Below are 72,089 nucleotides of genomic sequence, written 5' to 3' on the forward strand. Positions count from 1 at the left end.
TCCAAAACTCCAAAACTCCAATACTCCAAAACTCCAAAACTCCGAAACTCCAAAACTCCAAAACTCCAAAGCTCCAAAACTCCAAAACTCCAAAACTCCAATACTCCAAAACTCCAAAACTCCAAAACTCCGAAACTCCAAAACTCCAATACTCCAAAACTCCGAAACTCCAAAACTCCGAAACTCCAAAACTCCAAAACTCCAATACTCCAAAACTCCAAAACTCCAAAACACCGAAACTCCGAAACTCCAAAACTCCAAAACTCCAAAACTCCAACAAAACTCCGAAACTCAAAAACTCCGAAACTCCAAAACTCCAAAACTCCAAAACTCCGAAACTCCAAAACTCCAATACTCCAATACTCCGAAACTCCAAAACTCCAAAACTCCGAAACTCCAATACTCCAAAACTTCAAAACTCCGAATCTCCAAAACTCCAAAACTCCGAAACTCCGAAACTCCAAAACTCCAAAACTACAAAACTCCAAAACTCCAAAACTCCAAAACTCCGAAACTCCGAAACTCCAAAACTCCGAATCTCCAAAACTCCAAAACTCGAAAACTCCGAAACTCCAAAACTCCAAAACTCCAATACTCCAAAACTCCAAAACTCCGAAACTCCAAAACTCCAAAACTCCAAAGCTCCAAAACTCCAAAACTCCAAAACTCCAAAACTCCAAAACTCCAAAACTCCGAAACACCAAAACTCCGAAACTCCGAAACTCGGAAACTCCAAAACTCCAAAACTCCAAAACTCCAAAACTCCAAAACTCCGAAACTCCAAAACTCCAAAACTCCGAAACTCCAAAACTCCAAAACTCCGAAACTCCAAAACTCCAAAACTCCAAAACTCCGAAACTCCGAAACTCCAAAACTCGAAAACTCCAAAACTCCAAAACTCCAATACTCCAAAACTGCGAAACTCCGAAACTCCAAAACTCCAATACTCCAAAACTCCGAAACTCCAAAACTCCAAAACTCCGAAACTCCAAAACTCCAAAACTCCAAAACTCCAATACTCCAAAACTCCGAAACTCCAAAACTCCAAAACTCCAATACTCCAAAACTCCGAAACTCCGAAACTCCAAAACTCCAAAACTCCAAAACTGCAAAACTCCAAAACTCCGAAACTCCAAAACTCCGAAACTCCAAAAATCGGAAACTCCAAAACTCCAAAACTCCAAAACTCCAAAACTCCAAAACTCCGAAACTCCAAAACTCCGAAACTGCAAAACTCCGAATCTCCAAAACTCCAATACTCCAAAACTCCGAAGCTCCAAAACTCCGAAACTCCAAAACTCCAAAACTCCGAAACTCCAAAACTCCAAAACTCCAAAACTCCGAAACTCCGAAACTCCAAAACTCCAAAACTCCAAAACTCCAAAACTCCGAAACTCCAAAACTCCAAAACTCCAAAACTCCGAAACTCCAAAACTCCAAAACTCCAAAACTCCAAAACTCCAAAACTCCGAAACTCCAAAACTCCAAAACTCCAAAACTCCGAAACTCCAAAACTCCAAAACTCCAAAACTCCGAAACTCCAAAACTCCGAAACTCCAAAACTCCGAAACTCCGAAACTCCAAAACTCGAAAACTCCAAAACTCCAATACTCCAAAACTCCAAAACTCCAAAACACCGGAACTCCGAAACTCCGAAACTCCAAAACTCCAAAACTCCGAAACTCCGAAACTCCAAAACTCGAAAACTCCAAAACTCCAATACTCCAAAACTCCAAAACTCCAAAACACCGGAACTCCGAAACTCCGAAACTCCAAAACTCCAAAACTCCAAAACTCCAAAACTCCAAAACTCCGAAACTCCAAAACTCCAATACTCCAAAACTCCGAAACTCCAAAACTCCGAAACTCCAAAACTCCAAAACTCCAAAACTCCGAAACTCCAAAACTCCAAAACTCCAAAACTCCAAAACTCCGAAACTCCAAAACTCCAAAACTCCAAAACTCCGAAACTCCAAAACTCCAAAACTCCAAAACTCCGAAACTCCAAAACTCCGAAACTCCAAAACTCCGAAACTCCGAAACTCCAAAACTCGAAAACTCCAAAACTCCAATACTCCAAAACTCCAAAACTCCAAAACACCGGAACTCCGAAACTCCGAAACTCCAAAACTCCAAAACTCCGAAACTCCGAAACTCCAAAACTCGAAAACTCCAAAACTCCAATACTCCAAAACTCCAAAACTCCAAAACACCGGAACTCCGAAACTCCGAAACTCCAAAACTCCAAAACTCCAAAACTCCAAAACTCCAAAACTCCAAAACTCCGAAACTCCAAAACTCCAATACTCCAAAACTCCGAAACTCCAAAACTCCAAAACTCAAACTCCAAAACTCCAAAACTCCAAAACTCCGAAACTCCAAAACTCCAAAACTCCAAAACTCCGAAACTCCAAAACTCCGAAACTCCAAAACTCCGAATCTCCAAAACTCCAAAACTCCAAAACTCCAAAACTGCAAAACTCCAAAACTCCGAAACTCCAAAACTCCAAAAGTCCAAAACTCCGAAACTCCAAAACTCCGAAACTCCAAAACTCCAAAACTCCAAAACTCCAAAACTCCGAAACTCCAAAACTCCAATACTCCAAAACTAAGAAACTCCAAAACTCCAAAACTCCAAAACTCCAAAACTCCAATACTCCAAAACTCCGAAACTCCGAAACTCCAAAACTCCAAAACTCCAAAACTGCAAAACTCCAAAACTCCGAAACTCCGAAACTCCAAAACTCCGAAACTCCAAAACTCGGAAACTTCAAAACTCCAAAGCTCCAAAACTCCAAAACTCCAAAACTCCGAAACTCCAAAACTCCGAAACTCCAAAACTCCGAATCTCCAAAACTCCAAAACTCCAAAACTCCAAAACTCCGAAACTCCAAAACTCCAAAACTCCGAAACTCCAAAACTCCGAAACTCCAAAACTCCAAAACTCCGAAACTCCAAAACTCCAAAACTCCGAAACTCCAAAACGCCGAAGCTCCGAAACTCCGAAACTCCAAAACTCCAAAACTCCGAAACTCCAAAACTCCAAAACTCCGAAACTCCGAAACTCCGAAACTCCAAATCTCCGAAACTCCAAAACTCCAAAACTCCGAAACTCCGCAACTCCGAAACTCCAAAACTCCAAAACTCCGAAACTCCGAAACTCCAAAACTCCAAAACTCCAAAACTCCGAATCTCCGAAACTCCAAAACTCCAAAACTCCGAAACTCCAAAACTCCGAAACTCCGAAACTCCGAAACTCCGAAACTCCGAAACTCCAAAACTCCAAAACTCCGAAACTCCAAAACTCCAAAACTCCAATACTCCAAAACTCCAAAACTCCGAAACTCCAAAACTCCGAAACTCCAAAACTCCAATACTCCAAAACTCCAATACTCCAAAACTCCGAAACTCCAAAACACCGAAACTCCGAAACTCCGAAACTCCAAAACTCCAAAACTCCAAAACTCCAAAACTCCGAAACTCCAAAACTCCAAAACTCGGAAACTCCAAAACTCCAAAACTCCGAAACTCCGAAACTCCAAAACTCCAAAACTCCAAAACTCCAAAACTCCGAAACTCCAAAACACCAAAACTCCAAAACTCCAAAACTCCGAAACTCCAAAACTCCAAAACTCCAAAACTCCAAAACTCCGAAACTCCAAAACTCCAAAACTCCGAAACTCCAAAACTCCAAAACTCCAAAACTCCAAAACTCCAAAACTGCGAAACTCCAAAACTCCGAAACTCCAAAACTCCGAATCTTCAAAACTCCAAAACTCGAAAACTCCGAAACTCCAAAACTCCAAAACTCCAATACTCCAAAACTCCAAAACTCCGAAACTCCGAAACTCCAAAACTCCAAAACTCCAAAGCTCCAAAACTCCAAAACTCCAAAACTCCGAAACTCCAAAACTCCAAAACTCCAAAACTCCGAAACACCAAAACTCCGAAACTCCGAAACTCGGAAACTCCAAAACTCCAAAACTCCAAAACTCCAAAACTCCGAAACTCCAAAACTCCAAAACTCCAAAACTCCAAAACTCCAAAACTCCAAAACTCCAAAACTCCGAAACTCCAAAACTCCAAAACTCCAAAGCTCCAAAACTCCAAAACTCCAAAACTCCGAAACTCCAAAACTCCGAAACTCCAAAACTCCGAAACTCCAAAACTCCGAAACTTCAAAACTCCGAAACTCCAAAACTCCAAAACTCCGAAACTCCAAAACTCCGAATCTCCAAAACTCCAAAACTCCAAAACTCCGAAACTCCAAAACTCCGAAACTCCAAAACTCCAAAACTCCAATACTCCAAAACTCCAAAACTCCAAAACACCGAAACTCCGAAACTCCGAAACTCCAAAACTCCAAAACTCCAAAACTCCAAAACTCCGAAACTCCGAAACTCCAAAACTCCAATACTCCAAAACTCCGAAACTCCAAAACTCCAAAACTAAAACTCCAAAACTCCAAAACTCCAAAACACCGGAACTCCGAAACTCCGAAACTCCAAAACTCCAAAACTCCGAAACTCCGAAACTCCAAAACTCGAAAACTCCAAAACTCCAATACTCCAAAACTCCAAAACTCCAAAACACCGGAACTCCGAAACTCCGAAACTCCAAAACTCCAAAACTCCAAAACTCCAAAACTCCAAAACTCCGAAACTCCAAAACTCCAATACTCCAAAACTCCGAAACTCCAAAACTCCGAAACTCCAAAACTCCGAAACTCCAAAACTCCGAATCTCCAAAACTCCAAAACTCCGAAACTCCAAAACTCCAAAACTCCAAAACTCCGAAACTCCGAAACTCCAAAACTCGAAAACTCCAAAACTCCAAAACTCCAATACTCCAAAACTGCGAAACTCCGAAACTCCAAAACTCCAATACTCCAAAACTCCGAAACTCCAAAACTCCAAAACTCCGAAACTCCAAAACTCCAAAACTCCAAAACTCCAATACTCCAAAACTCCGAAACTCCAAAACTCCAAAACTCCAATACTCCAAAACTCCGAAACTCCGAAACTCCAAAACTCCAAAACTCCAAAACTGCAAAACTCCAAAACTCCGAAACTCCAAAACTCCGAAACTCCAAAAATCGGAAACTCCAAAACTCCAAAACTCCAAAACTCCAAAACTCCAAAACTCCGAAACTCCAAAACTCCGAAACTGCAAAACTCCGAATCTCCAAAACTCCAATACTCCAAAACTCCGAAGCTCCAAAACTCCGAAACTCCAAAACTCCAAAACTCCGAAACTCCAAAACTCCAAAACTCCAAAACTCCGAAACTCCGAAACTCCAAAACTCCAAAACTCCAAAACTCCAAAACTCCGAAACTCCAAAACTCCAAAACTCCAAAACTCCGAAACTCCAAAACTCCAAAACTCCAAAACTCCAAAACTCCAAAACTCCGAAACTCCAAAACTCCAAAACTCCAAAACTCCGAAACTCCAAAACTCCAAAACTCCAAAACTCCGAAACTCCAAAACTCCGAAACTCCAAAACTCCGAAACTCCGAAACTCCAAAACTCGAAAACTCCAAAACTCCAATACTCCAAAACTCCAAAACTCCAAAACACCGGAACTCCGAAACTCCGAAACTCCAAAACTCCAAAACTCCGAAACTCCGAAACTCCAAAACTCGAAAACTCCAAAACTCCAATACTCCAAAACTCCAAAACTCCAAAACACCGGAACTCCGAAACTCCGAAACTCCAAAACTCCAAAACTCCAAAACTCCAAAACTCCAAAACTCCGAAACTCCAAAACTCCAATACTCCAAAACTCCGAAACTCCAAAACTCCGAAACTCCAAAACTCCAAAACTCCAAAACTCCGAAACTCCAAAACTCCAAAACTCCAAAACTCCAAAACTCCGAAACTCCAAAACTCCAAAACTCCAAAACTCCGAAACTCCAAAACTCCAAAACTCCAAAACTCCGAAACTCCAAAACTCCGAAACTCCAAAACTCCGAAACTCCGAAACTCCAAAACTCGAAAACTCCAAAACTCCAATACTCCAAAACTCCAAAACTCCAAAACACCGGAACTCCGAAACTCCGAAACTCCAAAACTCCAAAACTCCGAAACTCCGAAACTCCAAAACTCGAAAACTCCAAAACTCCAATACTCCAAAACTCCAAAACTCCAAAACACCGGAACTCCGAAACTCCGAAACTCCAAAACTCCAAAACTCCAAAACTCCAAAACTCCAAAACTCCAAAACTCCGAAACTCCAAAACTCCAATACTCCAAAACTCCGAAACTCCAAAACTCCAAAACTCAAACTCCAAAACTCCAAAACTCCAAAACTCCGAAACTCCAAAACTCCAAAACTCCAAAACTCCGAAACTCCAAAACTCCGAAACTCCAAAACTCCGAATCTCCAAAACTCCAAAACTCCAAAACTCCAAAACTGCAAAACTCCAAAACTCCGAAACTCCAAAACTCCAAAAGTCCAAAACTCCGAAACTCCAAAACTCCGAAACTCCAAAACTCCAAAACTCCAAAACTCCAAAACTCCGAAACTCCAAAACTCCAATACTCCAAAACTAAGAAACTCCAAAACTCCAAAACTCCAAAACTCCAAAACTCCAATACTCCAAAACTCCGAAACTCCGAAACTCCAAAACTCCAAAACTCCAAAACTGCAAAACTCCAAAACTCCGAAACTCCGAAACTCCAAAACTCCGAAACTCCAAAACTCGGAAACTTCAAAACTCCAAAGCTCCAAAACTCCAAAACTCCAAAACTCCGAAACTCCAAAACTCCGAAACTCCAAAACTCCGAATCTCCAAAACTCCAAAACTCCAAAACTCCAAAACTCCGAAACTCCAAAACTCCAAAACTCCGAAACTCCAAAACTCCGAAACTCCAAAACTCCAAAACTCCGAAACTCCAAAACTCCAAAACTCCGAAACTCCAAAACGCCGAAGCTCCGAAACTCCGAAACTCCAAAACTCCAAAACTCCGAAACTCCAAAACTCCAAAACTCCGAAACTCCGAAACTCCGAAACTCCAAATCTCCGAAACTCCAAAACTCCAAAACTCCGAAACTCCGCAACTCCGAAACTCCAAAACTCCAAAACTCCGAAACTCCGAAACTCCAAAACTCCAAAACTCCAAAACTCCGAATCTCCGAAACTCCAAAACTCCAAAACTCCGAAACTCCAAAACTCCGAAACTCCGAAACTCCGAAACTCCGAAACTCCGAAACTCCAAAACTCCAAAACTCCGAAACTCCAAAACTCCAAAACTCCAATACTCCAAAACTCCAAAACTCCGAAACTCCAAAACTCCGAAACTCCAAAACTCCAATACTCCAAAACTCCAATACTCCAAAACTCCGAAACTCCAAAACACCGAAACTCCGAAACTCCGAAACTCCAAAACTCCAAAACTCCAAAACTCCAAAACTCCGAAACTCCAAAACTCCAAAACTCGGAAACTCCAAAACTCCAAAACTCCGAAACTCCGAAACTCCAAAACTCCAAAACTCCAAAACTCCAAAACTCCGAAACTCCAAAACACCAAAACTCCAAAACTCCAAAACTCCGAAACTCCAAAACTCCAAAACTCCAAAACTCCAAAACTCCGAAACTCCAAAACTCCAAAACTCCGAAACTCCAAAACTCCAAAACTCCAAAACTCCAAAACTCCAAAACTGCGAAACTCCAAAACTCCGAAACTCCAAAACTCCGAATCTTCAAAACTCCAAAACTCGAAAACTCCGAAACTCCAAAACTCCAAAACTCCAATACTCCAAAACTCCAAAACTCCGAAACTCCGAAACTCCAAAACTCCAAAACTCCAAAGCTCCAAAACTCCAAAACTCCAAAACTCCGAAACTCCAAAACTCCAAAACTCCAAAACTCCGAAACACCAAAACTCCGAAACTCCGAAACTCGGAAACTCCAAAACTCCAAAACTCCAAAACTCCAAAACTCCGAAACTCCAAAACTCCAAAACTCCAAAACTCCAAAACTCCAAAACTCCAAAACTCCAAAACTCCGAAACTCCAAAACTCCAAAACTCCAAAGCTCCAAAACTCCAAAACTCCAAAACTCCGAAACTCCAAAACTCCGAAACTCCAAAACTCCGAAACTCCAAAACTCCGAAACTTCAAAACTCCGAAACTCCAAAACTCCAAAACTCCGAAACTCCAAAACTCCGAATCTCCAAAACTCCAAAACTCCAAAACTCCGAAACTCCAAAACTCCGAAACTCCAAAACTCCAAAACTCCAATACTCCAAAACTCCAAAACTCCAAAACACCGAAACTCCGAAACTCCGAAACTCCAAAACTCCAAAACTCCAACTCCAAAACTCCGAAACTCCGAAACTCCAAAACTCCAATACTCCAAAACTCCGAAACTCCAAAACTCCAAAACTAAAACTCCAAAACTCCAAAACTCCAAAACTCCGAAACTCCAAAACTCCGAAACTCCAAAACTCCGAAACTCCAAAACTCCGAAACTCCAAAACTCCGAATCTCCAAAACTCCAAAACTCCAAAACTGCAAAACTCCAAAACTCCGAAACTCCAAAACTCCAAAACTCCAAAACTCCGAAACTCCAAAACTCCGAAACTCCAAAACTCCAAAACTCCAAAACTCCAAAACTCCAAAACTCCGAAACTCCAAAACTCCGAAACTCCAAAACTCCGAAACTCCAAAACTCCGAAACTCCAAAACTCCGAAACTCCAAAACTCCAAAACTCCAATACTCCAAAACTCCAAAACTCCAAAACTCCAAAACTCCAAAACTCCGAAACTCCAAAACTCCGAAACTCCAAAACTCCAATACTCCAAAACTCCGAAACTCCAAAACTCCGAAACTCCAAAACTCCAAAACTCCAAAACTCCGAAACTCCAAAACTCCAAAACTCCAAAACTCCAAAACTCCGAAACTCCAAAACTCCAAAACTCCAAAACTCCGAAACTCCAAAACTCCAAAACTCCAAAACTCCGAAACTCCAAAACTCCGAAACTCCAAAACTCCGAAACTCCGAAACTCCAAAACTCGAAAACTCCAAAACTCCAATACTCCAAAACTCCAAAACTCCAAAACACCGGAACTCCGAAACTCCGAAACTCCAAAACTCCAAAACTCCGAAACTCCGAAACTCCAAAACTCGAAAACTCCAAAACTCCAATACTCCAAAACTCCAAAACTCCAAAACACCGGAACTCCGAAACTCCGAAACTCCAAAACTCCAAAACTCCAAAACTCCAAAACTCCAAAACTCCAAAACTCCGAAACTCCAAAACTCCAATACTCCAAAACTCCGAAACTCCAAAACTCCAAAACTCAAACTCCAAAACTCCAAAACTCCAAAACTCCGAAACTCCAAAACTCCAAAACTCCAAAACTCCGAAACTCCAAAACTCCGAAACTCCAAAACTCCGAATCTCCAAAACTCCAAAACTCCAAAACTCCAAAACTGCAAAACTCCAAAACTCCGAAACTCCAAAACTCCAAAACTCCAAAACTCCGAAACTCCAAAACTCCGAAACTCCAAAACTCCAAAACTCCAAAACTCCAAAACTCCGAAACTCCAAAACTCCAATACTCCAAAACTAAGAAACTCCAAAACTCCAAAACTCCAAAACTCCAAAACTCCAATACTCCAAAACTCCGAAACTCCGAAACTCCAAAACTCCAAAACTCCAAAACTGCAAAACTCCAAAACTCCGAAACTCCGAAACTCCAAAACTCCGAAACTCCAAAACTCGGAAACTTCAAAACTCCAAAGCTCCAAAACTCCAAAACTCCAAAACTCCGAAACTCCAAAACTCCGAAACTCCAAAACTCCGAATCTCCAAAACTCCAAAACTCCAAAACTCCAAAACTCCGAAACTCCAAAACTCCAAAACTCCGAAACTCCAAAACTCCGAAACTCCAAAACTCCAAAACTCCGAAACTCCAAAACTCCAAAACTCCGAAACTCCAAAACGCCGAAGCTCCGAAACTCCGAAACTCCAAAACTCCAAAACTCCGAAACTCCAAAACTCCAAAACTCCGAAACTCCGAAACTCCGAAACTCCAAATCTCCGAAACTCCAAAACTCCAAAACTCCGAAACTCCGCAACTCCGAAACTCCAAAACTCCAAAACTCCGAAACTCCGAAACTCCAAAACTCCAAAACTCCAAAACTCCGAATCTCCGAAACTCCAAAACTCCAAAACTCCGAAACTCCAAAACTCCGAAACTCCGAAACTCCGAAACTCCGAAACTCCGAAACTCCAAAACTCCAAAACTCCGAAACTCCAAAACTCCAAAACTCCAATACTCCAAAACTCCAAAACTCCGAAACTCCAAAACTCCGAAACTCCAAAACTCCAATACTCCAAAACTCCAATACTCCAAAACTCCGAAACTCCAAAACACCGAAACTCCGAAACTCCGAAACTCCAAAACTCCAAAACTCCAAAACTCCAAAACTCCGAAACTCCAAAACTCCAAAACTCGGAAACTCCAAAACTCCAAAACTCCGAAACTCCGAAACTCCAAAACTCCAAAACTCCAAAACTCCGAAACTCCAAAACACCAAAACTCCAAAACTCCAAAACTCCGAAACTCCAAAACTCCAAAACTCCAAAACTCCAAAACTCCGAAACTCCAAAACTCCAAAACTCCGAAACTCCAAAACTCCAAAACTCCAAAACTCCAAAACTCCAAAACTGCGAAACTCCAAAACTCCGAAACTCCAAAACTCCGAATCTCCAAAACTCCAAAACTCGAAAACTCCGAAACTCCAAAACTCCAAAACTCCAATACTCCAAAACTCCAAAACTCCGAAACTCCGAAACTCCAAAACTCCAAAACTCCAAAGCTCCAAAACTCCAAAACTCCAAAACTCCGAAACTCCAAAACTCCAAAACTCCAAAACTCCGAAACACCAAAACTCCGAAACTCCGAAACTCGGAAACTCCAAAACTCCAAAACTCCAAAACTCCAAAACTCCGAAACTCCAAAACTCCAAAACTCCAAAACTCCAAAACTCCAAAACTCCAAAACTCCAAAACTCCGAAACTCCAAAACTCCAAAACTCCAAAGCTCCAAAACTCCAAAACTCCAAAACTCCGAAACTCCAAAACTCCGAAACTCCAAAACTCCGAAACTCCAAAACTCCGAAACTTCAAAACTCCGAAACTCCAAAACTCCAAAACTCCGAAACTCCAAAACTCCGAATCTCCAAAACTCCAAAACTCCAAAACTCCGAAACTCCAAAACTCCGAAACTCCAAAACTCCAAAACTCCAATACTCCAAAACTCCAAAACTCCAAAACACCGAAACTCCGAAACTCCGAAACTCCAAAACTCCAAAACTCCAAAACTCCAAAACTCCGAAACTCCGAAACTCCAAAACTCCAATACTCCAAAACTCCGAAACTCCAAAACTCCAAAACTAAAACTCCAAAACTCCAAAACTCCAAAACTCCGAAACTCCAAAACTCCGAAACTCCAAAACTCCGAAACTCCAAAACTCCGAAACTCCAAAACTCCGAATCTCCAAAACTCCAAAACTCCAAAACTGCAAAACTCCAAAACTCCGAAACTCCAAAACTCCAAAACTCCAAAACTCCGAAACTCCAAAACTCCGAAACTCCAAAACTCCAAAACTCCAAAACTCCAAAACTCCAAAACTCCGAAACTCCAAAACTCCGAAACTCCAAAACTCCGAAACTCCAAAACTCCGAAACTCCAAAACTCCGAAGCTCCAAAACTCCAAAACTCCAATACTCCAAAACTCCAAAACTCCAAAACTCCAAAACTCCAAAACTCCGAAACTCCGAAACTCCAAAACTCCAAAACTCCAAAACTCCGAAACTCCAAAACTCCAAAACTCCAAAACTCCGAAACTCCAAAACTCCAAAACTCCAAAACTCCAAAACTCCGAAACTCCAAAACTCCAAAACTCCAAAACTCCGAAACTCCAAAACTCCAAAACTCCAAAACTCCGAAACTCCAAAACTCCGAAACTCCAAAACTCCGAAACTCCGAAACTCCAAAACTCGAAAACTCCAAAACTCCAATACTCCAAAACTCCAAAACTCCAAAACTCCAAAACACCGGAACTCCGAAACTCCGAAACTCCAAAACTCCAAAACTCCGAAACTCCGAAACTCCAAAACTCGAAAACTCCAAAACTCCAATACTCCAAAACTCCAAAACTCCAAAACACCGGAACTCCGAAACTCCGAAACTCCAAAACTCCAAAACTCCAAAACTCCAAAACTGCAAAACTCCAAAACTCCGAAACTCCGAAACTCCAAAACTCCGAAACTCCAAAACTCGGAAACTCCAAAACTCCAAAGCTCCAAAACTCCAAAACTCCAAAACTCCGAAACTCCAAAACTCCAAAACTCCGAAACTCCAAAACTCCGAAACTCCAAAACTCCGAAACTCCAAAACTCCGAAACTCCAAAACTCCAAAACTCCAATACTCCAAAACTCCAAAACTCCAAAACTCCAAAACTCCGAAACTCCGAAACTCCAAAACTCCAAAACTCCAAAACTCCAAAACTCCGAAACTCCAAAACTCCAAAACTCCAAAACTCCGAAACTCCAAAACTCCAAAACTCCAAAACTCCAAAACTCCGAAACTCCAAAACTCCAAAACTCCAAAACTCCGAAACTCCAAAACTCCAAAACTCCAAAACTCCGAAACTCCAAAACTCCGAAACTCCAAAACTCCGAAACTCCGAAACTCCAAAACTCGAAAACTCCAAAACTCCAATACTCCAAAACTCCAAAACTCCAAAACACCGGAACTCCGAAACTCCGAAACTCCAAAACTCCAAAACTCCGAAACTCCGAAACTCCAAAACTCGAAAACTCCAAAACTCCAATACTCCAAAACTCCAAAACTCCAAAACACCGGAACTCCGAAACTCCGAAACTCCAAAACTCCAAAACTCCAAAACTCCAAAACTCCAAAACTCCGAAACTCCAAAACTCCAATACTCCAAAACTCCGAAACTCCAAAACTCCAAAACTCTAAAACTCCAAAACTCCAAAACTCCAAAACTCCAAAACTCCGAAACTCCAAAACTCCGAAACTCCAAAACTCCGAAACTCCAAAACTCCGAAACTCCAAAACTCCGAATCTCCAAAACTCCAAAACTCCAAAACTCCAAAACTGCAAAACTCCAAAACTCCGAAACTCCAAAACTCCAAAACTCCGAAACTCCAAAACTCCGAAACTCCAAAACTCCAAAACTCCAAAACTCCAAAACTCCGAAACTCCAAAACTCCAATACTCCAAAACTAAGAAACTCCAAAACTCCAAAACTCCAAAACTCCAATACTCCAAAACTCCGAAACTCCGAAACTCCAAAACTCCAAAACTCCAAAACTGCAAAACTCCAAAACTCCGAAACTCCGAAACTCCAAAACTCCGAAACTCCAAAACTCGGAAACTCCAAAACTCCAAAGCTCCAAAACTCCAAAACTCCAAAACTCCGAAACTCCAAAACTCCGAAACTCCAAAACTCCGAATCTCCAAAACTCCAAAACTCCAAAACTCCAAAACTCCGAAACTCCAAAACTCCAAAACTCCGAAACTCCAAAACTCCGAAACTCCAAAACTCCAAAACTCCGAAACTCCAAAACTCCAAAACTCCGAAACTCCAAAACGCCGAAGCTCCGAAACTCCGAAACTCCAAAACTCCAAAACTCCGAAACTCCAAAACTCCAAAACTCCGAAACTCCGAAACTCCGAAACTCCAAATCTCCGAAACTCCAAAACTCCAAAACTCCGAAACTCCGCAACTCCGAAACTCCAAAACTCCAAAACTCCGAAACTCCGAAACTCCAAAACTCCAAAACTCCAAAACTCCGAATCTCCGAAACTCCAAAACTCCGAAACTCCGAAACTCCAAAACTCCAAAACTCCGAAACTCCAAAACTCCGAAACTCCAAAACTCCAAAACTCCAATACTCCAAAACTCCAAAACTCCAAAACACCGAAACTCCGAAACTCCGAAACTCCAAAACTCCAAAACTCCAAAACTCCGAATCTCCAAAACTCGGAAACTCCAAAACTCCAAAACTCCAAAACTCCGAAACTCCAAAACTCCAAAACTCCAAAACTCCAAAACTCCGAAACTCCAAAACTCCAAAACTCCAAAACTCCGAAACTCCAAAACTCCAAAACTCCAAAACTCCGAAACTCCAAAACTCCGAAACTCCAAAACTCCGAAACTCCGAAACTCCAAAACTCGAAAACTCCAAAACTCCAATACTCCAAAACTCCAAAACTCCAAAACACCGGAACTCCGAAACTCCAAAACTCCAAAACTCCGAAACTCCGAAACTCCAAAACTCGAAAACTCCAAAACTCCAATACTCCAAAACTCCAAAACTCCAAAACACCGGAACTCCGAAACTCCGAAACTCCAAAACTCCAAAACTCCAAAACTCCAAAACTCCAAAACTCCGAAACTCCAAAACTCCAATACTCCAAAACTCCGAAACTCCAAAACTCCAAAACTCTAAAACTCCAAAACTCCAAAACTCCAAAACTCCGAAACTCCAAAACTCCGAAACTCCAAAACTCCGAAACTCCAAAACTCCGAAACTCCAAAACTCCGAATCTCCAAAACTCCAAAACTCCAAAACTCCAAAACTGCAAAACTCCAAAACTCCGAAACTCCAAAACTCCAAAACTCCAAAACTCCGAAACTCCAAAACTCCGAAACTCCAAAACTCCAAAACTCCAAAACTCCGAAACTCCAAAACTCCAATACTCCAAAACTAAGAAACTCCAAAACTCCAAAACTCCAAAACTCCAAAACTCCAATACTCCAAAACTCCGAAACTCCGAAACTCCAAAACTCCAAAACTCCAAAACTGCAAAACTCCAAAACTCCGAAACTCCGAAACTCCAAAACTCCGAAACTCCAAAACTCGGAAACTCCAAAACTCCAAAGCTCCAAAACTCCAAAACTCCGAAACTCCAAAACTCCGAAACTCCAAAACTCCGAATCTCCAAAACTCCAAAACTCCAAAACTCCAAAACTCCGAAACTCCAAAACTCCAAAACTCCGAAACTCCAAAACTCCGAAACTCCAAAACTCCAAAACTCCAAAACTCCGAAACTCCAAAACTCCAAAACTCCGAACTCCAAAACGCCGAAGCTCCGAAACTCCGAAACTCCAAAACTCCAAAACTCCGAAACTCCAAAACTCCAAAACTCCGAAACTCCGAAACTCCGAAACTCCAAATCTCCGAAACTCCAAAACTCCAAAACTCCGAAACTCCGCAACTCCGAAACTCCAAAACTCCAAAACTCCGAAACTCCGAAACTCCAAAACTCCAAAACTCCAAAACTCCGAATCTCCGAAACTCCAAAACTCCAAAACTCCGAAACTCCAAAACCCCGAAACTCCGAAACTCCGAAACTCCGAAACTCCAAAACTCCAAAACTCCGAAACTCCAAAACTCCAAAACTCCAATACTCCAAAACTCCAAAACTCCGAAACTCCAAAACTCCGAAACTCCAAAACTCCAATACTCCAAAACTCCAATACTCCAAAACTCCGAAACTCCAAAACACCGAAACTCCGAAACTCCGAAACTCCAAAACTCCAAAACTCCAAAACTCCAAAACTCCGAAACTCCAAAACTCCGAAACTCCAAAACTCCAAAACTCGGAAACTCCAAAACTCCAAAACTCCAAAACTCCGAAACTCCAAAACTCCAAAACTCCAAAACTCCAAAACTCCAAAACTCCAAAACTCCAAAACTCCGAAACTCCAAAACTCCAAAACTCCAAAGCTCCAAAACTCCAAAACTCCAAAACTCCAAAACTCCAAAACTCCGAAACTCCGAAACTCCGAAACTCCGAAACTCCAAAACTCCGAAACTCCAAAACTCCAAAACTCCAAAACTCCAAAACTCCGAAACTCCAAAACTCCAAAACTCCGAAACTCCGAAACTCCGAAACTCCAAAACTCCGAATCTCCAAAACTCGGAAACTCCAAAACTCCAAAACTCCAAAACTCCAAAACTCCGAAACTCCAAAACTCCAAAACTCCAAAACTCCAAAACTCCAAAACTCCGAAACTCCAAAACTCCGAAACTCCAAAACTCCAAAACTCCAATACTCCAAAACACAAAAACTCCAAAACACCGAAACTCCGAAACTCCGAAACTCCAAAACTCCAAAACTCCAAAACTCCGAATCTCCAAAACTCGGAAACTCCAAAACTCCAAAACTCCGAAACTCCAAAACTCCAAAACTCCAAAACTCCGAAACTCCAAAACTCCAAAACTCCAAAACTCCAAAACTCCAAGACTCCAAAACTCCAAAACTCCGAAACTCCAAAACTCCAAAACTCCAAAACTCCAAAGCTCCAAAACTCCAAAACTCAAAAACTCCAAAACTCAAAAACTCCAAAACTCCAAAACTCCAAAACTCCGAAACTCCAAAACTCCGAAACTCCAAAACTCCGAAACTCCAAAACTCCAAAACTCCAATACTCCAAAACTCCAAAACTCCAAAACTCCGAAACTCCAAAACTCCAAAACTCCGAAACTCCAAAACTCCGAAACTCCAAAACTCCAAAACTCCAAAACTCCGAAACTCCAAAACTCCAAAACTCCGAACTCCAAAACGCCGAAGCTCCGAAACTCCGAAACTCCAAAACTCCAAAACTCCGAAACTCCAAAACTCCAAAACTCCGAAACTCCGAAACTCCGAAACTCCAAATCTCCGAAACTCCAAAACTCCAAAACTCCGAAACTCCGCAACTCCGAAACTCCAAAACTCCAAAACTCCGAAACTCCGAAACTCCAAAACTCCAAAACTCCAAAACTCCGAATCTCCGAAACTCCAAAACTCCAAAACTCCGAAACTCCAAAACCCCGAAACTCCGAAACTCCGAAACTCCGAAACTCCAAAACTCCAAAACTCCGAAACTCCAAAACTCCAAAACTCCAATACTCCAAAACTCCAAAACTCCGAAACTCCAAAACTCCGAAACTCCAAAACTCCAATACTCCAAAACTCCAATACTCCAAAACTCCGAAACTCCAAAACACCGAAACTCCGAAACTCCGAAACTCCAAAACTCCAAAACTCCAAAACTCCAAAACTCCGAGACTCCAAAACTCCGAAACTCCAAAACTCCAAAACTCGGAAACTCCAAAACTCCAAAACTCCAAAACTCCGAAACTCCGAAACTCCAAAACTCCAAAACTCCAAAACTCCAAAACTCCGAAACTCCAAAACACCAAAACTCCAAAACTCCAAAACTCCGAAACTCCAAAACTCCAAAACTCCAAAACTCCGAAACTCCAAAACTCCGAAACTCCGAAACTCCAAAACTCCAAAACTCCAAAACTCCGAAACTCCAAAACTCCAAAACTCCAAAACTCCGAAACTCAAAAACTCCAAAACTCCAAAGCTCCAAAACTCCAAAACTCCAAAACTCCGAAACTCCAAAACTCCAAAACTCCGAAACTCCGAAACTCGGAAACTCCAAAACTCCAAAACTCCAAAACTCCGAAACTCCAAAACTCCAAAACTCCAAAACTCCAAAACTCCAAAACTCCAAAACTCCGAAACTCCAAAACTCCAAAACTCCAAAGCTCCAAAACTCCAAAACTCCAAAACTCCAAAACTCCAAAACTCCGAAACTCCGAAACTCCGAAACTCCGAAACTCCGAAACTCCAAAACTCCAAAACTCCAAAACTCCGAAACTCCAAAACTCCAAAACTCCGAAACTCCAAAACTCCAAAACTCCAAAACTCCGAAACTCCGAAACTCCAAAACTCCAAAACTCCGAAACTCCAAAACTCCAAAACTCCAAAACTCCAAAACTCCAAAACTCCGAAACTCCAAAACTCCGAAACTCCGAAACTCCAAAACTCCAAAACTCCGAAACTCCAAAACTCCAAAACTCCAAAACTCCGAAACTCCGAAACTCCAAAACTCCAAAACTCCAAAACTCCGAAACTCCAAAACTGCAAAAGTCCAAAACTCCAAAACTCCGAAACTCCAATACTCCAAAACTCCGAAACTCCAAAACTCCAAAACTCCAAAACTCCAAAACTCCAAAACTCCGAAACTCCGAAACTCCGAAACTCCGAAACTCCAAAACTCCGAAACTCCGAAACTCCAAAACTCCAAAACTCCAAAACTCCGAAACTCCAAAACTCCAAAACTCCGAAACTCCGAAACTCCGAAACTCCAAAACTCCGAATCTCCAAAACTCGGAAACTCCAAAACTCCAAAACTCCAAAACTCCAAAACTCCAAAACTCCGAAACTCCAAAACTCCAAAACTCCAAAACTCCAAAACTCCAAAACTCCGAAACTCCAAAACTCCGAAACTCCAAAACTCCAAAACTCCAATACTCCAAAACTCCAAAACTCCAAAACACCGAAACTCCGAAACTCCGAAACTCCAAAACTCCAGAACTCCAAAACTCCGAATCTCCAAAACTCGGAAACTCCAAAACTCCAAAACTCCAAAACTCCGAAACTCCAAAACTCCGAAACTCCGAAACTCCACAACTCCAAAACTCCGAAACTCCAAAACTCCAAAACTCCAAAACTCCGAAACTCCGAAACTCCAAAACTCCAAAACTCCAAAACTCCGAAACTCCAAAACTGCAAAACTCCAAAACTCCAAAACTCCGAAACTCCAATACTCCAAAACTCCGAAACTCCAAAACTCCAAAACTCCAAAACTCCGAAACTCCGAAACTCCGAAACTCCGAAACTCCGAAACTCCAAAACTCCGAAACTCCAAAACTCCAAAACTCCAAAACTCCAAAACTCCGAAACTCCAAAACTCCAAAACTCCGAAACTCCGAAACTCCGAAACTCCAAAACTCCGAATCTCCAAAACTCGGAAACTCCAAAACTCCAAAACTCCAAAACTCCAAAACTCCAAAACTCCGAAACTCCAAAACTCCAAAACTCCAAAACTCCAAAACTCCAAAACTCCGAAACTCCAAAACTCCGAAACTCCAAAACTCCAAAACTCCAATACTCCAAAACACAAAAACTCCAAAACACCGAAACTCCGAAACTCCGAAACTCCAAAACTCCAAAACTCCAAAACTCCGAATCTCCAAAACTCGGAAACTCCAAAACTCCAAAACTCCAAAACTCCGAAACTCCAAAACTCCAAAACTCCAAAACTCCGAAACTCCAAAACTCCAAAACTCCAAAACTCCAAAACTCCAAGACTCCAAAACTCCAAAACTCCGAAACTCCAAAACTCCAAAACTCCAAAACTCCAAAGCTCCAAAACTCCAAAACTCAAAAACTCCAAAACTCAAAAACTCCAAAACTCCAAAACTCCAAAACTCCGAAACTCCAAAACTCCGAAACTCCAAAACTCCGAAACTCCAAAACTCCAAAACTCCAATACTCCAAAACTCCAAAACTCCGAAACTCCAAAACTCCAAAACTCCAAAGCTCCAAAACTCCAAAACTCCAAAACTCCAATACTCCAAAACTCCAAAACTCCAAAACTCCAATACTCCAAAACTCCGAAACTCCAAAACTCCGAAACTCCAAAACTCCAAAACTCCAATACTCCAAAACTCCAAAACTCCAAAACACCGAAACTCCGAAACTCCAAAACTCCAAAACTCCAAAACTCCAACAAAACTCCGAAACTCAAAAACTCCGAAACTCCAAAACTCCAAAACTCCAAAACTCCGAAACTCCAAAACTCCAATACTCCAATACTCCGAAACTCCAAAACTCCAAAACTCCGAAACTCCAATACTCCAAAACTTCAAAACTCCGAATCTCCAAAACTCCAAAACTCCGAAACTCCGAAACTCCAAAACTCCAAAACTACAAAACTCCAAAACTCCAAAACTCCAAAACTCCGAAACTCCGAAACTCCAAAACTCCGAATCTCCAAAACTCCAAAACTCGAAAACTCCGAAACTCCAAAACTCCAAAACTCCAATACTCCAAAACTCCAAAACTCCGAAACTCCAAAACTCCAAAACTCCAAAGCTCCAAAACTCCAAAACTCCAAAACTCCAAAACTCCAAAACTCCAAAACTCCGAAACACCAAAACTCCGAAACTCCGAAACTCGGAAACTCCAAAACTCCAAAACTCCAAAACTCCAAAACTCCAAAACTCCGAAACTCCAAAACTCCAAAACTCCGAAACTCCAAAACTCCAAAACTCCGAAACTCCAAAACTCCAAAACTCCAAAACTCCGAAACTCCGAAACTCCAAAACTCGAAAACTCCAAAACTCCAAAACTCCAATACTCCAAAACTGCGAAACTCCGAAACTCCAAAACTCCAATACTCCAAAACTCCGAAACTCCAAAACTCCAAAACTCCGAAACTCCAAAACTCCAAAACTCCAAAACTCCAATACTCCAAAACTCCGAAACTCCAAAACTCCGAAACTCCAAAACTCCGAAACTCCAAAACTCCAATACTCCAAAACTCCGAAACTCCAAAACTCCGAAACTCCAAAACTCCAAAACTCCAAAACTCCGAAACTCCAAAACTCCAAAACTCCAAAACTCCAAAACTCCGAAACTCCAAAACTCCAAAACTCCAAAACTCCGAAACTCCGAAACTCCAAAACTCCGAAACTCCAAAACTCCGAATCTCCAAAACTCCAATACTCCAAAACTCCGAAGCTCCAAAACTCCGAAACTCCAAAACTCCAATACTCCAAAACTCCGAAACTCCAAAACTCCGAAACTCCAAAACTCCAATACTCCAAAACTCCGAAACTCCAAAACTCCGAAACTCCAAAACTGCAAAACTCCAAAACTCCGAAACTCCAAAACTCCGAAACTCCAAAACTCGGAAACTCCAAAACTCCAAAACTCCAAAACTCCAAAACTCCAAAACTCCGAAACTCCAAAACTCCGAAACTCCAAAACTCCGAATCTCCAAAACTCCAATACTCCAAAACTCCGAAGCTCCAAAACTCCGAAACTCCAAAACTCCAAAACTCCGAAACTCCAAAACTCCAAAACTCCAAAACTCCGAAACTCCGAAACTCCAAAACTCCAAAACTCCAAAACTCCAAAACTCCGAAACTCCAAAACTCCAAAACTCCAAAACTCCGAAACTCCAAAACTCCAAAACTCCAAAACTCCAAAACTCCGAAACTCCAAAACTCCAAAACTCCAAAACTCCGAAACTCCAAAACTCCAAAACTCCAAAACTCCGAAACTCCAAAACTCCGAAACTCCAAAACTCCGAAACTCCGAAACTCCAAAACTCGAAAACTCCAAAACTCCAATACTCCAAAACTCCAAAACTCCAAAACACCGGAACTCCGAAACTCCGAAACTCCAAAACTCCAAAACTCCGAAACTCCGAAACTCCAAAACTCGAAAACTCCAAAACTCCAATACTCCAAAACTCCAAAACTCCAAAACACCGGAACTCCGAAACTCCGAAACTCCAAAACTCCAAAACTCCAAAACTCCAAAACTCCAAAACTCCGAAACTCCAAAACTCCAATACTCCAAAACTCCGAAACTCCAAAACTCCGAAACTCCAAAACTCCAAAACTCCAAAACTCCAAAACTCCAAAACTCCGAAACTCCAAAACTCCAAAACTCCAAAACTCCGAAACTCCAAAACTCCGAAACTCCAAAACTCCGAAACTCCGAAACTCCAAAACTCGAAAACTCCAAAACTCCAATACTCCAAAACTCCAAAACTCCAAAACACCGGAACTCCGAAACTCCAAAACTCCAATACTCCAAAACACCGGAACTCCGAAACTCCGAAACTCCAAAACTCCAAAACTCCAAAACTCCAAAACTCCAAAACTCCAAAACTCCGAAACTCCAAAACTCCAATACTCCAAAACTCCGAAACTCCAAAACTCCAAAACTCTAAAACTCCAAAACTCCAAAACTCCAAAACTCCGAAACTCCAAAACTCCAAAACTCCAATACTCCAAAACTCCGAAACTCCAAAACTCCGAAACTCCAAAACTCCAATACTCCAAAACTCCGAAACTCCAAAACTCCAAAACTCCGAAACTCCAAAACTCCAAAACTCCGAAACTCCAAAACTCCAAAACTCCGAAACTCCAAAACTCCAAAACTCCAAAACTCCGAAACTCCGAAACTCCAAAACTCGAAAACTCCAAAACTCCAAAACTCCAATACTCCAAAACTGCGAAACTCCGAAACTCCAAAACTCCAATACTCCAAAACTCCGAAACTCCAAAACTCCAAAACTCCGAAACTCCAAAACTCCAAAACTCCAAAACTCCAATACTCCAAAACTCCGAAACTCCAAAACTCCGAAACTCCAAAACTCCGAAACTCCAAAACTCCAATACTCCAAAACTCCGAAACTCCAAAACTCCGAAACTCCAAAACTCCAAAACTCCAAAACTCCGAAACTCCAAAACTCCAAAACTCCAAAACTCCAAAACTCCGAAACTCCAAAACTCCAAAACTCCAAAACTCCGAAACTCCGAAACTCCAAAACTCCGAAACTCCAAAACTCCGAATCTCCAAAACTCCAATACTCCAAAACTCCGAAGCTCCAAAACTCCGAAACTCCAAAACTCCAATACTCCAAAACTCCGAAACTCCAAAACTCCGAAACTCCAAAACTCCAATACTCCAAAACTCCGAAACTCCAAAACTCCGAAACTCCAAAACTGCAAAACTCCAAAACTCCGAAACTCCAAAACTCCGAAACTCCAAAACTCGGAAACTCCAAAACTCCAAAACTCCAAAACTCCAAAACTCCAAAACTCCGAAACTCCAAAACTCCGAAACTCCAAAACTCCGAATCTCCAAAACTCCAATACTCCAAAACTCCGAAGCTCCAAAACTCCGAAACTCCAAAACTCCAAAACTCCGAAACTCCAAAACTCCAAAACTCCAAAACTCCGAAACTCCGAAACTCCAAAACTCCAAAACTCCAAAACTCCAAAACTCCGAAACTCCAAAACTCCAAAACTCCAAAACTCCGAAACTCCAAAACTCCAAAACTCCAAAACTCCAAAACTCCGAAACTCCAAAACTCCAAAACTCCAAAACTCCGAAACTCCAAAACTCCAAAACTCCAAAACTCCAAAACTCCGAAACTCCAAAACTCCGAAACTCCAAAACTCCGAAACTCCGAAACTCCAAAACTCGAAAACTCCAAAACTCCAATACTCCAAAACTCCAAAACTCCAAAACACCGGAACTCCGAAACTCCGAAACTCCAAAACTCCAAAACTCCGAAACTCCGAAACTCCAAAACTCGAAAACTCCAAAACTCCAATACTCCAAAACTCCAAAACTCCAAAACACCGGAACTCCGAAACTCCGAAACTCCAAAACTCCAAAACTCCAAAACTCCAAAACTCCAAAACTCCGAAACTCCAAAACTCCAATACTCCAAAACTCCGAAACTCCAAAACTCCGAAACTCCAAAACTCCAAAACTCCAAAACTCCGAAACTCCAAAACTCCAAAACTCCAAAACTCCAAAACTCCGAAACTCCAAAACTCCAAAACTCCAAAACTCCGAAACTCCAAAACTCCAAAACTCCAAAACTCCGAAACTCCAAAACTCCGAAACTCCAAAACTCCGAAACTCCGAAACTCCAAAACTCGAAAACTCCAAAACTCCAATACTCCAAAACTCCAAAACTCCAAAACACCGGAACTCCGAAACTCCAAAACTCCAATACTCCAAAACACCGGAACTCCGAAACTCCGAAACTCCAAAACTCCAAAACTCCAAAACTCCAAAACTCCAAAACTCCAAAACTCCGAAACTCCAAAACTCCAATACTCCAAAACTCCGAAACTCCAAAACTCCAAAACTCTAAAACTCCAAAACTCCAAAACTCCAAAACTCCGAAACTCCAAAACTCCAAAACTCCAAAACTCCGAAACTCCAAAACTCCGAAACTCCAAAACTCCGAATCTCCAAAACTCCAAAACTCCAAAACTCCAAAACTGCAAAACTCCAAAACTCCGAAACTCCAAAACTCCAAAACTCCAAAACTCCAAAACTCCAAAACTCCAAAACTCCAAAACTCCAAAACTCCAATACTCCAAAACTAAGAAACTCCAAAACTCCAAAACTCCAAAACTCCAAAACTCCAAAACTCCGAAACTCCAAAACTCCGAAACTCCAAAACTCCGAATCTCCAAAACTCCAAAACTCCAAAACTCCAAAACTCCGAAACTCCAAAACTCCAAAACTCCGAAACTCCAAAACTCCGAAACTCCAAAACTCCAAAACTCCGAAACTCCAAAACTCCAAAACTCCGAAACTCCAAAACTCCAAAACGCCGAAGCTCCGAAACTCCGAAACTCCAAAACTCCAAAACTCCGAAACTCCAAAACTCCAAAACTCCGAAACTCCGAAACTCCGAAACTCCAAATCTCCGAAACTCCAAAACTCCAAAACTCCGAAACTCCGCAACTCCGAAACTCCAAAACTCCAAAACTCCGAAACTCCGAAACTCCAAAACTCCAAAACTCCAAAACTCCGAATCTCCGAAACTCCAAAACTCCAAAACTCCGAAACTCCAAAACTCCGAAACTCCGAAACTCCGAAACTCCGAAACTCCGAAACTCCAAAACTCCAAAACTCCGAAACTCCAAAACTCCAAAACTCCAATACTCCAAAACTCCAAAACTCCGAAACTCCAAAACTCCGAAACTCCAAAACTCCAATACTCCAAAACTCCAATACTCCAAAACTCCGAAACTCCAAAACACCGAAACTCCGAAACTCCGAAACTCCAAAACTCCAAAACTCCAAAACTCCAAAACTCCGAAACTCCAAAACTCCGAAACTCCAAAACTCCAAAACTCGGAAACTCCAAAACTCCAAAACTCCGAAACTCCGAAACTCCAAAACTCCAAAACTCCAAAACTCCAAAACTCCGAAACTCCAAAACACCAAAACTCCAAAACTCCAAAACTCCGAAACTCCAAAACTCCAAAACTCCAAAACTCCAAAACTCCGAAACTCCAAAACTCCAAAACTCCGAAACTCCAAAACTCCAAAACTCCAAAACTCCAAAACTGCGAAACTCCAAAACTCCGAAACTCCAAAACTCCGAATCTCCAAAACTCCAAAACTCGAAAACTCCGAAACTCCAAAACTCCAAAACTCCAATACTCCAAAACTCCAAAACTCCGAAACTCCGAAACTCCAAAACTCCAAAACTCCAAAGCTCCAAAACTCCAAAACTCCAACACTCCGAAACTCCAAAACTCCAAAACTCCAAAACTCCGAAACACCAAAACTCCGAAACTCCGAAACTCGGAAACTCCAAAACTCCAAAACTCCAAAACTCCAAAACTCCGAAACTCCAAAACTCCAAAACTCCAAAACTCCAAAACTCCAAAACTCCAAAACTCCAAAACTCCAAAACTCCAAAACTCCGAAACTCCAAAACTCCAAAACTCCAAAGCTCCAAAACTCCAAAACTCCAAAACTCCGAAACTCCAAAACTCCGAAACTCCAAAACTCCGAAACTCCAAAACTCCGAAACTTCAAAACTCCGAAACTCCAAAACTCCAAAACTCCGAAACTCCAAAACTCCGAATCTCCAAAACTCCAAAACTCCAAAACTCCGAAACTCCAAAACTCCGAAACTCCAAAACTCCAAAACTCCAATACTCCAAAACTCCAAAACTCCAAAACACCGAAACTCCGAAACTCCGAAACTCCAAAACTCCAAAACTCCAAAACTCCAAAACTCCGAAACTCCGAAACTCCAAAACTCCAATACTCCAAAACTCCGAAACTCCAAAACTCCAAAACTCTAAAACTCCAAAACTCCAAAACTCCAAAACTCCGAAACTCCAAAACTCCGAAACTCCAAAACTCCGAAACTCCAAAACTCCGAAACTCCAAAACTCCGAATCTCCAAAACTCCAAAACTCCAAAACTGCAAAACTCCAAAACTCCGAAACTCCAAAACTCCAAAACTCCAAAACTCCGAAACTCCAAAACTCCGAAACTCCAAAACTCCAAAACTCCAAAACTCCAAAACTCCGAAACTCCAAAACTCCGAAACTCCAAAACTCCGAAACTCCAAAACTCCGAAACTCCAAAACTCCGAAACTCCAAAACTCCAAAACTCCAAAACTCCAATACTCCAAAACTCCAAAACTCCAAAACTCCAAAACTCCAAAACTCCGAAACTCCGAAACTCCAAAACTCCAAAACTCCAAAACTCCGAAACTCCAAAACTCCAAAACTCCAAAACTCCGAAACTCCAAAACTCCAAAACTCCAAAACTCCAAAACTCCGAAACTCCGAAACTCCAAAACTCCAAAACTCCAAAACTCCGAAACTCCAAAACTCCAAAACTCCAAAACTCCGAAACTCCAAAACTCCGAAACTCCAAAACTCCGAAACTCCGAAACTCCAAAACTCGAAAACTCCAAAACTCCAATACTCCAAAACTCCAAAACTCCAAAACTCCAAAACACCGGAACTCCGAAACTCCGAAACTCCAAAACTCCAAAACTCCGAAACTCCGAAACTCCAAAACTCGAAAACTCCAAAACTCCAATACTCCAAAACTCCAAAACTCCAAAACACCGGAACTCCGAAACTCCGAAACTCCAAAACTCCAAAACTCCAAAACTCCAAAACTCCAAAACTGCAAAACTCCAAAACTCCGAAACTCCGAAACTCCAAAACTCCGAAACTCCAAAACTCGGAAACTCCAAAACTCCAAAGCTCCAAAACTCCAAAACTCCAAAACTCCGAAACTCCAAAACTCCAAAACTCCAAAACTCCAAAACTCCGAAACTCCAAAACTCCGAAACTCCAAAACTCCGAAACTCCAAAACTCCGAAACTCCAAAACTCCGAAACTCCAAAACTCCAAAACTCCAATACTCCAAAACTCCAAAACTCCAAAACTCCAAAACTCCAAAACTCCGAAACTCCGAAACTCCAAAACTCCAAAACTCCAAAACTCCAAAACTCCGAAACTCCAAAACTCCAAAACTCCAAAACTCCGAAACTCCAAAACTCCAAAACTCCAAAACTCCAAAACTCCGAAACTCCAAAACTCCAAAACTCCAAAACTCCGAAACTCCAAAACTCCAAAACTCCAAAACTCCGAAACTCCAAAACTCCGAAACTCCAAAACTCCGAAACTCCGAAACTCCAAAACTCGAAAACTCCAAAACTCCAATACTCCAAAACTCCAAAACTCCAAAACTCCAAAACACCGGAACTCCGAAACTCCGAAACTCCAAAACTCCAAAACTCCGAAACTCCGAAACTCCAAAACTCGAAAACTCCAAAACTCCAATACTCCAAAACTCCAAAACTCCAAAACACCGGAACTCCGAAACTCCGAAACTCCAAAACTCCAAAACTCCAAAACTCCAAAACTCCAAAACTCCAAAACTCCGAAACTCCAAAACTCCAATACTCCAAAACTCCGAAACTCCAAAACTCCAAAACTCTAAAACTCCAAAACTCCAAAACTCCAAAACTCCAAAACTCCGAAACTCCAAAACTCCGAAACTCCAAAACTCCGAAACTCCAAAACTCCGAAACTCCAAAACTCCGAATCTCCAAAACTCCAAAACTCCAAAACTCCAAAACTGCAAAACTCCAAAACTCCGAAACTCCAAAACTCCAAAACTCCGAAACTCCAAAACTCCGAAACTCCAAAACTCCAAAACTCCAAAACTCCAAAACTCCGAAACTCCAAAACTCCAATACTCCAAAACTAAGAAACTCCAAAACTCCAAAACTCCAAAACTCCAATACTCCAAAACTCCGAAACTCCGAAACTCCAAAACTCCAAAACTCCAAAACTGCAAAACTCCAAAACTCCGAAACTCCGAAACTCCAAAACTCCGAAACTCCAAAACTCGGAAACTCCAAAACTCCAAAGCTCCAAAACTCCAAAACTCCAAAACTCCGAAACTCCAAAACTCCGAAACTCCAAAACTCCGAATCTCCAAAACTCCAAAACTCCAAAACTCCAAAACTCCGAAACTCCAAAACTCCAAAACTCCGAAACTCCAAAACTCCGAAACTCCAAAACTCCAAAACTCCGAAACTCCAAAACTCCAAAACTCCGAAACTCCAAAACGCCGAAGCTCCGAAACTCCGAAACTCCAAAACTCCAAAACTCCGAAACTCCAAAACTCCAAAACTCCGAAACTCCGAAACTCCGAAACTCCAAATCTCCGAAACTCCAAAACTCCAAAACTCCGAAACTCCGCAACTCCGAAACTCCAAAACTCCAAAACTCCGAAACTCCGAAACTCCAAAACTCCAAAACTCCAAAACTCCGAATCTCCGAAACTCCAAAACTCCGAAACTCCGAAACTCCAAAACTCCAAAACTCCGAAACTCCAAAACTCCGAAACTCCAAAACTCCAAAACTCCAATACTCCAAAACTCCAAAACTCCAAAACACCGAAACTCCGAAACTCCGAAACTCCAAAACTCCAAAACTCCAAAACTCCGAATCTCCAAAACTCGGAAACTCCAAAACTCCAAAACTCCAAAACTCCGAAACTCCAAAACTCCAAAACTCCAAAACTCCAAAACTCCGAAACTCCAAAACTCCAGAACTCCAAAACTCCGAAACTCCAAAACTCCAAAACTCCAAAACTCCGAAACTCCAAAACTCCGAAACTCCAAAACTCCGAAACTCCGAAACTCCAAAACTCGAAAACTCCAAAACTCCAATACACCAAAACTCCAAAACTCCAAAACACCGGAACTCCGAAACTCCGAAACTCCAAAACTCCAAAACTCCGAAACTCCGAAACTCCAAAACTCGAAAACTCCAAAACTCCAAAACTCCAATACTCCAAAACTCCAAAACTCCAAAACACCGGAACTCCGAAACTCCGAAACTCCAAAACTCCAAAACTCCAAAACTCCAAAACTCCAAAACTCCGAAACTCCAAAACTCCAATACTCCAAAACTCCGAAACTCCAAAACTCCAGAACTCTAAAACTCCAAAACTCCAAAACTCCAAAACTCCGAAACTCCAAAACTCCGAAACTCCAAAACTCCGAAACTCCAAAACTCCGAAACTCCAAAACTCCGAATCTCCAAAACTCCAAAACTCCAAAACTCCAAAACTCCAAAACTGCAAAACTCCAAAACTCCGAAACTCCAAAACTCCAAAACTCCAAAACTCCGAAACTCCAAAACTCCGAAACTCCAAAACTCCAAAACTCCAAAACTCCAAAACTCCGAAACTCCAAAACTCCAATACTCCAAAACTAAGAAACTCCAAAACTCCAAAACTCCAAAACTCCAAAACTCCAATACTCCAAAACTCCGAAACTCCGAAACTCCAAAACTCCAAAACTCCAAAACTGCAAAACTCCAAAACTCCGAAACTCCGAAACTCCAAAACTCCGAAACTCCAAAACTCGGAAACTCCAAAACTCCAAAGCTCCAAAACTCCAAAACTCCGAAACTCCAAAACTCCGAAACTCCAAAACTCCGAATCTCCAAAACTCCAAAACTCCAAAACTCCAAAACTCCGAAACTCCAAAACTCCAAAACTCCGAAACTCCAAAACTCCGAAACTCCAAAACTCCAAAACTCCGAAACTCCAAAACTCCAAAACTCCGAACTCCAAAACGCCGAAGCTCCGAAACTCCGAAACTCCAAAACTCCAAAACTCCGAAACTCCGAAACTCCAAAACACCAAAACTCCAAAACTCCAAAACTCCGAAACTCCAAAACTCCAAAACTCCAAAACTCCAAAACTCCGAAACTCCGCAACTCCGAAACTCCAAAACTCCAAAACTCCGAAACTCCGAAACTCCAAAACTCCAAAACTCCAAAACTCCGAATCTCCGAAACTCCAAAACTCCAAAACTCCGAAACTCCAAAACTCCGAAACTCCGAAACTCCGAAACTCCGAAACTCCAAAACTCCAAAACTCCGAAACTCCAAAACTCCAAAACTCCAATACTCCAAAACTCCAAAACTCCGAAACTCCAAAACTCCGAAACTCCAAAACTCCAAAACTCCGAAACTCCAAAACTCCAAAACTCCGAACTCCAAAACGCCGAAGCTCCGAAACTCCGAAACTCCAAAACTCCAAAACTCCGAAACTCCGAAACTCCAAAACACCAAAACTCCGAAACTCCGAAACTCCGAAACTCCGAAACTCCGAAACTCCAAAACTCCAAAACTCCGAAACTCCGCAACTCCGAAACTCCAAAACTCCAAAACTCCGAAACTCCGAAACTCCAAAACTCCAAAACTCCAAAACTCCGAATCTCCGAAACTCCAAAACTCCAAAACTCCGAAACTCCAAAACTCCGAAACTCCGAAACTCCGAAACTCCGAAACTCCAAAACTCCAAAACTCCGAAACTCCAAAACTCCAAAACTCCAATACTCCAAAACTCCAAAACTCCGAAACTCCAAAACTCCGAAACTCCAAAACTCCAATACTCCAAAACTCCAATACTCCAAAACTCCGAAACTCCAAAATTTGAAACTCCGAAACTCCGAAACTCCAAAACTCCAAAACTCCAAAACTCCAAAACTCCGAAACTCCAAAACTCCGAAACTCCAAAACTCCAAAACTCGGAAACTCCAAAACTCCAAAACTCCAAAACTCCGAAACTCCGAAACTCCAAAACTCCAAAACTCCAAAACTCCAAAACTCCGAAACTCCAAAACACCAAAACTCCAAAACTCCAAAACTCCGAAACTCCAAAACTCCAAAACTCCAAAACTCCAAAACTCCAAAACTCCGAAACTCCAAAACTCCAAAACTCCGAAACTCCAAAACTCCAAAACTCCAAAACTCCAAAACTCCAAAACTGCGAAACTCCAAAACTCCGAAACTCCAAAACTCCGAATCTCCAAAACTCCAAAACTCGAAAACTCCGAAACTCCAAAACTCCAAAACTCCAATACTCCAAAACTCCAAAACTCCGAAACTCCAAAACTCCAAAACTCCAAAGCTCCAAAACTCCAAAACTCCAAAACTCCGAAACTCCAAAACTCCAAAACTCCAAAACTCCGAAACACCAAAACTCCGAAACTCCGAAACTCGGAAACTCCAAAACTCCAAAACTCCAAAACTCCAAAACTCCGAAACTCCAAAACTCCAAAACTCCAAAACTCCAAAACTCCAAAACTCCAAAACTCCAAAACTCCGAAACTCCAAAACTCCAAAGCTCCAAAACTCCAAAACTCCAAAACTCCGAAACTCCAAAACTCCAAAACTCCGAAACTCCAAAACTCCGAAACTTCAAAACTCCGAAACTCCAAAACTCCAAAACTCCGAAACTCCAAAACTCCGAATCTCCAAAACTCCAAAACTCCAAAACTCCGAAACTCCAAAACTCCGAAACTCCAAAACTCCAAAACTCCAATACTCCAAAACTCCAAAACTCCAAAACACCGAAACTCCGAAACTCCGAAACTCCAAAACTCCAAAACTCCAAAACTCCAAAACTCCGAAACTCCGAAACTCCAAAACTCGAAAACTCCAAAACTCCAATACTCCAAAACTCCAAAACTCCAAAACACCGGAACTCCGAAACTCCGAAACTCCAAAACTCCAAAACTCCAAAACTCCAAAACTCCAAAACTCCGAAACTCCAAAACTCCAATACTCCAAAACTCCGAAACTCCAAAACTCCAAAACTCTAAAACTCCAAAACTCCAAAACTCCAAAACTCCGAAACTCCAAAACTCCGAAACTCCAAAACTCCGAAACTCCAAAACTCCGAAACTCCAAAACTCCGAATCTCCAAAACTCCAAAACTCCAAAACTCCAAAACTGCAAAACTCCAAAACTCCGAAACTCCAAAACTCCAAAACTCCAAAACTCCGAAACTCCAAAACTCCGAAACTCCAAAACTCCAAAACTCCAAAACTCCAAAACTCCGAAACTCCAAAACTCCAATACTCCAAAACTAAGAAACTCCAAAACTCCAAAACTCCAAAACTCCAAAACTCCAATACTCCAAAACTCCGAAACTCCGAAACTCCAAAACTCCAAAACTCCAAAACTGCAAAACTCCAAAACTCCGAAACTCCGAAACTCCAAAACTCCGAAACTCCAAAACTCGGAAACTCCAAAACTCCGAAACTCCAAAACTCCGAAACTCCAAAACTCCAAAACTCCAATACTCCAAAACTCCAAAACTCCAAAACTCCAAAACTCCAAAACTCCGAAACTCCGAAACTCCAAAACTCCAAAACTCCAAAACTCCAAAACTCCGAAACTCAAAAACTCCAAAACTCCAAAACTCCGAAACTCCAAAACTCCAAAACTCCAAAACTCCAAAACTCCGAAACTCCAAAACTCCAAAACTCCAAAACTCCGAAACTCCAAAACTCCAAAACTCCAAAACTCCGAAACTCCAAAACTCCGAAACTCCAAAACTCCGAAACTCCGAAACTCCAAAACTCGAAAACTCCAAAACTCCAATACTCCAAAACTCCAAAACTCCAAAACACCGGAACTCCGAAACTCCGAAACTCCAAAACTCCAAAACTCCGAAACTCCGAAACTCCAAAACTCGAAAACTCCAAAACTCCAATACTCCAAAACTCCAAAACTCCAAAACACCGGAACTCCGAAACTCCGAAACTCCAAAACTCCAAAACTCCAAAACTCCAAAACTCCGAAACTCCAAAACTCCAATACTCCAAAACTCCGAAACTCCAAAACTCCAAAACTCTAAAACTCCAAAACTCCAAAACTCCAAAACTCCAAAACTCCGAAACTCCAAAACTCCGAAACTCCAAAACTCCGAAACTCCAAAACTCCGAAACTCCAAAACTCCGAATCTCCAAAACTCCAAAACTCCAAAACTCCAAAACTGCAAAACTCCAAAACTCCGAAACTCCAAAACTCCAAAACTCCGAAACTCCAAAACTCCGAAACTCCAAAACTCCAAAACTCCAAAACTCCAAAACTCCGAAACTCCAAAACTCCAATACTCCAAAACTAAGAAACTCCAAAACTCCAAAACTCCAAAACTCCAATACTCCAAAACTCCGAAACTCCGAAACTCCAAAACTCCAAAACTCCAAAACTGCAAAACTCCAAAACTCCGAAACTCCGAAACTCCAAAACTCCGAAACTCCAAAACTCGGAAACTCCAAAACTCCAAAGCTCCAAAACTCCAAAACTCCAAAACTCCGAAACTCCAAAACTCCGAAACTCCAAAACTCCGAATCTCCAAAACTCCAAAACTCCAAAACTCCAAAACTCCGAAACTCCAAAACTCCAAAACTCCGAAACTCCAAAACTCCGAAACTCCAAAACTCCAAAACTCCGAAACTCCAAAACTCCAAAACTCCGAAACTCCAAAACGCCGAAGCTCCGAAACTCCGAAACTCCAAAACTCCAAAACTCCGAAACTCCAAAACTCCAAAACTCCGAAACTCCGAAACTCCGAAACTCCAAATCTCCGAAACTCCAAAACTCCAAAACTCCGAAACTCCGCAACTCCGAAACTCCAAAACTCCAAAACTCCGAAACTCCGAAACTCCAAAACTCCAAAACTCCAAAACTCCGAATCTCCGAAACTCCAAAACTCCAAAACTCCGAAACTCCAAAACTCCGAAACTCCGAAACTCCGAAACTCCGAAACTCCAAAACTCCAAAACTCCGAAACTCCAAAACTCCGAAACTCCAAAACTCCAAAACTCCAATACTCCAAAACTCCAAAACACCGAAACTCCGAAACTCCGAAACTCCAAAACTCCAAAACTCCAAAACTCCGAATCTCCAAAACTCGGAAACTCCAAAACTCCAAAACTCCAAAACTCCGAAACTCCAAAACTCCAAAACTCCGAAACTCCAAAACTCCAAAACTCCAAAACTCCAAAGCTCCAAAACTCCAAAACTCAAAAACTCCAAAACTCAAAAACTCCAAAACTCCAAAACTCCGAAACTCCAAAACTCCGAAACTCCAAAACTCCGAAACTCCAAAACTCCAAAACTCCAATACTCCAAAACTCCAAAACTCCGAAACTCCAAAACTCCAAAACTCCAAAGCTCCAAAACTCCAAAACTCCAAAACTCCAATACTCCAAAACTCCAAAACTCCAAAACTCCGAAACTCCAAAACTCCAATACTCCAAAACTCCGAAACTCCAAAACTCCGAAACTCCAAAACTCCAAAACTCCAATACTCCAAAACTCCAAAACTCCAAAACTCCAAAACTGCGAAACTCCAAAACTCCGAAACTCCAAAACTCCGAATCTCCAAAACTCCAAAACTCGAAAACTCGAAAACTCCGAAACTCCAAAACTCCAAAACTCCAATACTCCAAAACTCCAAAACTCCGAAACTCCAAAACTCCAAAACTCCAAAGCTCCAAAACTCCAAAACTCCAAAACTCCGAAACTCCAAAACTCCAAAACTCCAAAACTACGAAACACCAAAACTCCGAAACTCCGAAACTCGGAAACTCCAAAACTCCAAAACTCCAAAACTCCAAAACTCCGAAACTCCAAAACTCCAAAACTCCAAAACTCCAAAACTCCAAAACTCCAAAACTCCAAAACTCCAAAACTCCGAAACTCCAAAACTCCAAAACTCCAAAGCTCCAAAACTCCAAAACTCCAAAACTCCGAAACTCCAAAACTCCGAAACTCCAAAACTCCGAAACTCCAAAACTCCGAAACTTCAAAACTCCGAAACTCCAAAACTCCAAAACTCCGAAACTCCAAAACTCCGAATCTCCAAAACTCCAAAACTCCAAAACTCCGAAACTCCAAAACTCCGAAACTCCAAAACTCCAAAACTCCAATACTCCAAAACTCCAAAACTCCAAAACACCGAAACTCCGAAACTCCGAAACTCCAAAACTCCAAAACTCCAAAACTCCAAAACTCCGAAACTCCGAAACTCCAAAACTCGAAAACTCCAAAACTCCAATACTCCAAAACTCCAAAACTCCAAAACACCGGAACTCCGAAACTCCGAAACTCCAAAACTCCAAAACTCCAAAACTCCAAAACTCCAAAACTCCGAAACTCCAAAACTCCAATACTCCAAAACTCCGAAACTCCAAAACTCCAAAACTCTAAAACTCCAAAACTCCAAAACTCCAAAACTCCGAAACTCCAAAACTCCGAAACTCCAAAACTCCGAAACTCCAAAACTCCGAAACTCCAAAACTCCGAATCTCCAAAACTCCAAAACTCCAAAACTCCAAAACTGCAAAACTCCAAAACTCCGAAACTCCAAAACTCCAAAACTCCAAAACTCCGAAACTCCAAAACTCCGAAACTCCAAAACTCCAAAACTCCAAAACTCCGAAACTCCAAAACTCCAATACTCCAAAACTAAGAAACTCCAAAACTCCAAAACTCCAAAACTCCAAAACTCCAATACTCCAAAACTCCGAAACTCCGAAACTCCAAAACTCCAAAACTCCAAAACTGCAAAACTCCAAAACTCCGAAACTCCGAAACTCCAAAACTCCGAAACTCCAAAACTCGGAAACTCCAAAACTCCAAAGCTCCAAAACTCCAAAACTCCAAAACTCCGAATTTCCAAAACTCCAAAACTCCAAAACTCCGAAACTCCAAAACTCCGAAACTCCAAAACTCCGAAACTCCAAAACTCCGAAACTCCAAAACTCCGAAACTCCAAAACTCCAAAACTCCAATACTCCAAAACTCCAAAACTCCAAAACTCCAAAACTCCGAAACTCCGAAACTCCAAAACTCCAAAACTCCAAAACTCCAAAACTCCGAAACTCCAAAACTCCAAAACTCCAAAACTCCGAAACTCCAAAACTCCAAAACTCCAAAACTCCAAAACTCCGAAACTCCAAAACTCCAAAACTCCAAAACTCCGAAACTCCAAAACTCCAAAACTCCAAAACTCCGAAACTCCAAAACTCCGAAACTCCAAAACTCCGAAACTCCGAAACTCCAAAACTCGAAAACTCCAAAACTCCAATACTCCAAAACTCCAAAACTCCAAAACACCGGAACTCCGAAACTCCGAAACTCCAAAACTCCAAAACTCCGAAACTCCGAAACTCCAAAACTCGAAAACTCCAAAACTCCAATACTCCAAAACTCCAAAACTCCAAAACACCGGAACTCCGAAACTCCAAAACTCCAAAACTCCAAAACTCCAAAACTCCGAAACTCCAAAACTCCAATACTCCAAAACTCCGAAACTCCAAAACTCCAAAACTCTAAAACTCCAAAACTCCAAAACTCCAAAACTCCAAAACTCCGAAACTCCAAAACTCCGAAACTCCAAAACTCCGAAACTCCAAAACTCCGAAACTCCAAAACTCCGAATCTCCAAAACTCCAAAACTCCAAAACTCCAAAACTGCAAAACTCCAAAACTCCGAAACTCCAAAACTCCAAAACTCCGAAACTCCAAAACTCCGAAACTCCAAAACTCCAAAACTCCAAAACTCCAAAACTCCGAAACTCCAAAACTCCAATACTCCAAAACTAAGAAACTCCAAAACTCCAAAACTCCAAAACTCCAATACTCCAAAACTCCGAAACTCCGAAACTCCAAAACTCCAAAACTCCAAAACTGCAAAACTCCAAAACTCCGAAACTCCGAAACTCCAAAACTCCGAAACTCCAAAACTCGGAAACTCCAAAACTCCAAAGCTCCAAAACTCCAAAACTCCAAAACTCCGAAACTCCAAAACTCCGAAACTCCAAAACTCCGAATCTCCAAAACTCCAAAACTCCAAAACTCCAAAACTCCGAAACTCCAAAACTCCAAAACTCCGAAACTCCAAAACTCCGAAACTCCAAAACTCCAAAACTCCGAAACTCCAAAACTCCAAAACTCTGAAACTCCAAAACGCCGAAGCTCCGAAACTCCGAAACTCCAAAACTCCAAAACTCCGAAACTCCAAAACTCCAAAACTCCGAAACTCCGAAACTCCGAAACTCCAAATCTCCGAAACTCCAAAACTCCAAAACTCCGAAACTCCGCAACTCCGAAACTCCAAAACTCCAAAACTCCGAAACTCCGAAACTCCAAAACTCCAAAACTCCAAAACTCCGAATCTCCGAAACTCCAAAACTCCAAAACTCCGAAACTCCAAAACTCCGAAACTCCGAAACTCCGAAACTCCGAAACTCCGAAACTCCAAAACTCCAAAACTCCGAAACTCCAAAACTCCGAAACTCCAAAACTCCAAAACTCCAATACTCCAAAACTCCAAAACACCGAAACTCCGAAACTCCGAAACTCCAAAACTCCAAAACTCCAAAACTCCGAATCTCCAAAACTCGGAAACTCCAAAACTCCAAAACTCCAAAACTCCGAAACTCCAAAACTCCAAAACTCCAAAACTCCGAAACTCCAAAACTCCAAAACTCCAAAACTCCAAAACTCCAAAACTCCAAAACTCCAAAACTCCAAAACTCCAAAACTCCGAAACTCCAAAACTCCAAAACTCCAAAACTCCAAAGCTCCAAAACTCCAAAACTCAAAAACTCCAAAACTCAAAAACTCCAAAACTCCAAAACTCCGAAACTCCAAAACTCCGAAACTCCAAAACTCCGAAACTCCAAAACTCCAAAACTCCAATACTCCAAAACTCCAAAACTCCGAAACTCCAAAACTCCAAAACTCCAAAGCTCCAAAACTCCAAAACTCCAAAACTCCAATACTCCAAAACTCCAAAACTCCAAAACTCCGAAACTCCAAAACTCCAATACTCCAAAACTCCGAAACTCCAAAACTCCGAAACTCCAAAACTCCAAAACTCCAATACTCCAAAACTCCAAAACTCCAAAACTCCAAAACTCCAAAACTCCAATACTCCAAAACTCCGAAACTCCGAAACTCCAAAACTCCAAAACTCCAAAACTGCAAAACTCCAAAACTCCGAAACTCCGAAACTCCAAAACTCCGAAACTCCAAAACTCGGAAACTCCAAAACTCCAAAGCTCCAAAACTCCAAAACTCCAAAACTCCGAAACTCCAAAACTCCAAAACTCCAAAACTCCAAAACTCCGAAACTCCAAAACTCCGAAACTCCAAAACTCCGAAACTCCAAAACTCCGAAACTCCAAAACTCCGAAACTCCAAAACTCCAAAACTCCAATACTCCAAAACTCCAAAACTCCAAAACTCCAAAACTCCAAAACTCCGAAACTCCGAAACTCCAAAACTCCAAAACTCCAAAACTCCAAAACTCCGAAACTCCAAAACTCCAAAACTCCAAAACTCCGAAACTCCAAAACTCCAAAACTCCAAAACTCCAAAACTCCGAAACTCCAAAACTCCAAAACTCCAAAACTCCGAAACTCCAAAACTCCAAAACTCCAAAACTCCGAAACTCCAAAACTCCGAAACTCCAAAACTCCGAAACTCCGAAACTCCAAAACTCGAAAACTCCAAAACTCCAATACTCCAAAACTCCAAAACTCCAAAACACCGGAACTCCGAAACTCCGAAGCTCCAAAACTCCAAAACTCCGAAACTCCGAAACTCCAAAACTCGAAAACTCCAAAACTCCAATACTCCAAAACTCCAAAACTCCAAAACACCGGAACTCCGAAACTCCGAAACTCCAAAACTCCAAAACTCCAAAACTCCAAAACTCCGAAACTCCAAAACTCCAATACTCCAAAACTCCGAAACTCCAAAACTCCAAAACTCTAAAACTCCAAAACTCCAAAACTCCAAAACTCCAAAACTCCGAAACTCCAAAACTCCGAAACTCCAAAACTCCGAAACTCCAAAACTCCGAAACTCCAAAACTCCGAATCTCCAAAACTCCAAAACTCCAAAACTCCAAAACTCCAAAACTCCAAAACTCCGAAACTCCAAAACTGCAAAACTCCGAAACTCCAAAACTCCAAAACTCCAAAACTCCAAAACTCCGAAACTCCAAAACTCCGAAACTCCAAAACTCCAAAACTCCAAAACTCCAAAACTCCGAAACTCCAAAACTCCAATACTCCAAAACTAAGAAACTCCAAAACTCCAAAACTCCAAAACTCCAAAACTCCAATACTCCAAAACTCCGAAACTCCGAAACTCCAAAACTCCAAAACTCCAAAACTGCAAAACTCCAAAACTCCGAAACTCCGAAACTCCAAAACTCCGAAACTCCAAAACTCGGAAACTCCAAAACTCCAAAGCTCCAAAACTCCAAAACTCCAAAACTCCGAATTTCCAAAACTCCAAAACTCCAAAACTCCAAAACTCCGAAACTCCAAAACTCCGAAACTCCAAAACTCCGAAACTCCAAAACTCCGAAACTCCAAAACTCCGAAACTCCAAAACTCCAAAACTCCAATACTCCAAAACTCCAAAACTCCAAAACTCCAAAACTCCAAAACTCCGAAACTCCGAAACTCCAAAACTCCAAAACTCCAAAACTCCAAAACTCCGAAACTCCAAAACTCCAAAACTCCAAAACTCCGAAACTCCAAAACTCCAAAACTCCAAAACTCCAAAACTCCGAAACTCCAAAACTCCAAAACTCCAAAACTCCGAAACTCCAAAACTCCAAAACTCCAAAACTCCGAAACTCCAAAACTCCGAAACTCCAAAACTCCGAAACTCCGAAACTCCAAAACTCGAAAACTCCAAAACTCCAATACTCCAAAACTCCAAAACTCCAAAACACCGGAACTCCGAAACTCCGAAACTCCAAAACTCCAAAACTCCGAAACTCCGAAACTCCAAAACTCGAAAACTCCAAAACTCCAATACTCCAAAACTCCAAAACTCCAAAACACCGGAACTCCGAAACTCCAAAACTCCAAAACTCCAAAACTCCAAAACTCCGAAACTCCAAAACTCCAATACTCCAAAACTCCGAAACTCCAAAACTCCAAAACTCTAAAACTCCAAAACTCCAAAACTCCAAAACTCCAAAACTCCGAAACTCCAAAACTCCGAAACTCCAAAACTCCGAAACTCCAAAACTCCGAAACTCCAAAACTCCGAATCTCCAAAACTCCAAAACTCCAAAACTCCAAAACTGCAAAACTCCAAAACTCCGAAACTCCAAAACTCCAAAACTCCGAAACTCCAAAACTCCGAAACTCCAAAACTCCAAAACTCCAAAACTCCAAAACTCCGAAACTCCAAAACTCCAATACTCCAAAACTAAGAAACTCCAAAACTCCAAAACTCCAAAACTCCAATACTCCAAAACTCCGAAACTCCGAAACTCCAAAACTCCAAAACTCCAAAACTGCAAAACTCCAAAACTCCGAAACTCCGAAACTCCAAAACTCCGAAACTCCAAATCTCGGAAACTCCAAAACTCCAAAGCTCCAAAACTCCAAAACTCCAAAACTCCGAAACTCCAAAACTCCGAAACTCCAAAACTCCGAATCTCCAAAACTCCAAAACTCCAAAACTCCAAAACTCCGAAACTCCAAAACTCCAAAACTCCGAAACTCCAAAACTCCGAAACTCCAAAACTCCAAAACTCCGAAACTCCAAAACTCCAAAACTCTGAAACTCCAAAACGCCGAAGCTCCGAAACTCCGAAACTCCAAAACTCCAAAACTCCGAAACTCCAAAACTCCAAAACTCCGAAACTCCGAAACTCCGAAACTCCAAATCTCCGAAACTCCAAAACTCCAAAACTCCGAAACTCCGCAACTCCGAAACTCCAAAACTCCAAAACTCCGAAACTCCGAAACTCCAAAACTCCAAAACTCCAAAACTCCGAATCTCCGAAACTCCAAAACTCCAAAACTCCGAAACTCCAAAACTCCGAAACTCCGAAACTCCGAAACTCCGAAACTCCAAAACTCCAAAACTCCGAAACTCCAAAACTCCGAAACTCCAAAACTCCAAAACTCCAATACTCCAAAACTCCAAAACACCGAAACTCCGAAACTCCGAAACTCCAAAACTCCAAAACTCCAAAACTCCGAATCTCCAAAACTCGGAAACTCCAAAACTCCAAAACTCCAAAACTCCGAAACTCCAAAACTCCAAAACTCCAAAACTCCGAAACTCCAAAACTCCAAAACTCCAAAACTCCAAAACTCCAAAACTCCAAAACTCCAAAACTCCGAAACTCCAAAACTCCAAAACTCCAAAACTCCAAAGCTCCAAAACTCCAAAACTCCAAAACTCCGAATCTCCAAAACTCGGAAACTCCAAAACTCCAAAACTCCAAAACTCCGAAACTCCAAAACTCCAAAACTCCAAAACTCCGAAACTCCAAAACTCCAAAACTCCAAAACTCCAAAACTCCAAAACTCCAAAACTCCAAAACTCCAAAACTCCGAAACTCCAAAACTCCAAAACTCCAAAACTCCAAAGCTCCAAAACTCCAAAACTCAAAAACTCCAAAACTCAAAAACTCCAAAACTCCAAAACTCCGAAACTCCAAAACTCCGAAACTCCAAAACTCCGAAACTCCAAAACTCCAAAACTCCAATACTCCAAAACTCCAAAACTCCGAAACTCCAAAACTCCAAAACTCCAAAGCTCCAAAACTCCAAAACTCCAAAACTCCGAAACTCCAAAACTCCGAAACTCCAAAACTCCGAAACTCCAAAACTCCAAAACTCCAATACTCCAAAACTCCAAAACTCCGAAACTCCAAAACTCCAAAACTCCAAAGCTCCAAAACTCCAAAACTCCAAAACTCCAATACTCCAAAACTCCAAAACTCCAAAACTCCGAAACTCCAAAACTCCAATACTCCAAAACTCCGAAACTCCAAAACTCCGAAACTCCAAAACTCCAAAACTCCAATACTCCAAAACTCCAAAACTCCAAAACTCCAAAACTCCAAAACTCCAATACTCCAAAACTCCGAAACTCCGAAACTCCAAAACTCCAAAACTCCAAAACTGCAAAACTCCAAAACTCCGAAACTCCGAAACTCCAAAACTCCGAAACTCCAAAACTCGGAAACTCCAAAACTCCAAAGCTCCAAAACTCCAAAACTCCAAAACTCCGAAACTCCAAAACTCCAAAACTCCAAAACTCCAAAACTCCGAAACTCCAAAACTCCGAAACTCCAATACTCCAAAACTCCAAAACTCCGAAACTCCAAAACACCAAAACTCCGAAACTCCGAAACTCCGAAACTCCGAAACTCCGAAACTCCAAAACTCCAAAACTCCGAAACTCCGCAACTCCGAAACTCCAAAACTCCAAAACTCCGAAACTCCGAAACTCCAAAACTCCAAAACTCCAAAACTCCGAATCTCCGAAACTCCAAAACTCCAAAACTCCGAAACTCCAAAACTCCGAAACTCCGAAACTCCGAAACTCCGAAACTCCAAAACTCCAAAACTCCGAAACTCCAAAACTCCAAAACTCCAATACTCCAAAACTCCAAAACTCCGAAACTCCAAAACTCCGAAACTCCAAAACTCCAATACTCCAAAACTCCAATACTCCAAAACTCCGAAACTCCAAAATTTGAAACTCCGAAACTCCGAAACTCCAAAACTCCAAAACTCCAAAACTCCAAAACTCCGAAACTCCAAAACTCCGAAACTCCAAAACTCCAAAACTCGGAAACTCCAAAACTCCAAAACTCCAAAACTCCGAAACTCCGAAACTCCAAAACTCCAAAACTCCAAAACTCCAAAACTCCGAAACTCCAAAACACCAAAACTCCAAAACTCCAAAACTCCGAAACTCCAAAACTCCAAAACTCCAAAACTCCAAAACTCCAAAACTCCGAAACTCCAAAACTCCAAAACTCCGAAACTCCAAAACTCCAAAACTCCAAAACTCCAAAACTCCAAAACTGCGAAACTCCAAAACTCCGAAACTCCAAAACTCCGAATCTCCAAAACTCCAAAACTCGAAAACTCCGAAACTCCAAAACTCCAAAACTCCAATACTCCAAAACTCCAAAACTCCGAAACTCCAAAACTCCAAAACTCCAAAGCTCCAAAACTCCAAAACTCCAAAACTCCGAAACTCCAAAACTCCAAAACTCCAAAACTCCGAAACACCAAAACTCCGAAACTCCGAAACTCGGAAACTCCAAAACTCCAAAACTCCAAAACTCCAAAACTCCGAAACTCCAAAACTCCAAAACTCCAAAACTCCAAAACTCCAAAACTCCAAAACTCCAAAACTCCGAAACTCCAAAACTCCAAAACTCCAAAGCTCCAAAACTCCAAAACTCCAAAACTCCGAAACTCCAAAACTCCAAAACTCCGAAACTCCAAAACTCCGAAACTTCAAAACTCCGAAACTCCAAAACTCCAAAACTCCGAAACTCCAAAACTCCGAATCTCCAAAACTCCAAAACTCCAAAACTCCGAAACTCCAAAACTCCGAAACTCCAAAACTCCAAAACTCCAATACTCCAAAACTCCAAAACTCCAAAACACCGAAACTCCGAAACTCCGAAACTCCAAAACTCCAAAACTCCAAAACTCCAAAACTCCGAAACTCCGAAACTCCAAAACTCGAAAACTCCAAAACTCCAATACTCCAAAACTCCAAAACTCCAAAACACCGGAACTCCGAAACTCCGAAACTCCAAAACTCCAAAACTCCAAAACTCCAAAACTCCAAAACTCCGAAACTCCAAAACTCCAATACTCCAAAACTCCGAAACTCCAAAACTCCAAAACTCTAAAACTCCAAAACTCCAAAACTCCAAAACTCCGAAACTCCAAAACTCCGAAACTCCAAAACTCCGAAACTCCAAAACTCCGAAACTCCAAAACTCCGAATCTCCAAAACTCCAAAACTCCAAAACTCCAAAACTGCAAAACTCCAAAACTCCGAAACTCCAAAACTCCAAAACTCCAAAACTCCGAAACTCCAAAACTCCGAAACTCCAAAACTCCAAAACTCCAAAACTCCAAAACTCCGAAACTCCAAAACTCCAATACTCCAAAACTAAGAAACTCCAAAACTCCAAAACTCCAAAACTCCAAAACTCCAATACTCCAAAACTCCGAAACTCCGAAACTCCAAAACTCCAAAACTCCAAAACTGCAAAACTCCAAAACTCCGAAACTAAGAAACTCCAAAACTCCAAAACTCCAAAACTCCAAAACTCCAATACTCCAAAACTCCGAAACTCCGAAACTCCAAAACTCCAAAACTCCAAAACTGCAAAACTCCAAAACTCCGAAACTCCGAAACTCCAAAACTCCGAAACTCCAAAACTCGGAAACTCCAAAACTCCGAAACTCCAAAACTCCGAAACTCCAAAACTCCAAAACTCCAATACTCCAAAACTCCAAAACTCCAAAACTCCAAAACTCCAAAACTCCGAAACTCCGAAACTCCAAAACTCCAAAACTCCAAAACTCCAAAACTCCGAAACTCAAAAACTCCAAAACTCCAAAACTCCGAAACTCCAAAACTCCAAAACTCCAAAACTCCAAAACTCCGAAACTCCAAAACTCCAAAACTCCAAAACTCCGAAACTCCAAAACTCCAAAACTCCAAAACTCCGAAACTCCAAAACTCCGAAACTCCAAAACTCCGAAACTCCGAAACTCCAAAACTCGAAAACTCCAAAACTCCAATACTCCAAAACTCCAAAACACCGGAACTCCGAAACTCCGAAACTCCAAAACTCCAAAACTCCGAAACTCCGAAACTCCAAAACTCGAAAACTCCAAAACTCCAATACTCCAAAACTCCAAAACTCCAAAACACCGGAACTCCGAAACTCCGAAACTCCAAAACTCCAAAACTCCAAAACTCCAAAACTCCGAAACTCCAAAACTCCAATACTCCAAAACTCCGAAACTCCAAAACTCCAAAACTCTAAAACTCCAAAACTCCAAAACTCCAAAACTCCAAAACTCCGAAACTCCAAAACTCCGAAACTCCAAAACTCCGAAACTCCAAAACTCCGAAACTCCAAAACTCCGAATCTCCAAAACTCCAAAACTCCAAAACTCCAAAACTGCAAAACTCCAAAACTCCGAAACTCCAAAACTCCAAAACTCCGAAACTCCAAAACTCCGAAACTCCAAAACTCCAAAACTCCAAAACTCCAAAACTCCGAAACTCCAAAACTCCAATACTCCAAAACTAAGAAACTCCAAAACTCCAAAACTCCAAAACTCCAATACTCCAAAACTCCGAAACTCCGAAACTCCAAAACTCCAAAACTCCAAAACTGCAAAACTCCAAAACTCCGAAACTCCGAAACTCCAAAACTCCGAAACTCCAAAACTCGGAAACTCCAAAACTCCAAAGCTCCAAAACTCCAAAACTCCAAAACTCCGAAACTCCAAAACTCCGAAACTCCAAAACTCCGAATCTCCAAAACTCCAAAACTCCAAAACTCCAAAACTCCGAAACTCCAAAACTCCAAAACTCCGAAACTCCAAAACTCCGAAACTCCAAAACTCCAAAACTCCGAAACTCCAAAACTCCAAAACTCCGAAACTCCAAAACGCCGAAGCTCCGAAACTCCGAAACTCCAAAACTCCAAAACTCCGAAACTCCAAAACTCCAAAACTCCGAAACTCCGAAACTCCGAAACTCCAAATCTCCGAAACTCCAAAACTCCAAAACTCCGAAACTCCGCAACTCCGAAACTCCAAAACTCCAAAACTCCGAAACTCCGAAACTCCAAAACTCCAAAACTCCAAAACTCCGAATCTCCGAAACTCCAAAACTCCAAAACTCCGAAACTCCAAAACTCCGAAACTCCGAAACTCCGAAACTCCGAAACTCCAAAACTCCAAAACTCCGAAACTCCAAAACTCCGAAACTCCAAAACTCCAAAACTCCAATACTCCAAAACTCCAAAACACCGAAACTCCGAAACTCCGAAACTCCAAAACTCCAAAACTCCAAAACTCCGAATCTCCAAAACTCGGAAACTCCAAAACTCCAAAACTCCAAAACTCCGAAACTCCAAAACTCCAAAACTCCGAAACTCCAAAACTCCAAAACTCCAAAACTCCAAAGCTCCAAAACTCCAAAACTCAAAAACTCCAAAACTCAAAAACTCCAAAACTCCAAAACTCCGAAACTCCAAAACTCCGAAACTCCAAAACTCCGAAACTCCAAAACTCCAAAACTCCAATACTCCAAAACTCCAAAACTCCGAAACTCCAAAACTCCAAAACTCCAAAGCTCCAAAACTCCAAAACTCCAAAACTCCAATACTCCAAAACTCCAAAACTCCAAAACTCCGAAACTCCAAAACTCCAATACTCCAAAACTCCGAAACTCCAAAACTCCGAAACTCCAAAACTCCAAAACTCCAATACTCCAAAACTCCAAAACTCCAAAACTCCAAAACTGCGAAACTCCAAAACTCCGAAACTCCAAAACTCCGAATCTCCAAAACTCCAAAACTCGAAAACTCGAAAACTCCGAAACTCCAAAACTCCAAAACTCCAATACTCCAAAACTCCAAAACTCCGAAACTCCAAAACTCCAAAACTCCAAAGCTCCAAAACTCCAAAACTCCAAAACTCCGAAACTCCAAAACTCCAAAACTCCAAAACTACGAAACACCAAAACTCCGAAACTCCGAAACTCGGAAACTCCAAAACTCCAAAACTCCAAAACTCCAAAACTCCGAAACTCCAAAACTCCAAAACTCCAAAACTCCAAAACTCCAAAACTCCAAAACTCCAAAACTCCAAAACTCCGAAACTCCAAAACTCCAAAACTCCAAAGCTCCAAAACTCCAAAACTCCAAAACTCCGAAACTCCAAAACTCCGAAACTCCAAAACTCCGAAACTCCAAAACTCCGAAACTTCAAAACTCCGAAACTCCAAAACTCCAAAACTCCGAAACTCCAAAACTCCGAATCTCCAAAACTCCAAAACTCCAAAACTCCGAAACTCCAAAACTCCGAAACTCCAAAACTCCAAAACTCCAATACTCCAAAACTCCAAAACTCCAAAACACCGAAACTCCGAAACTCCGAAACTCCAAAACTCCAAAACTCCAAAACTCCAAAACTCCGAAACTCCGAAACTCCAAAACTCGAAAACTCCAAAACTCCAATACTCCAAAACTCCAAAACTCCAAAACACCGGAACTCCGAAACTCCGAAACTCCAAAACTCCAAAACTCCAAAACTCCAAAACTCCAAAACTCCGAAACTCCAAAACTCCAATACTCCAAAACTCCGAAACTCCAAAACTCCAAAACTCTAAAACTCCAAAACTCCAAAACTCCAAAACTCCGAAACTCCAAAACTCCGAAACTCCAAAACTCCGAAACTCCAAAACTCCGAAACTCCAAAACTCCGAATCTCCAAAACTCCAAAACTCCAAAACTCCAAAACTGCAAAACTCCAAAACTCCGAAACTCCAAAACTCCAAAACTCCAAAACTCCGAAACTCCAAAACTCCGAAACTCCAAAACTCCAAAACTCCAAAACTCCGAAACTCCAAAACTCCAATACTCCAAAACTAAGAAACTCCAAAACTCCAAAACTCCAAAACTCCAAAACTCCAATACTCCAAAACTCCGAAACTCCGAAACTCCAAAACTCCAAAACTCCAAAACTGCAAAACTCCAAAACTCCGAAACTCCGAAACTCCAAAACTCCGAAACTCCAAAACTCGGAAACTCCAAAACTCCAAAGCTCCAAAACTCCAAAACTCCAAAACTCCGAATTTCCAAAACTCCAAAACTCCAAAACTCCGAAACTCCAAAACTCCGAAACTCCAAAACTCCGAAACTCCAAAACTCCGAAACTCCAAAACTCCGAAACTCCAAAACTCCAAAACTCCAATACTCCAAAACTCCAAAACTCCAAAACTCCAAAACTCCGAAACTCCGAAACTCCAAAACTCCAAAACTCCAAAACTCCAAAACTCCGAAACTCCAAAACTCCAAAACTCCAAAACTCCGAAACTCCAAAACTCCAAAACTCCAAAACTCCAAAACTCCGAAACTCCAAAACTCCAAAACTCCAAAACTCCGAAACTCCAAAACTCCAAAACTCCAAAACTCCGAAACTCCAAAACTCCGAAACTCCAAAACTCCGAAACTCCGAAACTCCAAAACTCGAAAACTCCAAAACTCCAATACTCCAAAACTCCAAAACTCCAAAACACCGGAACTCCGAAACTCCGAAACTCCAAAACTCCAAAACTCCGAAACTCCGAAACTCCAAAACTCGAAAACTCCAAAACTCCAATACTCCAAAACTCCAAAACTCCAAAACACCGGAACTCCGAAACTCCAAAACTCCAAAACTCCAAAACTCCAAAACTCCGAAACTCCAAAACTCCAATACTCCAAAACTCCGAAACTCCAAAACTCCAAAACTCTAAAACTCCAAAACTCCAAAACTCCAAAACTCCAAAACTCCGAAACTCCAAAACTCCGAAACTCCAAAACTCCGAAACTCCAAAACTCCGAAACTCCAAAACTCCGAATCTCCAAAACTCCAAAACTCCAAAACTCCAAAACTGCAAAACTCCAAAACTCCGAAACTCCAAAACTCCAAAACTCCGAAACTCCAAAACTCCGAAACTCCAAAACTCCAAAACTCCAAAACTCCAAAACTCCGAAACTCCAAAACTCCAATACTCCAAAACTAAGAAACTCCAAAACTCCAAAACTCCAAAACTCCAATACTCCAAAACTCCGAAACTCCGAAACTCCAAAACTCCAAAACTCCAAAACTGCAAAACTCCAAAACTCCGAAACTCCGAAACTCCAAAACTCCGAAACTCCAAAACTCGGAAACTCCAAAACTCCAAAGCTCCAAAACTCCAAAACTCCAAAACTCCGAAACTCCAAAACTCCGAAACTCCAAAACTCCGAATCTCCAAAACTCCAAAACTCCAAAACTCCAAAACTCCGAAACTCCAAAACTCCAAAACTCCGAAACTCCAAAACTCCGAAACTCCAAAACTCCAAAACTCCGAAACTCCAAAACTCCAAAACTCTGAAACTCCAAAACGCCGAAGCTCCGAAACTCCGAAACTCCAAAACTCCAAAACTCCGAAACTCCAAAACTCCAAAACTCCGAAACTCCGAAACTCCGAAACTCCAAATCTCCGAAACTCCAAAACTCCAAAACTCCGAAACTCCGCAACTCCGAAACTCCAAAACTCCAAAACTCCGAAACTCCGAAACTCCAAAACTCCAAAACTCCAAAACTCCGAATCTCCGAAACTCCAAAACTCCAAAACTCCGAAACTCCAAAACTCCGAAACTCCGAAACTCCGAAACTCCGAAACTCCGAAACTCCAAAACTCCAAAACTCCGAAACTCCAAAACTCCGAAACTCCAAAACTCCAAAACTCCAATACTCCAAAACTCCAAAACACCGAAACTCCGAAACTCCGAAACTCCAAAACTCCAAAACTCCAAAACTCCGAATCTCCAAAACTCGGAAACTCCAAAACTCCAAAACTCCAAAACTCCGAAACTCCAAAACTCCAAAACTCCAAAACTCCGAAACTCCAAAACTCCAAAACTCCAAAACTCCAAAACTCCAAAACTCCAAAACTCCAAAACTCCAAAACTCCGAAACTCCAAAACTCCAAAACTCCAAAACTCCAAAGCTCCAAAACTCCAAAACTCAAAAACTCCAAAACTCAAAAACTCCAAAACTCCAAAACTCCGAAACTCCAAAACTCCGAAACTCCAAAACTCCGAAACTCCAAAACTCCAAAACTCCAATACTCCAAAACTCCAAAACTCCGAAACTCCAAAACTCCAAAACTCCAAAGCTCCAAAACTCCAAAACTCCAAAACTCCAATACTCCAAAACTCCAAAACTCCAAAACTCCGAAACTCCAAAACTCCAATACTCCAAAACTCCGAAACTCCAAAACTCCGAAACTCCAAAACTCCAAAACTCCAATACTCCAAAACTCCAAAACTCCAAAACTCCAAAACTCCAAAACTCCAATACTCCAAAACTCCGAAACTCCGAAACTCCAAAACTCCAAAACTCCAAAACTGCAAAACTCCAAAACTCCGAAACTCCGAAACTCCAAAACTCCGAAACTCCAAAACTCGGAAACTCCAAAACTCCAAAGCTCCAAAACTCCAAAACTCCAAAACTCCGAAACTCCAAAACTCCAAAACTCCAAAACTCCAAAACTCCGAAACTCCAAAACTCCGAAACTCCAAAACTCCGAAACTCCAAAACTCCGAAACTCCAAAACTCCGAAACTCCAAAACTCCAAAACTCCAATACTCCAAAACTCCAAAACTCCAAAACTCCAAAACTCCAAAACTCCGAAACTCCGAAACTCCAAAACTCCAAAACTCCAAAACTCCAAAACTCCGAAACTCCAAAACTCCAAAACTCCAAAACTCCGAAACTCCAAAACTCCAAAACTCCAAAACTCCAAAACTCCGAAACTCCAAAACTCCAAAACTCCAAAACTCCGAAACTCCAAAACTCCAAAACTCCAAAACTCCGAAACTCCAAAACTCCGAAACTCCAAAACTCCGAAACTCCGAAACTCCAAAACTCGAAAACTCCAAAACTCCAATACTCCAAAACTCCAAAACTCCAAAACACCGGAACTCCGAAACTCCGAAGCTCCAAAACTCCAAAACTCCGAAACTCCGAAACTCCAAAACTCGAAAACTCCAAAACTCCAATACTCCAAAACTCCAAAACTCCAAAACACCGGAACTCCGAAACTCCGAAACTCCAAAACTCCAAAACTCCAAAACTCCAAAACTCCGAAACTCCAAAACTCCAATACTCCAAAACTCCGAAACTCCAAAACTCCAAAACTCTAAAACTCCAAAACTCCAAAACTCCAAAACTCCAAAACTCCGAAACTCCAAAACTCCGAAACTCCAAAACTCCGAAACTCCAAAACTCCGAAACTCCAAAACTCCGAATCTCCAAAACTCCAAAACTCCAAAACTCCAAAACTCCAAAACTCCAAAACTCCGAAACTCCAAAACTGCAAAACTCCGAAACTCCAAAACTCCAAAACTCCAAAACTCCAAAACTCCGAAACTCCAAAACTCCGAAACTCCAAAACTCCAAAACTCCAAAACTCCAAAACTCCGAAACTCCAAAACTCCAATACTCCAAAACTAAGAAACTCCAAAACTCCAAAACTCCAAAACTCCAAAACTCCAATACTCCAAAACTCCGAAACTCCGAAACTCCAAAACTCCAAAACTCCAAAACTGCAAAACTCCAAAACTCCGAAACTCCGAAACTCCAAAACTCCGAAACTCCAAAACTCGGAAACTCCAAAACTCCAAAGCTCCAAAACTCCAAAACTCCAAAACTCCGAATTTCCAAAACTCCAAAACTCCAAAACTCCAAAACTCCGAAACTCCAAAACTCCGAAACTCCAAAACTCCGAAACTCCAAAACTCCGAAACTCCAAAACTCCGAAACTCCAAAACTCCAAAACTCCAATACTCCAAAACTCCAAAACTCCAAAACTCCAAAACTCCAAAACTCCGAAACTCCGAAACTCCAAAACTCCAAAACTCCAAAACTCCAAAACTCCGAAACTCCAAAACTCCAAAACTCCAAAACTCCGAAACTCCAAAACTCCAAAACTCCAAAACTCCAAAACTCCGAAACTCCAAAACTCCAAAACTCCAAAACTCCGAAACTCCAAAACTCCAAAACTCCAAAACTCCGAAACTCCAAAACTCCGAAACTCCAAAACTCCGAAACTCCGAAACTCCAAAACTCGAAAACTCCAAAACTCCAATACTCCAAAACTCCAAAACTCCAAAACACCGGAACTCCGAAACTCCGAAACTCCAAAACTCCAAAACTCCGAAACTCCGAAACTCCAAAACTCCAAAACTCCAAAACTCCAATACTCCAAAACTCCAAAACTCCAAAACACCGGAACTCCGAAACTCCAAAACTCCAAAACTCCAAAACTCCAAAACTCCGAAACTCCAAAACTCCAATACTCCAAAACTCCGAAACTCCAAAACTCCAAAACTCTAAAACTCCAAAACTCCAAAACTCCAAAACTCCAAAACTCCGAAACTCCAAAACTCCGAAACTCCAAAACTCCGAAACTCCAAAACTCCGAAACTCCAAAACTCCGAATCTCCAAAACTCCAAAACTCCAAAACTCCAAAACTGCAAAACTCCAAAACTCCGAAACTCCAAAACTCCAAAACTCCGAAACTCCAAAACTCCGAAACTCCAAAACTCCAAAACTCCAAAACTCCAAAACTCCGAAACTCCAAAACTCCAATACTCCAAAACTAAGAAACTCCAAAACTCCAAAACTCCAAAACTCCAATACTCCAAAACTCCGAAACTCCGAAACTCCAAAACTCCAAAACTCCAAAACTGCAAAACTCCAAAACTCCGAAACTCCGAAACTCCAAAACTCCGAAACTCCAAATCTCGGAAACTCCAAAACTCCAAAGCTCCAAAACTCCAAAACTCCAAAACTCCGAAACTCCAAAACTCCGAAACTCCAAAACTCCGAATCTCCAAAACTCCAAAACTCCAAAACTCCAAAACTCCGAAACTCCAAAACTCCAAAACTCCGAAACTCCAAAACTCCGAAACTCCAAAACTCCAAAACTCCGAAACTCCAAAACTCCAAAACTCTGAAACTCCAAAACGCCGAAGCTCCGAAACTCCGAAACTCCAAAACTCCAAAACTCCGAAACTCCAAAACTCCAAAACTCCGAAACTCCGAAACTCCGAAACTCCAAATCTCCGAAACTCCAAAACTCCAAAACTCCGAAACTCCGCAACTCCGAAACTCCAAAACTCCAAAACTCCGAAACTCCGAAACTCCAAAACTCCAAAACTCCAAAACTCCGAATCTCCGAAACTCCAAAACTCCAAAACTCCGAAACTCCAAAACTCCGAAACTCCGAAACTCCGAAACTCCGAAACTCCAAAACTCCAAAACTCCGAAACTCCAAAACTCCGAAACTCCAAAACTCCAAAACTCCAATACTCCAAAACTCCAAAACACCGAAACTCCGAAACTCCGAAACTCCAAAACTCCAAAACTCCAAAACTCCGAATCTCCAAAACTCGGAAACTCCAAAACTCCAAAACTCCAAAACTCCGAAACTCCAAAACTCCAAAACTCCAAAACTCCGAAACTCCAAAACTCCAAAACTCCAAAACTCCAAAACTCCAAAACTCCAAAACTCCAAAACTCCGAAACTCCAAAACTCCAAAACTCCAAAACTCCAAAGCTCCAAAACTCCAAAACTCCAAAACTCCGAATCTCCAAAACTCGGAAACTCCAAAACTCCAAAACTCCAAAACTCCGAAACTCCAAAACTCCAAAACTCCAAAACTCCGAAACTCCAAAACTCCAAAACTCCAAAACTCCAAAACTCCAAAACTCCAAAACTCCAAAACTCCAAAACTCCGAAACTCCAAAACTCCAAAACTCCAAAACTCCAAAGCTCCAAAACTCCAAAACTCAAAAACTCCAAAACTCAAAAACTCCAAAACTCCAAAACTCCGAAACTCCAAAACTCCGAAACTCCAAAACTCCGAAACTCCAAAACTCCAAAACTCCAATACTCCAAAACTCCAAAACTCCGAAACTCCAAAACTCCAAAACTCCAAAGCTCCAAAACTCCAAAACTCCAAAACTCCAATACTCCAAAACTCCAAAACTCCAAAACTCCGAAACTCCAAAACTCCAATACTCCAAAACTCCGAAACTCCAAAACTCCGAAACTCCAAAACTCCAAAACTCCAATACTCCAAAACTCCAAAACTCCAAAACTCCAAAACTCCAAAACTCCAATACTCCAAAACTCCGAAACTCCGAAACTCCAAAACTCCAAAACTCCAAAACTGCAAAACTCCAAAACTCCGAAACTCCGAAACTCCAAAACTCCGAAACTCCAAAACTCGGAAACTCCAAAACTCCAAAGCTCCAAAACTCCAAAACTCCAAAACTCCGAAACTCCAAAACTCCAAAACTCCAAAACTCCAAAACTCCGAAACTCCAAAACTCCGAAACTCCAAAACTCCGAAACTCCAAAACTCCGAAACTCCAAAACTCCGAAACTCCAAAACTCCAAAACTCCAATACTCCAAAACTCCAAAACTCCAAAACTCCAAAACTCCAAAACTCCGAAACTCCGAAACTCCAAAACTCCAAAACTCCAAAACTCCAAAACTCCGAAACTCCAAAACTCCAAAACTCCAAAACTCCGAAACTCCAAAACTCCAAAACTCCAAAACTCCAAAACTCCGAAACTCCAAAACTCCAAAACTCCAAAACTCCGAAACTCCAAAACTCCAAAACTCCAAAACTCCGAAACTCCAAAACTCCGAAACTCCAAAACTCCGAAACTCCGAAACTCCAAAACTCGAAAACTCCAAAACTCCAATACTCCAAAACTCCAAAACTCCAAAACACCGGAACTCCGAAACTCCGAAGCTCCAAAACTCCAAAACTCCGAAACTCCGAAACTCCAAAACTCGAAAACTCCAAAACTCCAATACTCCAAAACTCCAAAACTCCAAAACACCGGAACTCCGAAACTCCGAAACTCCAAAACTCCAAAACTCCAAAACTCCAAAACTCCGAAACTCCAAAACTCCAATACTCCAAAACTCCGAAACTCCAAAACTCCAAAACTCTAAAACTCCAAAACTCCAAAACTCCAAAACTCCAAAACTCCGAAACTCCAAAACTCCGAAACTCCAAAACTCCGAAACTCCAAAACTCCGAAACTCCAAAACTCCGAATCTCCAAAACTCCAAAACTCCAAAACTCCAAAACTCCAAAACTCCAAAACTCCGAAACTCCAAAACTGCAAAACTCCGAAACTCCAAAACTCCAAAACTCCAAAACTCCAAAACTCCGAAACTCCAAAACTCCGAAACTCCAAAACTCCAAAACTCCAAAACTCCAAAACTCCGAAACTCCAAAACTCCAATACTCCAAAACTAAGAAACTCCAAAACTCCAAAACTCCAAAACTCCAAAACTCCAATACTCCAAAACTCCGAAACTCCGAAACTCCAAAACTCCAAAACTCCAAAACTGCAAAACTCCAAAACTCCGAAACTCCGAAACTCCAAAACTCCGAAACTCCAAAACTCGGAAACTCCAAAACTCCAAAGCTCCAAAACTCCAAAACTCCAAAACTCCGAATTTCCAAAACTCCAAAACTCCAAAACTCCAAAACTCCGAAACTCCAAAACTCCGAAACTCCAAAACTCCGAAACTCCAAAACTCCGAAACTCCAAAACTCCGAAACTCCAAAACTCCAAAACTCCAATACTCCAAAACTCCAAAACTCCAAAACTCCAAAACTCCAAAACTCCGAAACTCCGAAACTCCAAAACTCCAAAACTCCAAAACTCCAAAACTCCGAAACTCCAAAACTCCAAAACTCCAAAACTCCGAAACTCCAAAACTCCAAAACTCCAAAACTCCAAAACTCCGAAACTCCAAAACTCCAAAACTCCAAAACTCCGAAACTCCAAAACTCCAAAACTCCAAAACTCCGAAACTCCAAAACTCCGAAACTCCAAAACTCCGAAACTCCGAAACTCCAAAACTCGAAAACTCCAAAACTCCAATACTCCAAAACTCCAAAACTCCAGAACACCGGAACTCCGAAACTCCGAAACTCCAAAACTCCAAAACTCCGAAACTCCGAAACTCCAAAACTCGAAAACTCCAAAACTCCAATACTCCAAAACTCCAAAACTCCAAAACACCGGAACTCCGAAACTCCAAAACTCCAAAACTCCAAAACTCCAAAACTCCGAAACTCCAAAACTCCAATACTCCAAAACTCCGAAACTCCAAAACTCCAAAACTCTAAAACTCCAAAACTCCAAAACTCCAAAACTCCAAAACTCCGAAACTCCAAAACTCCGAAACTCCAAAACTCCGAAACTCCAAAACTCCGAAACTCCAAAACTCCGAATCTCCAAAACTCCAAAACTCCAAAACTCCAAAACTGCAAAACTCCAAAACTCCGAAACTCCAAAACTCCAAAACTCCGAAACTCCAAAACTCCGAAACTCCAAAACTCCAAAACTCCAAAACTCCGAAACTCCAAAACTCCAATACTCCAAAACTAAGAAACTCCAAAACTCCAAAACTCCAAAACTCCAATACTCCAAAACTCCGAAACTCCGAAACTCCAAAACTCCAAAACTCCAAAACTGCAAAACTCCAAAACTCCGAAACTCCGAAACTCCAAAACTCCGAAACTCCAAATCTCGGAAACTCCAAAACTCCAAAGCTCCAAAACTCCAAAACTCCAAAACTCCGAAACTCCAAAACTCCGAAACTCCAAAACTCCGAATCTCCAAAACTCCAAAACTCCAAAACTCCAAAACTCCGAAACTCCAAAACTCCAAAACTCCGAAACTCCAAAACTCCGAAATTCCAAAACTCCAAAACTCCGAAACTCCAAAACTCCAAAACTCTGAAACTCCAAAACGCCGAAGCTCCGAAACTCCGAAACTCCAAAACTCCAAAACTCCGAAACTCCAAAACTCCAAAACTCCGAAACTCCGAAACTCCGAAACTCCAAATCTCCGAAACTCCAAAACTCCAAAACTCCGAAACTCCGCAACTCCGAAACTCCAAAACTCCAAAACTCCGAAACTCCGAAACTCCAAAACTCCAAAACTCCAAAACTCCGAATCTCCGAAACTCCAAAACTCCAAAACTCCGAAATTCCAAAACTCCGAAACTCCGAAACTCCGAAACTCCGAAACTCCGAAACTCCAAAACTCCAAAACTCCGAAACTCCAAAACTCCGAAACTCCAAAACTCCAAAACTCCAATACTCCAAAACTCCAAAACACCGAAACTCCGAAACTCCGAAACTCCAAAACTCCAAAACTCCAAAACTCCGAATCTCCAAAACTCGGAAACTCCAAAACTCCAAAACTCCAAAACTCCGAAACTCCAAAACTCCAAAACTCCAAAACTCCGAAACTCCAAAACTCCAAAACTCCAAAACTCCAAAACTCCAAAACTCCAAAACTCCAAAACTCCGAAACTCCAAAACTCCAAAACTCCAAAACTCCAAAGCTCCAAAACTCCAAAACTCAAAAACTCAAAAACTCCAAAACTCAAAAACTCCAAAACTCCAAAACTCCGAAACTCCAAAACTCCGAAACTCCAAAACTCCGAAACTCCAAAACTCCAAAACTCCAATACTCCAAAACTCCAAAACTCCGAAACTCCGAAACTCCAAAACTCCAAAACTCCAAAGCTCCAAAACTCCAAAACTCCAAAACTCCAATACTCCAAAACTCCAATACTCCAAAACTCCGAAACTCCAAAACTCCGAAACTCCAAAACTCCAAAACTCCAATACTCCAAAACTCCAAAACTCCAAAACTCCAAAACTCCAAAACTCCAATACTCCAAAACTCCGAAACTCCGAAACTCCAAAACTCCAAAACTCCAAAACTGCAAAACTCCAAAACTCCGAAACTCCGAAACTCCAAAACTCCGAAACTCCAAAACTCGGAAACTCCAAAACTCCAAAGCTCCAAAACTCCAAAACTCCAAAACTCCGAAACTCCAAAACTCCAAAACTCCAAAACTCCAAAACTCCGAAACTCCAAAACTCCGAAACTCCAAAACTCCGAAACTCCAAAACTCCGAAACTCCAAAACTCCGAAACTCCAAAACTCCAAAACTCCAATACTCCAAAACTCCAAAACTCCAAAACTCCAAAACTCCAAAACTCCGAAACTCCGAAACTCCAAAACTCCAAAACTCCAAAACTCCAAAACTCCGAAACTCCAAAACTCCAAAACTCCAAAACTCCGAAACTCCAAAACTCCAAAACTCCAAAACTCCAAAACTCCGAAACTCCAAAACTCCAAAACTCCAAAACTCCGAAACTCCAAAACTCCAAAACTCCAAAACTCCGAAACTCCAAAACTCCGAAACTCCAAAACTCCGAAACTCCGAAACTCCAAAACTCGAAAACTCCAAAACTCCAATACTCCAAAACTCCAAAACTCCAAAACACCGGAACTCCGAAACTCCGAAGCTCCAAAACTCCAAAACTCCGAAACTCCGAAACTCCAAAACTCGAAAACTCCAAAACTCCAATACTCCAAAACTCCAAAACTCCAAAACACCGGAACTCCGAAACTCCGAAACTCCAAAACTCCAAAACTCCAAAACTCCAAAACTCCGAAACTCCAAAACTCCAATACTCCAAAACTCCGAAACTCCAAAACTCCAAAACTCTAAAACTCCCAAACTCCAAAACTCCAAAACTCCAAAACTCCGAAACTCCAAAACTCCGAAACTCCAAAACTCCGAAACTCCAAAACTCCGAAACTCCAAAACTCCGAATCTCCAAAACTCCAAAACTCCAAAACTCCAAAACTCCAAAACTCCAAAACTCCGAAACTCCAAAACTCCAAAACTCCGAAACTCCAAAACTCCGAAACTCCAAAACTCCAAAACTCCAAAACTCCAAAACTCCGAAACTCCAAAACTCCAATACTCCAAAACTAAGAAACTCCAAAACTCCAAAACTCCAAAACTCCAATACTCCAAAACTCCGAAACTCCGAAACTCCAAAACTCCAAAACTCCAAAACTGCAAAACTCCAAAACTCCGAAACTCCGAAACTCCAAAACTCCGAAACTCCAAAACTCGGAAACTCCAAAACTCCGAAACTCCAAAACTCCGAAACTCCAAAACTCCGAATCTCCAAAACTCCAAAACTCCAAAACTCCAAAACTCCGAAACTCCAAAACTCCAAAACTCCGAAACTCCAAAACTCCGAAACTCCAAAACTCCAAAACTCCGAAACTCCAAAACTCCAAAACTCCAAAACTCCGAAACTCCAAAACGCCGAAGCTCCGAAACTCCGAAACTCCAAAACTCCAAAACTCCGAAACTCCAAAACTCCAAAACTCCGAAACTCCGAAACTCCGAAACTCCAAATCTCCGAAACTCCAAAACTCCAAAACTCCGAAACTCCGCAACGCCGAAACTCCAAAACTCCAAAACTCCGAAACTCCGAAACTCCAAAACTCCAAAACTCCAAAACTCCGAATCTCCGAAACTCCAAAACTCCAAAACTCCGAAACTCCAAAACTCCGAAACTCCGAAACTCCGAAACTCCAAAACTCCAAAACTCCGAAACTCCAAAACTCCGAAACTCCAAAACTCCAAAACTCCAATACTCCAAAACTCCAAAACTCCAAAACACCGAAACTCCGAAACTCCGAAACTCCAAAACTCCAAAACTCCAAAACTCCAAAACTCCGAATCTCCAAAACTCGGAAACTCCAAAACTCCAAAACTCCAAAACTCCGAAACTCCAAAACTCCAAAACTCCAAAACTCCGAAACTCCAAAACTCCAAAACTCCAAAACTCCAAAACTCCAAAACTCCAAAACTCCGAAACTCCAAAACTCCAAAACTCCAAAACTCCAAAGCTCCAAAACTCCAAAACTCCAAAACTCCGAAACTCCAAAACTCCGAAACTCCAAAACTCCGAAACTCCAAAACTCCAAAACTCCAATACTCCAAAACTCCAAAACTCCGAAACTCCAAAACTCCAAAACTCCAAAGCTCCAAAACTCCAAAACTCCAAAACTCCAATACTCCAAAACTCCAAAACTCCAAAACTCCGAAACTCCAAAACTCCAATACTCCAAAACTCCGAAACTCCAAAACTCCGAAACTCCAAAACTCCAAAACTCCAATACTCCAAAACTCCAAAACTCCAAAACACCGAAACTCCGAAACTCCAAAACTCCAAAACTCCAAAACTCCAAAACTCCAAAACTCCGAAACTCAAAAACTCCGAAACTCCAAAACTCCAAAACTCCAAAACTCCGAAACTCCAAAACTCCAATACTCCAATACTCCGAAACTCCAAAACTCCAAAACTCCGAAACTCCAATACTCCAAAACTTCAAAACTCCGAATCTCCAAAACTCCAAAACTCCGAAACTCCGAAACTCCAAAACTCCAAAACTACAAAACTCCAAAACTCCAAAACTCCGAAACTCCGAAACTCCAAAACTCCGAATCTCCGAATCTCCAAAACTCCAAAACTCGAAAACTCCGAAACTCCAAAACTCCAAAACTCCAATACTCCAAAACTCCAAAACTCCGAAACTCCAAAACTCCAAAACTCCAAAGCTCCAAAACTCCAAAACTCCAAAACTCCGAAACTCCAAAACTCCAAAACTCCAAAACTCCGAAACACCAAAACTCCGAAACTCCGAAACTCGGAAACTCCAAAACTCCAAAACTCCAAAACTCCAAAACTCCAAAACTCCGAAACTCCAAAACTCCAAAACTCCGAAACTCCAAAACTCCAAAACTCCGAAACTCCAAAACTCCAAAACTCCAAAACTCCGAAACTCCAAAACTCGAAAACTCCAAAACTCAAAAACTCCAAAACTCAAAAACTCCAAAACTCCAAAACTCCAAAACTCCGAAACTCCAAAACTCCGAAACTCCAAAACTCCGAAACTCCAAAACTCCAAAACTCCAATACTCCAAAACTCCAAAACTCCGAAACTCCAAAACTCCAAAACTCCAAAGCTCCAAAACTCCAAAACTCCAAAACTCCAATACTCCAAAACTCCAAAACTCCAAAACTCCAAAACTCCGAAACTCCGCAACTCCGAAACTCCAAAACTCCAAAACTCCGAAACTCCGAAACTCCAAAACTCCAAAACTCCGAATCTCCGAAACTCCAAAACTCCAAAACTCCGAAACTCCAAAACTCCGAAACTCCGAAACTCCGAAACTCCGAAACTCCAAAACTCCAAAACTCCGAAACTCCAAAACTCCGAAACTCCAAAACTCCAAAACTCCAATACTCCAAAACTCCAAAACACCGAAACTCCAATACTCCAAAACTCCAAAACTCCAAAACACCGGAACTCCGAAACTCCGAAACTCCAAAACTCCAAAACTCCGAAACTCCGAAACTCCAAAACTCGAAAACTCCAAAACTCCAATACTCCAAAACTCCAAAACTCCAAAACACCGGAACTCCGAAACTCCAAAACTCCAAAACTCCAAAACTCCAAAACTCCGAAACTCCAAAACTCCAATACTCCAAAACTCCGAAACTCCAAAACTCCAAAACTCTAAAACTCCAAAACTCCAAAACTCCAAAACTCCAAAACTCCGAAACTCCAAAACTCCGAAACTCCAAAACTCCGAAACTCCAAAACTCCGAAACTCCAAAACTCCGAATCTCCAAAACTCCAAAACTCCAAAACTCCAAAACTGCAAAACTCCAAAACTCCGAAACTCCAAAACTCCAAAACTCCGAAACTCCAAAACTCCGAAACTCCAAAACTCCAAAACTCCAAAACTCCAAAACTCCGAAACTCCAAAACTCCAATACTCCAAAACTAAGAAACTCCAAAACTCCAAAACTCCAAAACTCCAATACTCCAAAACTCCGAAACTCCGAAACTCCAAAACTCCAAAACTCCAAAACTGCAAAACTCCAAAACTCCGAAACTCCGAAACTCCAAAACTCCGAAACTCCAAATCTCGGAAACTCCAAAACTCCAAAGCTCCAAAACTCCAAAACTCCAAAACTCCGAAACTCCAAAACTCCGAAACTCCAAAACTCCGAATCTCCAAAACTCCAAAACTCCAAAACTCCAAAACTCCGAAACTCCAAAACTCCAAAACTCCGAAACTCCAAAACTCCGAAACTCCAAAACTCCAAAACTCCGAAACTCCAAAACTCCAAAACTCTGAAACTCCAAAACGCCGAAGCTCCGAAACTCCGAAACTCCAAAACTCCAAAACTCCGAAACTCCAAAACTCCAAAACTCCGAAACTCCGAAACTCCGAAACTCCAAATCTCCGAAACTCCAAAACTCCAAAACTCCGAAACTCCGCAACTCCGAAACTCCAAAACTCCAAAACTCCGAAACTCCGAAACTCCAAAACTCCAAAACTCCAAAACTCCGAATCTCCGAAACTCCAAAACTCCAAAACTCCGAAACTCCAAAACTCCGAAACTCCGAAACTCCGAAACTCCGAAACTCCAAAACTCCAAAACTCCGAAACTCCAAAACTCCGAAACTCCAAAACTCCAAAACTCCAATACTCCAAAACTCCAAAACACCGAAACTCCGAAACTCCGAAACTCCAAAACTCCAAAACTCCAAAACTCCGAATCTCCAAAACTCGGAAACTCCAAAACTCCAAAACTCCAAAACTCCGAAACTCCAAAACTCCAAAACTCCAAAACTCCGAAACTCCAAAACTCCAAAACTCCAAAACTCCAAAACTCCAAAACTCCAAAACTCCAAAACTCCGAAACTCCAAAACTCCAAAACTCCAAAACTCCAAAGCTCCAAAACTCCAAAACTCCAAAACTCCGAATCTCCAAAACTCGGAAACTCCAAAACTCCAAAACTCCAAAACTCCGAAACTCCAAAACTCCAAAACTCCAAAACTCCGAAACTCCAAAACTCCAAAACTCCAAAACTCCAAAACTCCAAAACTCCAAAACTCCAAAACTCCGAAACTCCAAAACTCCAAAACTCCAAAACTCCAAAGCTCCAAAACTCCAAAACTCAAAAACTCCAAAACTCAAAAACTCCAAAACTCCAAAACTCCGAAACTCCAAAACTCCGAAACTCCAAAACTCCGAAACTCCAAAACTCCAAAACTCCAATACTCCAAAACTCCAAAACTCCGAAACTCCAAAACTCCAAAACTCCAAAGCTCCAAAACTCCAAAACTCCAAAACTCCAATACTCCAAAACTCCAAAACTCCAAAACTCCGAAACTCCAAAACTCCAATACTCCAAAACTCCGAAACTCCAAAACTCCGAAACTCCAAAACTCCAAAACTCCAATACTCCAAAACTCCAAAACTCCAAAACTCCAAAACTCCAAAACTCCAATACTCCAAAACTCCGAAACTCCGAAACTCCAAAACTCCAAAACTCCAAAACTGCAAAACTCCAAAACTCCGAAACTCCGAAACTCCAAAACTCCGAAACTCCAAAACTCGGAAACTCCAAAACTCCAAAGCTCCAAAACTCCAAAACTCCAAAACTCCGAAACTCCAAAACTCCAAAACTCCAAAACTCCAAAACTCCGAAACTCCAAAACTCCGAAACTCCAAAACTCCGAAACTCCAAAACTCCGAAACTCCAAAACTCCGAAACTCCAAAACTCCAAAACTCCAATACTCCAAAACTCCAAAACTCCAAAACTCCAAAACTCCAAAACTCCGAAACTCCGAAACTCCAAAACTCCAAAACTCCAAAACTCCAAAACTCCGAAACTCCAAAACTCCAAAACTCCAAAACTCCGAAACTCCAAAACTCCAAAACTCCAAAACTCCAAAACTCCGAAACTCCAAAACTCCAAAACTCCAAAACTCCGAAACTCCAAAACTCCAAAACTCCAAAACTCCGAAACTCCAAAACTCCGAAACTCCAAAACTCCGAAACTCCGAAACTCCAAAACTCGAAAACTCCAAAACTCCAATACTCCAAAACTCCAAAACTCCAAAACACCGGAACTCCGAAACTCCGAAGCTCCAAAACTCCAAAACTCCGAAACTCCGAAACTCCAAAACTCGAAAACTCCAAAACTCCAATACTCCAAAACTCCAAAACTCCAAAACACCGGAACTCCGAAACTCCGAAACTCCAAAACTCCAAAACTCCAAAACTCCAAAACTCCGAAACTCCAAAACTCCAATACTCCAAAACTCCGAAACTCCAAAACTCCAAAACTCTAAAACTCCAAAACTCCAAAACTCCAAAACTCCAAAACTCCGAAACTCCAAAACTCCGAAACTCCAAAACTCCGAAACTCCAAAACTCCGAAACTCCAAAACTCCGAATCTCCAAAACTCCAAAACTCCAAAACTCCAAAACTCCAAAACTCCAAAACTCCGAAACTCCAAAACTGCAAAACTCCGAAACTCCAAAACTCCAAAACTCCAAAACTCCAAAACTCCGAAACTCCAAAACTCCGAAACTCCAAAACTCCAAAACTCCAAAACTCCAAAACTCCGAAACTCCAAAACTCCAATACTCCAAAACTAAGAAACTCCAAAACTCCAAAACTCCAAAACTCCAATACTCCAAAACTCCGAAACTCCGAAACTCCAAAACTCCAAAACTCCAAAACTGCAAAACTCCAAAACTCCGAAACTCCGAAACTCCAAAACTCCGAAACTCCAAAACTCGGAAACTCCAAAACTCCAAAGCTCCAAAACTCCAAAACTCCAAAACTCCGAATTTCCAAAACTCCAAAACTCCAAAACTCCAAAACTCCGAAACTCCAAAACTCCGAAACTCCAAAACTCCGAAACTCCAAAACTCCGAAACTCCAAAACTCCGAAACTCCAAAACTCCAAAACTCCAATACTCCAAAACTCCAAAACTCCAAAACTCCAAAACTCCAAAACTCCGAAACTCCGAAACTCCAAAACTCCAAAACTCCAAAACTCCAAAACTCCGAAACTCCAAAACTCCAAAACTCCAAAACTCCGAAACTCCAAAACTCCAAAACTCCAAAACTCCAAAACTCCGAAACTCCAAAACTCCAAAACTCCAAAACTCCGAAACTCCAAAACTCCAAAACTCCAAAACTCCGAAACTCCAAAACTCCGAAACTCCAAAACTCCGAAACTCCGAAACTCCAAAACTCGAAAACTCCAAAACTCCAATACTCCAAAACTCCAAAACTCCAGAACACCGGAACTCCGAAACTCCGAAACTCCAAAACTCCAAAACTCCGAAACTCCGAAACTCCAAAACTCGAAAACTCCAAAACTCCAATACTCCAAAACTCCAAAACTCCAAAACACCGGAACTCCGAAACTCCAAAACTCCAAAACTCCAAAACTCCAAAACTCCGAAACTCCAAAACTCCAATACTCCAAAACTCCGAAACTCCAAAACTCCAAAACTCTAAAACTCCAAAACTCCAAAACTCCAAAACTCCAAAACTCCGAAACTCCAAAACTCCGAAACTCCAAAACTCCGAAACTCCAAAACTCCGAAACTCCAAAACTCCGAATCTCCAAAACTCCAAAACTCCAAAACTCCAAAACTGCAAAACTCCAAAACTCCGAAACTCCAAAACTCCAAAACTCCGAAACTCCAAAACTCCGAAACTCCAAAACTCCAAAACTCCAAAACTCCGAAACTCCAAAACTCCAATACTCCAAAACTAAGAAACTCCAAAACTCCAAAACTCCAAAACTCCAATACTCCAAAACTCCGAAACTCCGAAACTCCAAAACTCCAAAACTCCAAAACTGCAAAACTCCAAAACTCCGAAACTCCGAAACTCCAAAACTCCGAAACTCCAAATCTCGGAAACTCCAAAACTCCAAAGCTCCAAAACTCCAAAACTCCAAAACTCCGAAACTCCAAAACTCCGAAACTCCAAAACTCCGAATCTCCAAAACTCCAAAACTCCAAAACTCCAAAACTCCGAAACTCCAAAACTCCAAAACTCCGAAACTCCAAAACTCCGAAACTCCAAAACTCCAAAACTCCGAAACTCCAAAACTCCAAAACTCTGAAACTCCAAAACGCCGAAGCTCCGAAACTCCGAAACTCCAAAACTCCAAAACTCCGAAACTCCAAAACTCCAAAACTCCGAAACTCCGAAACTCCGAAACTCCAAATCTCCGAAACTCCAAAACTCCAAAACTCCGAAACTCCGCAACTCCGAAACTCCAAAACTCCAAAACTCCGAAACTCCGAAACTCCAAAACTCCAAAACTCCAAAACTCCGAATCTCCGAAACTCCAAAACTCCAAAACTCCGAAATTCCAAAACTCCGAAACTCCGAAACTCCGAAACTCCGAAACTCCGAAACTCCAAAACTCCAAAACTCCGAAACTCCAAAACTCCGAAACTCCAAAACTCCAAAACTCCAATACTCCAAAACTCCAAAACACCGAAACTCCGAAACTCCGAAACTCCAAAACTCCAAAACTCCAAAACTCCGAATCTCCAAAACTCGGAAACTCCAAAACTCCAAAACTCCAAAACTCCGAAACTCCAAAACTCCAAAACTCCAAAACTCCGAAACTCCAAAACTCCAAAACTCCAAAACTCCAAAACTCCAAAACTCCAAAACTCCAAAACTCCGAAACTCCAAAACTCCAAAACTCCAAAACTCCAAAGCTCCAAAACTCCAAAACTCAAAAACTCAAAAACTCCAAAACTCAAAAACTCCAAAACTCCAAAACTCCGAAACTCCAAAACTCCGAAACTCCAAAACTCCGAAACTCCAAAACTCCAAAACTCCAATACTCCAAAACTCCAAAACTCCGAAACTCCGAAACTCCAAAACTCCAAAACTCCAAAGCTCCAAAACTCCAAAACTCCAAAACTCCAATACTCCAAAACTCCAATACTCCAAAACTCCGAAACTCCAAAACTCCGAAACTCCAAAACTCCAAAACTCCAATACTCCAAAACTCCAAAACTCCAAAACTCCAAAACTCCAAAACTCCAATACTCCAAAACTCCGAAACTCCGAAACTCCAAAACTCCAAAACTCCAAAACTGCAAAACTCCAAAACTCCGAAACTCCGAAACTCCAAAACTCCGAAACTCCAAAACTCGGAAACTCCAAAACTCCAAAGCTCCAAAACTCCAAAACTCCAAAACTCCGAAACTCCAAAACTCCAAAACTCCAAAACTCCAAAACTCCGAAACTCCAAAACTCCGAAACTCCAAAACTCCGAAACTCCAAAACTCCGAAACTCCAAAACTCCGAAACTCCAAAACTCCAAAACTCCAATACTCCAAAACTCCAAAACTCCAAAACTCCAAAACTCCAAAACTCCGAAACTCCGAAACTCCAAAACTCCAAAACTCCAAAACTCCAAAACTCCGAAACTCCAAAACTCCAAAACTCCAAAACTCCGAAACTCCAAAACTCCAAAACTCCAAAACTCCAAAACTCCGAAACTCCAAAACTCCAAAACTCCAAAACTCCGAAACTCCAAAACTCCAAAACTCCAAAACTCCGAAACTCCAAAACTCCGAAACTCCAAAACTCCGAAACTCCGAAACTCCAAAACTCGAAAACTCCAAAACTCCAATACTCCAAAACTCCAAAACTCCAAAACACCGGAACTCCGAAACTCCGAAGCTCCAAAACTCCAAAACTCCGAAACTCCGAAACTCCAAAACTCGAAAACTCCAAAACTCCAATACTCCAAAACTCCAAAACTCCAAAACACCGGAACTCCGAAACTCCGAAACTCCAAAACTCCAAAACTCCAAAACTCCAAAACTCCGAAACTCCAAAACTCCAATACTCCAAAACTCCGAAACTCCAAAACTCCAAAACTCTAAAACTCCCAAACTCCAAAACTCCAAAACTCCAAAACTCCGAAACTCCAAAACTCCGAAACTCCAAAACTCCGAAACTCCAAAACTCCGAAACTCCAAAACTCCGAATCTCCAAAACTCCAAAACTCCAAAACTCCAAAACTCCAAAACTCCAAAACTCCGAAACTCCAAAACTCCAAAACTCCGAAACTCCAAAACTCCGAAACTCCAAAACTCCAAAACTCCAAAACTCCAAAACTCCGAAACTCCAAAACTCCAATACTCCAAAACTAAGAAACTCCAAAACTCCAAAACTCCAAAACTCCAATACTCCAAAACTCCGAAACTCCGAAACTCCAAAACTCCAAAACTCCAAAACTGCAAAACTCCAAAACTCCGAAACTCCGAAACTCCAAAACTCCGAAACTCCAAAACTCGGAAACTCCAAAACTCCGAAACTCCAAAACTCCGAAACTCCAAAACTCCGAATCTCCAAAACTCCAAAACTCCAAAACTCCAAAACTCCGAAACTCCAAAACTCCAAAACTCCGAAACTCCAAAACTCCGAAACTCCAAAACTCCAAAACTCCGAAACTCCAAAACTCCAAAACTCCAAAACTCCGAAACTCCAAAACGCCGAAGCTCCGAAACTCCGAAACTCCAAAACTCCAAAACTCCGAAACTCCAAAACTCCAAAACTCCGAAACTCCGAAACTCCGAAACTCCAAATCTCCGAAACTCCAAAACTCCAAAACTCCGAAACTCCAAAACTCCAAAACTCCGAAACTCCGCAACGCCGAAACTCCAAAACTCCAAAACTCCGAAACTCCGAAACTCCAAAACTCCAAAACTCCAAAACTCCGAATCTCCGAAACTCCAAAACTCCAAAACTCCGAAACTCCAAAACTCCGAAACTCCGAAACTCCGAAACTCCAAAACTCCAAAACTCCAAAACTCCAAAACTCCGAATCTCCGAAACTCCAAAACTCCAAAACTCCGAAACTCCAAAACTCCGAAACTCCGAAACTCCGAAACTCCAAAACTCCAAAACTCCGAAACTCCAAAACTCCGAAACTCCAAAACTCCAAAACTCCAATACTCCAAAACTCCAAAACTCCAAAACACCGAAACTCCGAAACTCCGAAACTCCAAAACTCCAAAACTCCAAAACTCCAAAACTCCGAATCTCCAAAACTCGGAAACTCCAAAACTCCAAAACTCCAAAACTCCGAAACTCCAAAACTCCAAAACTCCGAAACTCCAAAACTCCGAAACTCCAAAACTCCGAAACTCCAAAACTCCAAAACTCCAATACTCCAAAACTCCAAAACTCCGAAACTCCAAAACTCCAAAACTCCAAAGCTCCAAAACTCCAAAACTCCAAAACTCCAATACTCCAAAACTCCAAAACTCCAAAACTCCGAAACTCCAAAACTCCAATACTCCAAAACTCCGAAACTCCAAAACTCCGAAACTCCAAAACTCCAAAACTCCAATACTCCAAAACTCCAAAACTCCAAAACACCGAAACTCCGAAACTCCAAAACTCCAAAACTCCAAAACTCCAAAACTCCAAAACTCCGAAACTCAAAAACTCCGAAACTCCAAAACTCCAAAACTCCAAAACTCCGAAACTCCAAAACTCCAATACTCCAATACTCCGAAACTCCAAAACTCCAAAACTCCGAAACTCCAATACTCCAAAACTTCAAAACTCCGAATCTCCAAAACTCCAAAACTCCGAAACTCCGAAACTCCAAAACTCCAAAACTACAAAACTCCAAAACTCCAAAACTCCGAAACTCCGAAACTCCAAAACTCCGAATCTCCGAATCTCCAAAACTCCAAAACTCGAAAACTCCGAAACTCCAAAACTCCAAAACTCCAATACTCCAAAACTCCAAAACTCCGAAACTCCAAAACTCCAAAACTCCAAAGCTCCAAAACTCCAAAACTCCAAAACTCCGAAACTCCAAAACTCCAAAACTCCAAAACTCCGAAACACCAAAACTCCGAAACTCCGAAACTCGGAAACTCCAAAACTCCAAAACTCCAAAACTCCAAAACTCCAAAACTCCGAAACTCCAAAACTCCAAAACTCCGAAACTCCAAAACTCCAAAACTCCGAAACTCCAAAACTCCAAAACTCCAAAACTCCGAAACTCCAAAACTCGAAAACTCCAAAACTCAAAAACTCCAAAACTCAAAAACTCCAAAACTCCAAAACTCCAAAACTCCGAAACTCCAAAACTCCGAAACTCCAAAACTCCGAAACTCCAAAACTCCAAAACTCCAATACTCCAAAACTCCAAAACTCCGAAACTCCAAAACTCCAAAACTCCAAAGCTCCAAAACTCCAAAACTCCAAAACTCCAATACTCCAAAACTCCAAAACTCCAAAACTCCAAAACTCCGAAACTCCGCAACTCCGAAACTCCAAAACTCCAAAACTCCGAAACTCCGAAACTCCAAAACTCCAAAACTCCGAATCTCCGAAACTCCAAAACTCCAAAACTCCGAAACTCCAAAACTCCGAAACTCCGAAACTCCGAAACTCCGAAACTCCAAAACTCCAAAACTCCGAAACTCCAAAACTCCGAAACTCCAAAACTCCAAAACTCCAATACTCCAAAACTCCAAAACACCGAAACTCCGAAACTCCGAAACTCCAAAACTCCAAAACTCCAAAACTCCGAATCTCCAAAACTCGGAAACTCCAAAACTCCAAAACTCCAAAACTCCGAAACTCCAAAACTCCAAAACTCCAAAACTCCGAAACTCCAAAACTCCAAAACTCCAAAACTCCAAAACTCCAAAACTCCAAAACTCCAAAACTCCGAAACTCCAAAACTCCAAAACTTCAAAACTCCAAAGCTCCAAAACTCCAAAACTCAAAAACTCCAAAACTCAAAAACTCCAAAACTCCAAAACTCCAAAACTCCGAAACTCCAAAACTCCGAAACTCCAAAACTCCGAAACTCCAAAACTCCAAAACTCCAATACTCCAAAACTCCAAAACTCCGAAACTCCAAAACTCCAAAACTCCAAAGCTCCAAAACTCCAAAACTCCAAAACTCCAATACTCCAAAACTCCAAAACTCCAAAACTCCGAAACTCCAAAACTCCAATACTCCAAAACTCCAAAACTCCAAAACTCCAAAACTGCAAAAGTCCAAAACTCCAAAACTCCGAAACTCCAATACTCCAAAACTCCGAAACTCCAAAACTCCAAAACTCCAAAACTCCAAAACTCCAAAACTCCAATACTCCGAAACTCCGAAACTCCAAAACTCCAAAACTCCAAAACTCCAAAACTCCGAAACTCCAAAACTCCGAAACTCCGAAACTCCAAAACTCCAAAACTCCGAAACTCCAAAACTCCAAAACTCCGAAACTCCAAAACTGCAAAAGTCCAAAACTCCAAAACTCCGAAACTCCAATACTCCAAAACTCCGAAACTCCAAAACTCCAAAACTCCAAAACTCCAAAACTCCAAAACTCCGAAACTCCGAAACTCCGAAACTCCGAAACTCCAAAACTCCGAAACTCCAAAACTCCGAAACTCCAAAACTCCGAAACTCCAAAACTCCGAATCTCCAAAACTCCAAAACTCCAAAACTGCAAAACTCCAAAACTCCGAAACTCCAAAACTCCAAAACTCCGAAACTCCAAAACTCCGAAACTCCAAAACTCCAAAACTCCAAAACTCCGAAACTCCAAAACTCCAATACTCCAAAACTAAGAAACTCCAAAACTCCAAAACTCCAAAACTCCAATACTCCAAAACTCCGAAACTCCGAAACTCCAAAACTCCAAAACTCCAAAACTGCAAAACTCCAAAACTCCGAAACTCCGAAACTCCAAAACTCCGAAACTCCAAAACTCGGAAACTCCAAAACTCCAAAGCTCCAAAACTCCAAAACTCCGAAACTCCAAAACTCCGAAACTCCAAAACTCCGAATCTCCAAAACTCCAAAACTCCAAAACTCCAAAACTCCGAAACTCCAAAACTCCAAAACTCCGAAACTCCAAAACTCCGAAACTCCAAAACTCCAAAACTCCGAAACTCCAAAACTCCAAAACTCCGAAACTCCAAAACGCCGAAGCTCCGAAACTCCGAAACTCCAAAACTCCAAAACTCCGAAACTCCAAAACTCCAAAACTCCGAAACTCCGAAACTCCGAAACTCCAAATCTCCGAAACTCCAAAACTCCAAAACTCCGAAACTCCGCAACTCCGAAACTCCAAAACTCCAAAACTCCGAAACTCCGAAACTCCAAAACTCCAAAACTCCAAAACTCCGAATCTCCGAAACTCCAAAACTCCAAAACTCCGAAACTCCAAAACTCCGAAACTCCGAAACTCCGAAACTCCGAAACTCCAAAACTCCAAAACTCCGAAACTCCAAAACTCCGAAACTCCAAAACTCCAAAACTCCAAAACTCCAAAACTCCGAAACTCCAAAACTCCAATACTCCAAAACTAAGAAACTCCAAAACTCCAAAACTCCAATACTCCAAAACTCCGAAACTCCGAAACTCCAAAACTCCAAAACTCCAAAACTGCAAAACTCCAAAACTCCGAAACTCCGAAACTCCAAAACTCCGAAACTCCAAAACTCGGAAACTCCAAAACTCCAAAGCTCCAAAACTCCAAAACTCCAAAACTCCGAAACTCCAAAACTCCGAAACTCCAAAACTCCGAAACTCCAAAACTCGGAAACTCCAAAACTCCAAAGCTCCAAAACTCCAAAACTCCAAAACTCCGAAACTCCAAAACTCCGAAACTCCAAAACTCCGAAACTCCAAAACTCCAAAACTCCAAAACTCCGAAACTCCAAAACTCCAAAACTCCAAAACTCCGAAACTCCAAAACTCCGAAACTCCAAAACTCCGAAACTCCGAAACTCCAAAACTCGAAAACTCCAAAACTCCAATACTCCAAAACTCCAAAACTCCAAAACACCGGAACTCCGAAA

This window comes from Amblyomma mixtum, unplaced genomic scaffold (genome assembly GCF_055824585.1).
Source record: "Amblyomma mixtum isolate Tamu unplaced genomic scaffold, ASM5582458v1 scaffold_12, whole genome shotgun sequence".
NCBI classification, from domain to species: domain Eukaryota; kingdom Metazoa; phylum Arthropoda; class Arachnida; order Ixodida; family Ixodidae; genus Amblyomma; species Amblyomma mixtum.